This window comes from Cervus canadensis, chromosome 20 (genome assembly GCF_019320065.1).
Source record: "Cervus canadensis isolate Bull #8, Minnesota chromosome 20, ASM1932006v1, whole genome shotgun sequence".
In the NCBI taxonomy this organism is placed as follows: Eukaryota; Metazoa; Chordata; class Mammalia; order Artiodactyla; family Cervidae; genus Cervus; species Cervus canadensis.
The window spans coordinates 17,048,796-17,120,884 of record NC_057405.1 but is presented as its reverse complement, the minus strand read 5'-3'; positions in this window follow the sequence as shown (position 1 = coordinate 17,120,884).

Genomic DNA, 72,089 nt, shown 5'->3' with positions numbered 1-72,089 from the left:
CCAGTGGACAAATATTTGAAAGTACATGAAAAGAGACCTAATTCGCTCATGGCACCCTGGAAGAGGACATATAATTCTCTCTTTTGTAAATAGATCTTCTATGGCACAAAGTTCTGAACCTTTGTGGCTGACACAGAAGGCAACCGGCCTGAAATACCCCTAGTTAGAAACACAGTCAGCCCTCAACAGCCACAGCTTCCACATCTGAGAATTCAACCAAAAACGTCACAAATACTTGAGGTAAAAAAAAAATTCCAGCAATTTCCAAATATCAGACCTTGAATTTGCCATGCCAGCAATAATTTACACAGCATTTACACAGTATTAGGTATTATAGATCATCTGGAGAGGATTCAACATATACAAGAGGACACGCCTAGATTCTATGCAAATACGACGCTGTGTTAGATGGGGATTTAAGCATCGGAGGATGTTGGTCTGGCAGGTCCTGGAACCAGGTTCCCGTGGATACCAAGGAAAGACTGTGCTTGACTACTTCTGAAATCATTTAAAAGGCTGAATTGTGGGGAGACTTGGTTTAAGAGAGGCAGGAGAGGTGCTTGATGAAAGAGTGTGTGTGTGTGTGTGTGTGTGTGTGTGTGTGTGTGTTTGAAAGATAGGTGCTATTTCAGACTCCCTCACATAGAAATATAACAAAAGAGCATGAAGCTTGGAGCCACAGCATGCCCATCTGTCGACAGGCTGCTCAATTAACTTATTGTTACCAGTGAAACACCAGCTCCGTGTGTCTGCAGAAAGAGGAAGTCCCAGGTGCTAGATTGACAGCCATTAAGCTGTTGGCAGAGCTGAGTAAGCAAGTTGTCCCTTCGGAGGCAGGCTGCCCTCTCTTCCTCCTCTGGCTCCTTCCTTTCCTCTGTTTCTCACTTCCTCATCATGCCTGCTCAGGGCTCTCACCTCTTTCCTTTTCTTCCCTGTATTCCTTCTCTCATCTGGGGAAGAGAAAAGGCCACCTCCTCCTTTTCAGTCAAGAACGTCTTCTTGAGTGAGAAGCCCTGATGGGAGAGAAATGGGCTGGATTCTGAGAATTTGCTGAAGCTTCTATGTATTCAAGCAGAGCCAAGGAGGGGTGAGGGTGGGGGAGACCCTGTTTGCCACCTGAAGTGAACACCAAACCATTCCCCACCCTTCTCTCCCATTGTGAGGTCTGATTTTCCACCCTCCACCCTCTCGCTTACTCTGCCACTCTCTGTTATTTCTTGGTTTCACTCTCAAGGGGCAGAGAAACCAGCAAGGTGGGGCCACTGAGCCCTGGTTCAAACCCTGGAGTGTACATACCACAGGAGCTCTCTCACCTGTTCCAGTCTTGGGGGGACATCCATTTTCTGCAAGGATGTCTTGACTCATGGCCATGGGGGTTGCAAATTTAAGGTTGACCTTATCATCATATTTTCATGATCGAAGTTCACTGGCAACTGCTCAGAGGGGAAAATAATAGCCCTCACAGGAGAAATGTGAATGCAATAGACATGAATATATTCTAAGCATTAGATCTAATTATAGAGAATGAATCACAAATTTAAACATCTTAGATATAGGCATAAAAAAAAAATGATTAACCCTCAAACAGGAAGCTGCTGAACTGTCAGATTGCATCGTTTGAGAACCAAGAAAAGCAAGTCAGCACCCTGAAAGCATGAGAAAAGCAGAGGCTAATCCTCTGCTGGGGTTTCAATATTCTGTTCGTTTCCATAAATGTGCTAAGGAAGGTCGTTATAGGGGCGGGCGGGTCTGTTCGTGGGACTGTGAAACTGTCAGGGCAGAAACAACTTCTGCTCTTTAGAAAGTGACTGTCTTCGGAAGATACACGCAGGCTGAATCTCCCAATGGGAGTGATTCAGCATTCACCATCATAAGGAAGTTTCAGCCAAAAGCAGACAAATTCCACATTTCCATCGGGCAATTTCATTCCTGTTTCAGTTGCCCTCTGCTCAGTTCGAAAAGCTAAGAATTCCTCACGGGTCCTTCTCTGCATAATCACATCATCTGTTTGTCTGGGATTAGAAGCTCCTAGAAATAAAGAACTTGTGGTCTCAAGCAACTGTGCCCCCATTGTACTCCACTAGGGGTCAAACCTAAGCATCCAGACCCATGTGACAGTTCAAGAGGAGGATGAAAACGAGTCTAGTGGGGCCAGATGAAGGAAGCAACTCCAGGAAACGTTCTAGGTTCAGTTGACAGCATCCCAATGATCAAGCACAGGGCATTAGGAGGAGCAGCCCAAGCACATCCGCTCGCTGCATCTAGGTATCAGAGCCATCGAGGAAAACACACCGGCCATCTAGCACATGGAGAGAAGAGGCTTCCCTCATGGAGAGAAGAGACAGAGTCAAGGCCAGGAGTGGGGTCAGCACTCCACTGACCACAGGTCCTCCCTTTCTTGTGCTGCTGCCAAAGGACCTCATCCCCTCCTCCCAGGGGATCGATGTTGTGGCGGGGTTGGGCAAATGCCTTGTGATGTCCTTGCAGTAGCATAACAAAGGAGCCCACGTGGAATCGGAAACAGGAAAATTGTTCCCACGCAAGGTGGCAAGTCCAGCACCAGCGGTGAGGACCCTACATCTCTCGGTGAGTAAGTGTGCAGACCCAAGACCCCTTCTCACGTGACCTAGTTGGGAGTGGGAGGGGTGTGTGGAGGAGGATACTCCATGCTCCAGATCACCTTCTCAACAACTGGGACCTTGGTCCTAGAGCCCCTTAATCTCACCAATCTCAGTCTCCTGGTCTACACAATACAGAGGACAATGACAGCCCTACTTCTCCTTACAGAGTTCTCATGAGAAGAGATCATTTGTGGAAAGGAGCTTTGGAAAAATCATATCCCCCCATGGGGCATGGATGTGTAGTAAATATAGTAAATAACCTGATGAAGTTATAATAAACCTAATAATGTAATAACCTCAAGAAAACCATACAACTTTTTACCCTATTTGAAGCAAATTATGAATATCCCAGAGTCCATTTTGGGTCCAGCCTGAACGAAAATCAATTTCTTGGCACTTCTTGACACTTCCGGGTTCTTCTACACCAAATTTTGATGATAAGAGTTCTTTCTTTCATACCAATGACCATCCCAAATGTTCATTTTCCCAATACATCTCTGCTTCATTGTACTTTCTTCCTCTTTAGCCCTCTCTCAACATTTTTGGTCCCAAATCCCTGGTTCCATGATGATGGGTGCTGTCTTTCACAGTGAAACCTTCATTTCTCCACTTATCAAATTGCTTTTCCAAAGTGCTTAAATTCAGACTTCCCTGGTATAAATAAACAGATAAATAAATTAAAGTACTTAAGTTGAATGCAATTCTGCCACTTTAATAGTATTTTACAAAAATAGTTAATATACCCATATCCGTTTATGGTTATTTGAAAAGGCCCAGTTACAAAGTTATACGTGGTAAAAATCCCATTTAACACATTCTCACACATCCTATACACTTTACACACTTATCCTAAAAATTGTAAATATATATACATCAAAATATTGAGTAGTTATCTCTAGGTGGTGAGGGCAAATTTCAATTTATTTTACTTTGTGCTTATCTGTAGTCTCTATGATTTATAAAATAAGCATGCATTTTATATTTGCAGGGCAGCAATAGAGATGCAGAAAGTGAAGAGGAACTAAAAAGCCTCTTGATGAAAGTGAAAGAAGAGAGTGAAAAAGTTGACTTAAAGCCCAACATTCAGAAAACTAAGATCATGGCATCTGGTCCCCTCACTTCATGGAAAATAGATGGGGAGACAGTGGAAACAGTGTCAGACTTTATTTTTGGGGGCTCCAAAATCACTTCAGATGGTGATTGCAGCCATGAAATTAAAAGACGCTTACTCCTTAGAAGGAAAGTTATGACCAACCTAGACAGCATATTAAAAAGCAGAGGCATTACTTTGCCAACAAAGGTCCATCTAGTCAAGGCTATGGTTTTTCCAGTGGTCACGTATGGATGTGAGAGTTGGACAGTGAAGAAAGCTGAGCGCCGAAGAATTGATGCTTTTGAACTGTGGTGTTGGAGAAGACTCTTGAGAGTCCCTTGGACTGCAAGGAGATCCAACCAGTCCATCCTAAAGGAGATCAGTCCTGGGTGTTCACTGGAAGGACTGATGCTGAAGCTGAAACTCCAACACTTTGGCTACCTCATGCGAAGAGTTGACTCTTTGGAAAAGACCCTGATGCTGGGAAGGATTGGGGGCAGGAGGAGAAGGGGACGACAGAGGATGAGATGGTTGGATGGCATCACCGACTCGATGGACATGAATTTGGGTGGACTCCGGGAGTTTGTGATGGACAGGGAGGCCTGGCGTGCTGCGGTTCATGGGGTCGCAAGAGTCGGACACGACTGAGCCACTGAACACACACACATAGCTGCTTTACAGTGTTGTGTTAGTTTCTGCTGGCCCGCAGTGAATCAGCCATACATACACATGTGAAAGTGAAAGTGAAAGTGAAAGTCGCTCAGTCATGTCCGATTCTTTTCGACCCCATGGACTATACAGTCCAAGGAATTCTCCAGGCCAGATTACCAGAGAGGGTAGCCTTTCCCTTCTCCAGGGGATCTTCCCAACCCAGGGATTAAACCCAGGTCTCCCACATTGCAGGCAGATATTTTACCAGCTGAGCCACGAGGGAAGCCCAAGAATACTGGAGTGGGTAGCTTATCCCTTCTCCAGTGGATCTTCCCAACTCAGGAATCGAACCTGCATTGCAGGCAGATTCTTTACCAAATGAGCTATCATGGAAGCCCACATGCATATAGGCCCTCTTTTTTGGATTTCCTTCCCGTTTAGGTCACCACAGAGCTTTACGTAGAGCTCCTGTGCCATACAGTAGGTCCTCATCCGTTATCTGGTTTAGATGTGTGTGTGCACTTAGTTGCTCCGTCATGTCCAACCCTTTGCGACCCCACGGACTGTAGCCCACCAGGCTCCTCTGTCCATGGGACTTCCCAGGCAAGACCACTGCAGTGGGTTGTCGTTGCCCTTTCCTCCTCCAAGGGGTCTTCCCGACCCAGGAATCAAACCTACGTTTCCTGTGTCTCCTGGCATTGGCAGGCAGATTCTTCACCTGCTGAACCACCTGGGAAGCTATGTATTTTATACATAGTGTTTATACATGGGCTTCCCCAATGGCTTAGCAGGTAAAGAGGAGCCTGGCGGGCTACAGTCCATGGGGTCGCAAAGAGGCAGACACAGCTGAACATGCAAGCGCGCCGTGTATATACACCAGTCCCAATAGGGACACACAGTCATAAATAACAAACAAGGGGATATCAGTGGGGGAGGAGGAGCGGGGTGGACTTGCAGTGACTTCTCCATCGCCATGTAGCTGAACTTCTAACCAGTGTGACTGACTTGCGTGGTCAGAACGCTTTCTAGAATGATTCTGCCACTGAGAGTGTGGTTGTGGCCTCATGTCCCTAGGCTGAGGTTTCTGGAGTTTCCATTCGTGGTCTGGGCCGCGATGATCTGATTAAACTGCACATCTGTAAAGGGTTTGAGGTGGAAGAAAAAGGGAACTGGAATGGTTCTCAGCTCATCAACTCTGACCACATCCTCCCTCTCCAATTACCCCAAGAGAAGGGAAGAGAAAAGAGAGCAGGAGTGGAATAAATGAAGGGAAGAAACACAATGGAAGGAAAAAGGAAGAGAGTGGGGAAAGAAGGCTGGGGGGATCCCCAAAGTGACTTATTCTCAGAAACAGAAGCTCAGAGTCTTAAGTTTCCAAAGACCCGGAGCTTTGCTTTATCTTAACTTCTATTTCTCTTGCCCAATACATCTCCTAAGGATGAACTTTTAAGTGACAGTCATCTGTGAACATTGATTCATCAAGTAAATATCTGAACATTCAAAATGGGCTCTTTGTCAGCAACAAGATTACGTGAAACTGTGTTTTATGCTCGCATTGTCCCGATGTCCTTGCTATAATGGTGGCATGTTTGAAACTAAAAGCTTTCAAGTACAATATGGAAGATCCTCAAAAAATTAAAAATAGGACTACCATATGATCCAGCAATTCCACCTCTGGAAATAGAGTCAAAGGAAATTAAAACAGTAACTCGAAAAGGTATCTGCACTTCTATAATCAGCTATTTATAGTAGTCAAGACATGGAAACAGCCTATGTGTCCTTTGGCAGATTAAAGGACAAAACAGTTGTGAGATAGATAGATAAAAGATAGAAGGATAGGGCTTCCCAGGTGGCTCCGTGGTAAAGAATCTGCCTGCAATGCAGGAGACTCCAGGAATGAGGGTTTGATCCCTGGTTCAGGAAGATTCCCTGGAGGAGGAAGTGGCAACCCACTTCAGTATTCTTACCTAGGAAATCTCGTAGACAGAGCAGCCCGGGGACTACATCCCTAATTGCGGTGGATCTAAGTTGTTTCTTCTCTTTATTCTTTCGCCTTTCATGTCTCTTACTCACACGCTATTATACCTATCTCTCACCTTACTCCTATTTTCTGTCATCACTCTATCTGATAATTTCTTTTGTTTTCATAAATATAATATTTCATTTTTTTTTTAGGTGATTCAAGTACCCTGATCTTTAAGTTATTTCTAAATCATGGTCTTTGTAGGTGACAAAACAAAGATCTAAAAATACATGTTTAATGTCTAAATTTAACATATTAATAATAGTAATCTGTGACTTACATCCTTCTTTAAAACCAATTTTTACCAATTTATTTTAATTTTTTTATATACAAAAACACTTGTATCAGTTCCAAAGATTAATATATTTGCACACTACTTTAATTTACAAATTATTATCAATTCATAATATCCTGATATTTTGTTTCTTTTCATTGGGTGTTTAGTTATGTTACTGCATTAGCAAAACATATTTTTTAAATCTAAAAATCTCCCCTACTAATTTTGAAGGTGGTTTGTGTTAAGTGAATGCTTAATCATATACTGCAATTTGTTGAAAGATTTGTTTGAAGAACCCAGTGACATATATTTGATTACTGAATTTGGAATTGTTTAACCATTTTAGACTTCTGCCTTTCTTTCCTTGGTTTGTTTTTGCTTTTACTTCTGTGCTATCCTAGTTTGTCATTAAGCAATTGCACTATGCAATATTACAATAATGACTGGGAAAATTTTATGGATATAATAATGTCTATTACAGTTTGCAATAGCATTTTTTTTCCAGTTCTCAGTGATTTCAGAGTCCAAGAAAATAAAGTCTGTCACTGTTTCGCAACTGTTCGCAATGAAGTGATGGATCAGATGCCGTGATCTTTGTTTTTAAATGTTGAGTTTTAAGCCAGGTTTTCTTCTCTCCTCTTTCACTTTCATCAACAGACTCTTCAGTTTCTCATCGTTTTCAGCCATAATGGTGGTGTCATCAGCATAACCGAGGTTATTGGTATTTTTCCTGGCAACTTTGACTCCAGCTTGTGCTTCATCCAGCCCATCATTTCCCATGATGTACACTGCATATAAATTAAATAAGCAAGGTGACAACGGACAGCCTTGACATACTCCTTTCTAAATTTGAATCCAGTCTCTTGTTCCATGTATGTTTCTAACTGTTGTTTCTTGATCTGCATACAGATTTCTCAGGAGGCAAGTCAGGTCATCTGGTATTACCATATATTTAAGAATTTTCCAGTTTGTTGTGATCCACACAGTCAGGGTCAGTTTTCATTCCAATCCCAAAGAAAGAGAATGCCAAAGAATGCTCAAGCTACTGCACAATTGCACATATCTCAGATGCTAGTAAAGTAATGCTCAAAATTCTCCACGCCAGGATTCAGCTATACATGAAGCATGAACTCCTAGATGTCCAAACTGGTTTCAGAAAAGACAGAGGAACCAGAGATCAAATTGCCACCATCTGCTGGATCATTGAAAAAGCAAGAGAATTCCAGAAAAACATCTATTTTGCTATAATGACTATGTCAAAGCCTTTGACTGTCTAGATCAAAATAAACTACGGAAAATTCTGAAAGATATGGGAATACCAGACCACCTGACCTGCCTCTTGAGAAACCTATAGGCAGGTCAGGAAGCGACAGTTAGAACTGGACATGGAAAAACAGCCTGATTCCAGATAGTAAAAGGAGTGGGTCAAGGCTGAATATTGTCACCCTGCTTATTTAACTTATATGCAGAGTACATAATGAGAAATGCTTGGCTAGATGAAGCACAAGCTGGAATCAAGATTTCTGGGAGAAATATCAATAATCTCAGACATGCAGATGATACCACCCTTATGGCATAAAGTGAAGAGGAACTAAAGAGCCTCTTGATGAAAGTGAAAGAGGAGTGAAAAAATTGGCTTAAAGCTCAACATTTGGAAAACTAAGATCATGGCATCTGGTCCTATCACTTCATGGCAAATAGATGGGGAAACAGTGGAAACAGTGTCAAACTTTATTTTTCGGGGCTCCAAAATCACTGCAGATGGTGACTGCAGCATGAAATTAAAAGACACTTACTTCTTGGAAGGAAAGTTATGACCAACCTAGATAGCATATTAAAAAGCAGAGACATTATTTTGCCAACAAAAGTCTGTCTAGGCAAGGCTATGATTTTTCCAGTGGTCATGTATGGATGTGAGAGTTGGACTGTGAAGAGAGCTGAGCACCAAAAAATTGATGCTTTTGAAGTGTGGTGTTGGAGAAGTCTCTTAAGAGTCCCTTGGACTGCAAGGAGAGCCAACCAGTCCATCCTAAAGCAGATCAGTCCTGGGTGCTCATTGGATGGACTGATGCTGAAGTTGAAACTCCAATACTTTGGCCACCTCATGGGAAGAGTTGACTTATTGGGAAAGACCCTGATGCTTGGAGGGATTGGGGGCAGGAGGAGGAGGGGACCACAGAGGATGAGATGTCTGGATGGCATCACCGACTCGAAGGACATGTGTTTGGGTAAACTCTGACAGTTTGTGATGGACACGGAGGCCTGGGGTGCTGAATTCATGGCGTTGCAAAGAGTCAGACATGACTGAGCGACTGAACTGAACTGAACTGAACTGAATACTATTGATGCCTCGCTTGGAGAAATTTGAGCATTATTTTGCTAGTGTGTGAGGTGAGTGCTATTGTACAGTGGCTTGAAAATTGTTTGCCTTTGTATTTCTTTGGGATTGGAATGAAAATTGACCTTTTCCATTCCTGTGGCCACTGCTGAGTTTTCCAAATTTGCTGGTTTATTGAGTGCAGCACTTAACAGCATTATCTTTAAGAAATTGAAATAGCTCAACTGGAATTCCATCGCCTTCACTAGATTTTTTCTTAGCGTTGCTTCCTAAGGCTCTCTTGACTTCAGACTCCAGGATGTCTGGCTCTAGCTGAGAATTCACACCATTGTGGTTATTTGCATCATTAAGATCTTTTTTCATAGTTCTTCTGTGTGTTCTTGCCACCTCTTCATAGCATCTTCTGTTTCTGTAGATCCATACCATTTCTCTGCTTTTTTGTGCCCATCTTTGCATGAAATGTTCCCTTAGTATCTCTAATTTTCTCAAAGCGATCTCTAGTCTTTCCCACTTTATTTTATTTTCCCTTATTTTCTTCTATTCTTCTTTCCTCTATTGCTTTGCATTGATCTCTGAGGAAGTTTTTCTTTTCTCTCCTCAATATTCTTTGGAACTCTGCATTCAGATGGGTATATCTTTCCTTTTCTCCTTAGCCTTTTGCTTCTCTTATTTTCTCAGCTATTTGCAATCCCTCTCAGACAAGCATTTTATGTTTTTACATTTCTTTTTCTTGGGAATAGTCTTGATCACTGCCTCCTGTACAATGTAATGAACTTCCATCCATAGTTCTTCAGGAAGTCTGTCTATTAGATCTAATCCCTTGAGTCAATTTTTCACTTCCATGTTGTAATCATAAGGTGTTTGATTTAGGTCATACCTGTATGGTCTAGTGGTTTTTCCTGCTTTACTCAATTTAAGTCTGAATTTGCCAATAAGTAGTTTGTGATCTGAGTCTCAGTCAGCTCCCAGTCTTGTTTTTGCTGACTGTATAAAGTTTCTCCATCTTTGGCTGCAAAGAATATAGTCAATCTGATTTTGGTATTGACCATCGGGTGATGTCCATGTGTAGCGTCATCTATTGTAGTGTTGGAAGAGGGTGTTTTCTATGACCAGTGTGTTCTCTTCGCAAAACTATGTTAGCCTTTCCCCTACTTCATTTTGTACACCAAGGCCAAATTGACTGTTAGTCCGGGTGTCTCTTAACTTTCTAGTTTGCATTCCAGTCCCCTGTGATATAAAGGACATCTTTTTTTGTAATTATTTCCTGAAGGTCTTGTAGGTAATCATTAATTCAACATCAGATTCTTCAGCATTTGTAGTTGGGGCATAGATCTGGATTACTCTGATATTGAATGGTTTGCCTTGGAAACGAACAGAGAACATTCTGTCATTTTTGAGATTGCACCCAAGTACTACATTTTGATCAATGAGGGTTATTTTCTTGCCTTATGGTATAATGACTTTTTTGTATATGATGAAAGAAAATGTTTTAAGCTGTTTGTCTGTAGGCTGCTGTCCAGTTTCCCCATTATCACTTGGTGCACAGACTCTTTTCTCCATTGCATATTTTTTTATTTCTTTGTCATAGATAAATTGACCATAGGTACATAGGTTTATTTCTGGGCTCTTCATTTTTTTTTCATTGATCTCTGTGTCTCTTTTGGTGCCAGTACTGTACAGTTTTGATGACTGTAATTTTGTTGTATAGTCTGTAAGCAGGAAGTGTGATATGTCCAGCTTTGTTCTTGTTTCTCAAGACTGCTTTGGCTACTTGGGGTCTTTTGTGTTTCTGTATGAATTTTAGCTTTATTTTTCCATGAAACATGCCATGGGTGTTTTGGTGAGGAATTCATGAAATCAGCAGTTTATTTGAGTAGTATGTATGTTTTAACAATGTCAATTATTCCCATCCATTACATTTCCATTTATTTATTTCATATTCAATTTCCTTGATCAATTTTTTTTCAGAGTGTAGACCTTTCACTTAGTTAAATATTTGTGCATGTTATTCTTTTTGATACCATTTAAAATGGTATCATTGTCTTGCTTTGTCTTTCTGTTATAGTTTGCTTTTAATGTACAGAAAACACTTTCTGACAATGTATACAAAAGAAAACTCAAAATGGATTATAGACCTAAAACCAGAAACCATAATACTCCTGAAAGAGAACCTACACAGAGTATTCTTTAACATAAGCTGTAGCAAGGCTTTTACTAGGATATTTCTCCTAATGTGAAAGAAATAAAAACACAAATAAGTGAATGTACCTAACTAAACTTAAATGCTTTGGCACAGCAAAGGAAATCATCAAGAAATGAAAAGACAATTTACTGAAAGGGATAACATGTTTGCAAATAATATGAGTGATAGGGGTTAATTATCTAAAATATATAAACCACTCATATAACTCAATATCTTAAAAAAAACTGATTTTAAAAAATAGACATTTTTCCACAGAAAACATACAAACTGCCAACAAACATGTGAGAAGATGTTCAAAATCCCTAAATATTAAGGAAATGCAAATCAAACAATAATGAAATATCTCTTCACTCTTTTCAGAAAGGCTACTATCAAAAAGACAACAAATAAGCATTGGTGAGGATGGGAAAAGAGACAACCCTGGTTCACTTGTGGAGGGAATGAAAATTTGTGTAGTCACTTTGTAATAAAATTATTAAAATTCCTGAAAAAAAAATTGACAATAGAAGTGTCATATAAAATTTCACTTCTAGGTATTTTCCAAAGAATACAAAAACATTAATTTGAAAATATATATGCAATCCTCTGTTCACTGTAGCATTATTTACAATAGCCAAGATATGGAAGCAACGTGTCTGTCAATAGATGAGTGGATAAAGAAGATGTGTATACACAATGGAATACTACTCATCTATTATAAAGAATGAAATCTGGCCATCATAACATGGGTAAAACTAGACGATATTAGTCTTAGATAAATATATCAAAGACAAATACTTGTATGTCACATATACATGGAATCTAAAATTAAAAGTGATGAGCAAACACAGCAAAACACAGTAGGATTATAGACATAGTGAATAATCAGGTGGTTTCCAGAGGGGATGGGTATTGGGGAGGAGTGAAATAGATGAGGGAGATTAAGAGATACAAACTTTCTGTAACAAAATAAATGGGTCACAAGAATGAAATATACAGTTTGGGGGAACATAGTAATATTCTAGTATGTTCGTATGGTGAGAGATGGTGACTGGACATGTCGTGGTGATTATTTTGTGATGCACAGAAATATCTGGTCACTGCATTGCACACTTGAAACCAGCATGTTGATGTAGATTGATTATATCTCAGTAGAAAGAACTACTATGGCTCAGCAAATCAACCTAACCTTAGGTGTCTAAAAAAATTTATTATCCCAGCTACATGAGGCCTATGTTGAATGAAAAGAGGCAATAGCATTTTTGATGTTCTGAACAATGAGTTGAAATTAAAATAAAACCATAAGTAGAGGCCATAAGCTACACAGGGAAATAATTAGCACAGATCAGTACCAGAATGATTGTCTTGGAAATCAAAGAGCAGGGACAGATGGGATAGTTTACCAAATGAAAATCTGTGGGATTTAGGAATTAATTGGTTGCAGAGAAGGGGGAGTGGTAAACAATTACTCTGAGGTTTCAAATCTGTGATGTTCTCTCTCCACATTAAATTGTGATGTTATCTCTTCAAATGAAGTGCTCAGCCATGTTTCTCTGAGGCTCAGCTGTTAACAATTTGTTATTATATTTCCCCAGATTTATTGAGTTGGGTTTTCAGTCAATCTAATCAATAGTCATAGGTGGAAACAATGTAAACCTGGGAACTTAGGAGGTCACATCCAAACACTCTATATATGTGTAATGCCGTGTGTGTGTGTGTGTGTGTGTGTGTGTGTGTGTGTGTGTGTTGTGAGAGAGAAGAAGAATCAGAGAGTGAACACAATAGTATTGGGTTGGCCAAAAAGTTCATTTGGGTTCCTTGGTGGCTCAAATAGTAAAGAATCCGCCTGCCTTGTGGAATACCTGAGTTTAATCTCTGGATTGAGTAGATCCCCTGGAGGAAGACATGTACAAACTCACTCTAGTTTTCTTGCCTGGAGAATTCCCATGGACAGAGGAGCCTGGTGGGCTACAGTTCATGAGGTTGCAAAGAATTGAACATGACTGAGTGACTAAGCACAGCACAGCACAGTAAGATGTTATTGAGGCTTAGTGAGGTCAGATGGGTTTCCTAAGATCAGAGGGCCAGTTATCTGAAGGCTCAGTGGCTCATTTCAAGCCAATCTGACTTCAAGGCCTATGATAATGTCTTCACTATCCAAACTTGGAGTGACTGGGGAGACTGGCTATGCAGACCACAGAATCTGGGATCCTTAGGCCATGGGTCACTGTGCAAAATTGGAAGGAAGAGGGTGGTCACCTGCGAGAAAAGCCCTACATTCAGATAGCTGAAGCACAGGATATGATGGCTGGTGCTGGAAGAGGAGTGTTTAATTCATGATCTGTGGCTGTGACAACTCACCACTCCTTCATAACCTGTATGCAGGTTGACCACTAAAAGGGATAAGTTCCCTGGATGGAATGAAAATTCTAGTTTATAAAACCTATGTTCTAAAATAATTCCAAAGTATTTCTTATTATCTTTAAATACCTTTAAACACGCCTCCAATCAAATTTATAAGACTTTATCCATGATCTAGAATACATGAAAAGGTACAAACTTCCAGTTATAAAATGTCATGGGAATGTAGTGTATCTCCTGGTGACTTGTTTGTGCCTGTGCTCAGGCATGTCCAACTCTTTGTGACCCCATGGACTGTAGCCCACCAGGCTCCTCTGTCCATGAAATTTTGGGGGCAAGAATACTGAAGTGGGTTGCCGTTTCCTTTTCTAGGGGATCTTACTGACCCAGAGATGGAACCTGCATCTCTTTCATCTTCTGCATTGACAGGTGGATTCTTTACCACTAAACCCTCTAAGAGAGATCTTGAGAGGTCTCATCAAAAAGAAAAATTGTACTGTGGGTAATGATGAATGTTTGCTCGACTTACTGTGATCATTTAACAGTATATACACATATTGAATCATTATGTTATATATATATACATATACATATATGAATACATATATACATATACATATATGTATACATATACATATATATATGTGAAAGAAATTCAGGCCCAGAAAAAGTAATCTAGACATAAAGATGAACTAGATAGACAGGACATTCTACATAGACTGGCATGCTTGAAATACAGACCACTGTAGACTTTTATGAACCAGAATGAAAAGACTACTGTGAATATCATTTTACTGCCTGGGATTCATGTCCTCCTCCTCCTTAGACACCTGCCTACACCCTCTGTTCTGTTCAGACTACCTGTGTGATTCCAGGTAAACTGACCCCATCTGAACCCTGGGGTAACCCTGACAGAGACTATAGTTCAAAGTAAAGCCACCTACTTCCTTGGGGACTGGTTAAGATTCACTAGGGTGAATGAGACAAAATATTACTTGGAGGATTTTAGAAAAGTTCCTAACCATATTTTTCCCCAGAAATAGCTTATTTCCACTTTCTGTAAATGAGGAAATCTTAGCCCCAGTTTCTCCTGGCAGTCTCTTTATATCATGAAGCAATCATCCATAGAATAAAGTAACATTCAAGTGGTGATTTGGAAAGAAGAACAGAGACTTCTAGAATCTTTTTTTAGTGGCTGGATCCACTGATCCTGATGTCTGTCTTAAGTTGGTATTCACAATTTTATGTATTCACACTTTTACCAACACACTTTTATTTAAGCCAGTATTAGGTAAAGCTTCTGTTTCTTGCTGACAAATGTTTTGTACTGATATGCTGACAGTTTGGTTAAACTGAGAAGTGCAGACATAGGAATATGATCAGCTATAATTACCTGTTGGTTTCATAGGCCATCTGAGATCTTAATGCCTTTAGGAATTATGGTACTTTGGATATACTGACTGCTGAATCTGGACCCACAAAAGCAAACACACTGCCAACCTTCATCCCATTGACTTCTCCTGATGGTCACACAGGTTCAGGAGCCAAAAGGTCCCTGTGCATCTGCCAACCCACATCTCAGAAAACTGCTCAGTCATAAGCCAACAGGAAGCTGGCCACCCTGCTTAGACTTCCATGCTATTGCACTTAGCTGCTGGGTGAACTAGGATCTTGGCTCAGCTGGAACAGTATTGTCCTCTTGCTGCAAGTGACCTTTCATTTTAAATTCATTCTAAGTTCTCTCATGCTGCTATAGCCACAGGGAAATAATCTAAAAGTGTTAACATAGATGCTTCCAGATGGCCTAAAGGCCAAGCTTTCTAAACCTCATGACATTAATTCTCCTGTATTTTACTTGTCAAGTGAATCACAGGCCAATCCAAATTCAAGGGGAGTAGAAATAAGCTTGGATTTGATTTATTTTTCCTTGAAAATTAAACTGTAATTATACAGTAGGGGCTCTGACAAATGAAATGAGAGTCACTCAGTCATGTCTGACTCTTTGTATCCCCATGGACTGTACAGTCTGTGGAATTCTCTAGGCCAGAATACTAGAGTGGGTAGCCATTCCCCCTCCAAGGGATTTTCCAACTCAGGGATTGAATCTAGATCTCCCACATACAGGTGAGACTTTTTACCATCTGAGCAGGGCTCTGATAATGAATACTTGAATAAAAGGAATCCCTTTTTGAGTTATAACATACCTGGTAGACAAGTTTAGAGATGTTATTTTAGAACAACAGTTTATATATAATCCTCTGAATATATTTTTTTCTATTATTTTTAAATTGCCTTTCAGAAGTCTCTTGATCTAAAGAAGGGAGAGGGACATCAGGGACAAACAGATGAAGTTAACCCTCAGATCCCACATGAACTCCTGCTTCCTATTTCCACCAACTTTATCTTTCTCACATGGTAAGCATCTGGACAATATTTCATTTGGAAAACAGAATCCTGTTGTTAAAATTATTTTAAAGAACTTTTTGTATTTTATATTAGCTTATGTAATTAATCACATTTTAGCATTTTGGGATTCTATGTTTTAGGAAAAAAACAGTAAACTGGATGTTCAAATCTCTTATATTCAAGTTAAGTTCACAGTTCCAGGGATGACAGTTCATACAAAGATATGAGGCCATCTGAATCTACATAGAAAAATTTAGGATTAAGAAATTATTTATAACAGAATCAGATTGTATGCTTGTTGCATATAACAATTTGACATTGTTCTTGAGCTTCAATAAGAATTCAGCTGACTCTTGAACAACACAAACTCCACAGGTCCACATGTATGCAAGTGTTTTTTTCACTACATGCTTGCTACAGTACTCTTTGCAATACTGTAGTTGATTGAGTTCTGGGTTGCAGAACTGGGGACACAGAAGACTGGCTGTGAACTTTTAGTTGGATTTCAATTGAGGTTGATGGTGGTTGGTGCCCTCCACAAGTTGTTAAAGGGTCAAATGCATATAGAACATCTTTCAGGAAATTCTATGGTCTTATACATTCTCCCCAAAAGGTTAAAACAATGTAAAACTTGTTTTATAAAGAGAAGAATTCATGTGTTATTAAGAAAGTGATTTTTGTTTAACTTCAATTTTAAAGCAAGGCAAAGGAAAGGAAAAATAGACATATTTAGAAGTTTCGTATAAGACAAGACTGGAGGAATTATAATCGTTCACAAGATTCATCCTCTTACTTTTTAAGCATTGGGATAATGTACCTCTCTGTTCCATAAAATAAATTTCCACTGAAGGTAAAAATAAATAAATAACTTCTGCCTTTATTATGATCCATCATAGCATACCCTGCACAATCTGAGTAGACAGATGAGATGAGATTTCTACTTTTTTCTTTTTATCACAGTAAGTCAACTTTAAGATCGCCGACATTCTTAGACAAAGATTTAATAATTTTCAGGGCTGTTACTTTTAATCATTCATTGTGCTTATAACAGAAGGATAGAACTTATTTCAAAAATAGTAATTTTGTCATTTGGACTGAAGAAAGAAATTCACAATTTTAACTGATCACTGTGACAGTTTTTGTGGTCAGAAATAGGACAGAGGCAAAAAGAGAAAGTGCAGTTCCAATTTATCTTCCTTAGTAATGTGGAACAACAGAGAGAGAGAATCTGTGCTTGTAATGTTCGACTTTACCCAGGAGTTTAAACTTTATGTTGGTAGATAATCCAACAATATTTTTCTAAACTTTAAAGAAGATGTATCACCCTATCTAATCATTTTAGTATTTTCTTATTTATTTTTTCAATAAATATTTCTTAGGTACATGTATTATTTTATTAAAATATTGTGCTAGTCAATGTTGTCCTAAGAGTGAAAAAGATGATATTAGCTACCAAAATAAAGTACCAAAATAATATGAACAAACAGAAATTAAAGATAAAATTCAAGAATGAGTTTTAGACAAGACATGAAAGCATGCATGCTAAGTCACTTCAGTCATATCAGACTCTTTGAGAACCTATGGACTGTAGCCTGCCAGGCTCCTCTGTCCATGGGATTCTCTGGGCAAGAACTGGAATGTGTTGCCATGCTCTCCTCCAGGGGATTGTCCTAACTCAGGTATTGAAACTCTGTCTTTGCAGCTCCTGTATTGATTGCATGCAGATTCTTTACTGCTGAGCTAACAAGGAAGCCTTTAGCCAAGACAAATTTATCTAAATATGTGGTAATAATTTCTGACAAATTTCATACATATAGTCTGGAAAAATTAACAGATATTTCTACACTATCCAATTAAAATTGAATACTTTTAGAGTAATAATTATATAAAAACAAATTCATAAGACATAAAGAAGAATCCAAAGTAGCATTTTATTAAACCACTTAAAATGTAACAAATATTTCATAGCTAATTGTTAATAATAAGGGTATAATACATAGCATTATACTTTAGAAACTTCAGTTATAACTTAGTGAATTTCCCTAATGCCATTAAGTGTTGACAGTATTTTAGTTCTAGAAAATTTTATGGAATCACAATTTTTGTCTCATAAAATTTGCTACCTTCGTGGTTAGTCACTTCCACGTGGTTAGTCTGGTTAGTCTTTTCTGACTGTCTGTGACACCATGAACAGCAGCCCGCCAGGCTCCTCTGTCCATGGGGATTCTCCAGGAAAGACAACTGGAGTGGGTTGGCACTGGAGTGGGTTGCCAATGGGACATGGCAAACCATGTCCTCCTCCAGGGGATCTTGCCAACCCAGGGATCGAGCTTAGGTCTCCCACATTGCAGATGGATTCTTTGCCATCTGAGGTATCAGGGAAGCCAAGAATACTGGAGTGTGTAACCTACCCCTTCTCCAGGGGCTTTTCCTGACTCAGGAATCAAACTAGAGTCTCCTGCATTGCAGGTGAATTCTTCACCAGTTGAGCTACCAGGGAAGCTACCTTCAAGTATATATATTAAACCAACACTTATTAACTTTATATAAACTATGTAATGATGTAAAATATATCAGAAACTTACATAAACTATACCAGATCTTATCTAAATATGCATTCATCTTTCATGCTGTAGTCAGTCAAGTAGGAATATGAAAGAGTGTGGATGGCATGATTATCTAACATCCCATTTTAAAAATAGGCAAAAAGTTAAAACTTCTCCCCTTCTCTTAAGTTTCAAAAATGTGCCTTTTAAGTAATGATATTTTCCCAAAGTGACAATAACAAAATTTATATTGATTAATTCCTCAAAGTTCTTAAGGATGGAAACATAAAGAAAGCAGTCCTGTGCATGATTTATTGGACATTCATTTATTTGTTATTTGTTGTTGTTGTTCACTTGTTGTTTTCACTTTTATAGATGAAAAATTGAATTTTTGAAGATTAAGATCCTGATATAGAACTGCATCTTTCCTCTGAAGTCATGGTTTTTGATCTGATAGTACATGGTTTTTCAGTGCCCCACACACTGGTTGCCAGGTTATAGATGCTCATGAAGAGCATTTAGCACATGTTCCTACCAAGTACACTAATGTAAATAACAGAATAAAGACAGGGCCTCCAATGGTCAAGCCCAGTGTTCCTTCACCATAAGTTACTTTCCTCAATAGTATACCCAATTTCAGGTTCTATCTACATTATTTTATCAATTTGGCAAATTTAAAGTATAAAATAAACTTTGGCAAACCTTAATCTATTTCATGAAGTAGTCTCTAAATACCTCTCGAGTGATTAAAAGAAGGCTCACATGGAGCTCAGCATAGTAAAATCATTAGGCAGATTCTCATAGGATCTATTTCAGGATGAGTGACTCATGTAGCATCTAATCTTCATCATATTTGTTGATAATTAAGGAGGAGGGTAGAGAGAGAAGGTAGACTAGAAAGGAAATTGTCCCCCTTGTATAAAACATTACAAAGGTTTAAGCCACCAAGATTTTCTCACTGGATCCTTGAACACATGACTATCACTTTATTTTCCATTGAAAAGACTCAAAATACTCTCAAAGATTTATGTAGCTTTTTTGTAAAATATTTATATATATCTTGTATGTTGGAATAACATATGATAAATTATAAGTTAAAAAATATCAGATGTGTAAAAGAGCTTCTACAGAAGGAAAGTTGAATGCATGTTCACATACATTTATTTATTGAAATGGTTTACAAATATTTAGTGGAAGACCTAATTTATTTTTAAAATTGAATCTCATATATTAAGGAACATAACTTCCTCCTAACTTGATATTAATGCTGAGAGGTTTCTAAACAGTGCCGTTCTGTTTATAAAAATATATTATCTATTGTAGAATAATTTATGTAGAAAATATTCCTATGAAATAAAATTCACCATTATTGATACCCTCAAAGGACACCTTTGCTGATTAATCTACGAAACACAAGTAAGCTGTTTGTATGAGCATAACAACCCAGAATTCTGTCTGATAGACAATATCTATTCATTATAGTAGTTTCTGTTTAATTTCCTTATCCTATATTTCATTGAAAGATACACTTTCAAGTAATATGTAGATGTTCATTAACTTCTGTATGAGCTATATGTATAAATAAAATGGTGATTATGATGCAAATTCTACAGAAAAGCAGTGTCCACAAAGCATTATATGCCATTGACAAACCATGTGTGTGTACATGCATGCTCAGTTGTGTCCAACTCTTTGTGACTCTATGGACTGTGCCTGCTGGGCTCCTCTGTCAGTGGGATTCTCCAGGCAAAAATACCGGAGTGGTTTGCCATGCCCTCCTCCAGGGGATCGTCCCAACCCAGGTATCAAATCTGCATCTCCTGTGTCTCTGGCATTACAGGTAGATTCTTTGCCCACTGAGCCACCTGGGAAGCACATACTACCTATAGATAGTTGTTATTAATCTTTTTATACCCTGAAGTTGATTAAGAATCTGAAGAAAGACATATAACCACCACCCACTCCTTCTCCCTCAGAAAAAAACAAAACAAAAAACAAAACAAAACAAAAGAAACTTGTGTACACCAAATCTTTCATTCCATGTAAGAAAATCCATAGACACTGTAGAATTTAATTTGGCTTTTATGAATACAATTTATAGTGAAAGTTGCTCAGTCATGTCCAGCTCTTTGGGACCCCATAGGTTCTACAGTCCATGGAATTCTCCAGGCCAGAATACTGGAGTGTGTAGTCTTTACCTGCTCCAGTGGATCTCCAACCCAGGGAATGAACCCAGGTGTCCCACATTGCAGGCGGATTCTTTACCAGCTGAGCCACAAGAGAAGCACAAGAATACTGGAGTACGTAGCCTATCCCTTCTCTAGCACATCTTCCCGACCCAGGAATCGAACCAGTGTCTCCTGCATTGCAGGCGGATTCAACTGGTAAAGAATCCACCTGCAATGTGGGAGACCTGGGTTCAATCCCTGAGTTGGGAGGATCCCTTGGAGAAGGGAATAGCTACCCACTCCAGTATTCTGGCCTGGAGAATTCCATGGACTATGGTCACAAAGAGTCGGACACAACTGAGTGATTTTTCACTCTCACATACAATTTATGATTGTTTACATATTAAAAACAATATCCATAACAATATAACTGATTATTCAATAAGCATTGATCAGAAATTGAGCTCTTTGGGGGAAAAGAGAAATTATATCTTAATTCTAAACCTTAAATCAAACAGTCCCACGATAAAGTAAAAGTCATATTCAAAAAATAGAATACATGTTACATTTACATTAGGATCTCTAGCTGTTTAAAGATTATTTTTCCACATTTTAAAAATTTACATGTCCAGAATTAACAAAGCAAACTCAGAATTAAACAGAACCAGAACTTACAGAACTTTAGAGTATTTGAAGTAAACTGAATTAAGCAGAACCAGAACTCACTAGGAGGCTCCGGGCTTGCAGAACCTTGAGGAGTCCACCATGCATCCTTCCCCATCAGGCTCAGTGCTGATCACTACTGCTGTTCTGGACTGGCCTCACCTGTCCTCCCAATCTGGATTCTCTAACCCCTCCTGCAGCATGGGGACTGCTGACACTGCCCTGTTTTGTGTGATATCTCTCATTGGAGTGGGGACAAAAATGAATCCTCTTCATCATGGAGCAGGTGCGACGCTCTGGCATAACCTGGATCTTGTGAAAGTGACAGATTCTAAGACTTGGGCAGTGGATTGTTAAAGAATCTACATCTGACAAGGTCTCTCAGTGATCTACAACTGTAACAAATATCTCCAAAACACAGCTGCTAAATCAGTAAATTTTTATGATCTCATACCATTTCTGAGGGTCAAGGAGAAGCCTCGCCGGATGGCTCCAGCTCAGTCCTTCCTAAGGTTGCAGGCAGATTTGGACAAGGCTCGCCTGGGGCACAAGGGCCTTCTCCTCTGCCTGGCATTAGTATTGACATGGCCCAAGGCGATACTTCCTTAACATGGGGCCTCTTCACCATTTGGGACAACTCAACTGTCCTTACAACATGCAGCTGGGCCCCACAGCAGGTGGTCCAAGAGAGCCAGGAGAAAGTCCCAGAACCTCCAAAGTCACATATGTCATTATACAGGTTGGCCCCACTCAGACTGTGAGGGGTCACTAGGGCTGTGACTGCCAATGGGTAGGATCACTGGGGCCTACATGAAGCTGCAGACAAGACCATTACAGTTGAGGAAGCACTAGATTCTCCCCAAACCCACTTCCCTGATGCATGAGGCCTGGGAAGGTTTTTGAGATTTGTTGGTGTTAGTGGCACTGGGCCTCCTTCAGGCTAATGAGCTGTTCATACTGGCCAGTCCTGGAAAGGCCTACTTGTCCAGTGCTGCAGACACTGGTTGGAGGGACAACCCACAACTCACAGACCCACCAACATGCAGGGATATTTGGACAGTGAGGTGGCCAGTGAGCACCACTGTCTCCCTAAGGATTTGAGGTGACTGGCTCTCCCACCAGAATCTCCATTCCCCCACATCCCATCAGCACTTGGTTCTGTCCAGTTTCTATTCTTCACCTATTTACTTTGGTTTGATCCCAGGTCAGGAAGATCCCCTGAAGAAGGAAATGGCAGCCCACTTCAGTATTCTTGCCTGGGAAATTCCATGGACAGAGGAATATGGTGGGTTGCAGTCCATGGGGTCTTATGAGTCAGACATGACTTGGTGACTAAAAAACAGCAAAATCATTTAGTGGATGTGGAATATATCTTATAGTTTTCATATGAATTTCCAAATTTCCAAATGAGGCTTACTGTTTATTTAAATTTCCTTTGTGTGAAATATTTGTTTTTCTACTACAATGTTTCTTTCTGACTGTTGATATCCTTTATATATCATGTGATATATAAAGTTATGTGTGAGTTACATGTGAGTGCTATAAATAAAAAGAAAAATTCTAATGCCGGGTGAAATCACCAGATAATAGGAGAGATGCAAGAGGCTGGTTAACTCTCCTCCCCATGAGCATTAAAGCCCTGAATAAAGATTACTTGTCTCACTCAATAACTATACTCTTGAGGAGCACATTTTTCTTTATGAAAACTTAATATTGGAATGAGATGTCACTTTTGTTATATAGCCAATAACACTCCCTTGGAAGACATTGCTTCTTTGTAGAGAAGGATTTAAAAGATCCTCTAAGTTATGAAAGTTTAAAGCAAATTGTCAGTCCTTCTTGTTGTTGTTCAGTCACTCGGTCATGTCTGACTCTTTGTGACCCCACCGATCGCAGCAGTCAGGCTTCCCTGTCCTTCCCCACTCCCCAGAGCTTGCTAACTCCTAACCAGTGTGAATCTGTGTGTAGGTATAGGTATGAACATTGAGTGCATGATTGCTGCTTAGCGACGTTGCCTCTCCCCTTCATGTGCAACAGGGAGATCCCTTCTTGGGCTATGCTGACGTGGTCTTATGTAGGGGGAGCAGATCAGGCTCCATGGGGACTTATTCCAGCACCTCAGAAGGCAGGGCTGTGTTCTTCTGCAGCATGGCCACCTGGCACTGGGCTAAGCATTAGGGGGAAATGTCTGAGCATGTGAGTATGATCTAAAAGAGATGCATCCTCAGTGCTCAGGGAGATACTGGTAGAGTGATGAGAAGAAAAGAGCTAATAAATAGAAGTATTGTGGTAACAGTGAACACATTTCCTGCCATCAGAACTTGCAAGACCAGCTCTAACTACACTTGGCAGAAACCCAAGCCTCGGTGTTAGTGGACTGGTCACACTTCCTGCTTTACTCTTTCTTGCTGAATTTTTTACAGCAGGACCAAGTTTCTTTGAACTTGGTTCAAAATCCCTAGTGTTCCTGCCCAAGTAGGTGGTTGGGAGAGGGTCTTGAGAAATAAGGGCACTTTTGTCACTGAAGGCAGGTGGGTGGTAGTAGAGAGGAAGAAGTTTCTTCAGGTGGGATTGATGAGAAGAAAGAACACATTAATAGAAACACACTGGTGAGAAAGCTTGTGTGATGGAGGGTCCAGTCTAGGTCTCTCTGAGCTAAACTGATAATATATGCTTATTGATGGGTATCCCTACCAAGAGGAAATAGAAAACTTCAAAGAAAGAGAAGCACGTCTCAGTTTTCTGGGCCTAATATCAGCCATCCCAGCACATTAAAGATGACAGACAGAAGCGACAACACCTTAATGCCTATTCCACATTTTATATTTATTTTCCTGCCTTTATGGGTTAGTGGGTGTTGGGTAATACGTGTACAGAAAGTAATGGAGAATGTGGGAGAAAATGTTTCCTGCTCTTTTCTCTATAATTTTAGGGGCCACACTGTAAGGGAGTTTGAGGTCTAAGTCACACTGTGATGTCTAGACTATATGAGAAGAAATAGGAGGCAGTAAGACACAGCTTATCCAATGCTTCTTGGGGCTGAGCATATGTTAATGGTTTGATTTCCCCTAGAGTGATTGAAAAGGTCAGGGTAGTCTCTATTTACTGGGAAAAAGACTATTTCTTTTTCTTTTCTTTTTTTTTTAAGTTGTTACTCTGTTAAGAAACTCTATTGTTGCAGATTTTCTTCACAATAATATTTTACTTTGTACTGTATTTTTTCTTATGCTAATGTAGAAACTGATCTAGTATATCATTTGTGTCTTGCTACTTGTAGCATGAGAAGAGTTTTGAGAAATGTAGAATTGTGAAAAGGTACAGAATTTCTCTGGTCTGAAAAATTTATAACAAATTCAGACAAAATTGCAAACTTTCCACAAATATGATAAATTCAAAGCATGAGAAGTTGAAAAACTGAAAGAGTTTACAAGCTTAGAAAACTTGAGTGGAAAAATAAACACATTTAGAACATTTACTCATGTGAGGCTGGGTTCTCAAGACTGTAAAAATTAAGGGAAAACTTAGCAACCAGCAACATTTTACAATTTATATGTATTTCCTTGTTAGTGAAAGGACCATTTAAATGTGTGAAAAGCACTTTTGCCAAAATAATAAACTGGTAACAAGGTCATTTTTACATCAACAACATCCCTGACATTAATAAAACAAGTAGAATAAAGTCAATTAAATTACAAAATGACATTGAAAAAAAGTTAATGTTATGCACAATATTTGGCATGAAATAAAATACTCAAAAATGGATCAGTCTATCAAATTAACATATCTGTGTAAATGGGCACATATAACCAATTTGCACCCAGGCAAATATTACTCATGATATTCACAGTCAATCTTCCCTGACCCAACTCAAAATCAAGTAGCCATTGGTCTTTTCGTCACTTAGCATTAGCTTTTTTTTTTTTCTCTCTTTTAGAACTTCATGTAATTGGACTCTTATACTCTTTTGTGTCTGGCTTCTTTCAGTCAACACATTTTTGATATATTTCCACAACGTTTTGCATATCAGGAATTAATGATCATTTAAAAAATAAAATCAATTTTTAAAAGTATGATAAAAACAATAGATGTAGTTACAATGATAAAAATGTATTTCTTTATGTCAGAATGAGTTAATATAAATTAAAAGGCACATAAAAATAGATAAATGTTTTCTATAGATTAAACAAACTATTATAATTTCTGGTATATATAAATTCCTAGGTTATATTTAGCATTAATTAATACAATGGATAAAGGGAATTTATAGAAAATAATAAATATGAACAACTAATATATAAAATACCCAAGATCTTAATAATAAAAGGTGTAAAAATGAAAGTAAAGGGATATTTAATTTTTACTGTAACATAATTAGTGGAAAGAAATAGAGGAAAACAGTAGAATGGGAAAGACTAGAAATCTCTTCAAGGAAACTGGAGATATCAAAGGGGCATTTCATACAAGGATGGGCACAATAAAGAACAGGAGTGATAAGGACCTAACAGAGGCAGAAGAGATTAAGGAGAGATGGCAAGAATACACAGGAAAACTATAGAAAAAAACACAATGGTGTGGTCACTAACCTAGAGCCAGACACCCTGGAGTGTGAAATCAAGTGGGCCTTAGGAAGCATCACTGTGAACAAAGTTAGTGGAGGCAATGGAATTCCAGCTGAGCTATTTCATATCCTAAAAGATGATGCTGTTTAAATGCTGTTCTCAACATGCCAGCCAAACAGAATACTCATCAATGGCCACAGGACTGGAAAAAGTCAGTTTTCATCCCAATCCCAAAAAAGGGCAGTGCTAAAGAATGTTAAAGCTATTGGACAATTGTACTCATTTCTCATGCTAGTAAAATTATACTCCAAGTCCTTCAAGCTAGGCTTCAGCAGTACTTGAATCGAGAATTTTCAGATGTATAAGCTGGCTTGAAAAATAACAGAGAAGTCAGAAATCAAATTGCCAATATTTGTTGGATCAAAGAGAAAGCGAAGGAATTCCAGAAAAAAGTTTACTTTTGCTTCATTGACTGCACTAAAGCTTTGACTGTGTGGATCACAACAAACTGTGAAAAGTTCTTAAAGAGATGGAAACATCAGACCATCTTACCTGTCTCCTAAGGAAACTGCATGTGGGTCAAGAAACAACAGTTAGAGTGTTACATGGAACAACTCATTTGTTCAAAATTGGGAAAGGACTAGGACAAGGCAGTATATTGTCACCCGCTTATTTAACTTCTATGCAGAGTACATCATGTGAAATGCCTGGCTGAATAAGTTACAAGCTATAATCAAGACTGCAGAGAGAAATATCAACAAACTCAGATATTCAGATGATATCTGAGGGAAGAGGAACTAAAGAGCCTTTTGATGAGGGTGAAAGAGGAGAACAAAAAAGTTGGTTTAACACTCAACATTTAGAAAATGAAGATCATGCCATTTGGTTCCATCACTTCATGCAAATAGATGTGGGGAAAGTGGGAACAGTGGTAAATTTTTTCTTCTTCAATTCCAAATCACTGTGGATGTTGACTGCTACCATGAAATTAGAAGGCACTTATTTCTTGAAAAGAAAGCTAGACAGTGTTATAAAAAGCAAACACATCACTTTGCTGACAAATATCCATATAGTCAAAGCTATGGTCTTTACAGTAGTCATGTATGGATGTGAATATTGGATGGATGTGTCTGAGTGCTGTAAGAATTGATGCATTTGAATTCTTGTGCAGGAGAAGACTCTTGAGTGCCCCTTGGACAGCAAGGAGATCAAACCAATCAGTCTTAAAGGAAATCGACCCTGAATACTCATTGGAGGCTGAAGCTCCAGTACTTTGGTCAACTGATGTGAAGAACTGATTCACTGGAAAAGACTCTGATGCTGGGAAAGATTGAAGGCAAAAGGAGAAGAGGGTAACAGAGGATAAGCTGGTTGAATAGCATCACCAACTCAATGGACATGAACATGGGCAAGCTCAAGGCGATAGTGAGACCTGGCGTGCTGCAGTTTATGACCTCACAAAGAGTCAGACATGACTTAGTGACTGAGCAACAACAATTGCTGTCAAATAAGAAAATATTATCATAATAAATATTCTCAGGAGACAGTGACATGGACATCTTCATGTACCATTTGTAGCAATCTCCATAATTTAAATTTGTAAATGAAAGATTCCCAAAATAGAAGTTTCCAAGTGCAGATAGTTTCATGGAAAAATTCTTCCAATTATTAAATAAACAGTTCTATACAATCTTTCCCAAAAAAATATAAAAGGAGGCAATATTCCCAGTTCATTTTATGAAGACAGTATGAGCTGATAGCAAAATGAGACAAGTATAAACAAACAACAGTAGAGATCCTCATTCCTCATGAATATAAATGAAAGATCTTTGACAGAATCAGCAAGTGAAATTTAGCAATACATAGTACAATTATGTACAATGACCAAGTGTACTCCAAGGGATGAAATGGTGCATAATTATTTTTAAAAAATAGTAAATGCAATGTTCCCTTCATGGATCATAGCCTTGTCATGCTTAAGGTGCTTGGTAACTCAGTGAAGCTATCAACCATGCTGTGCAGGGCCACCCAAGACTGATAGGTCATAGTGAAGAGTTCTGAAAAATGTTGCCCATGGAGAAGGAAATGGCAATTCACTCCAGTTTTATTGCCTGGTAAACCCCATGGACAGTATGAAAAGGAAAAAAAAAAATGACACCAGAAGATGAGGCCCTCCAGGGCAGTAGGTGTCCAATATACTAAATGGGAAGAGCAGAGGGCAATTATTAATAGCTGAAGAAATAATGAAGTGACTGGGCCAAAGTGTAAAGGACACTCAGCTGTGCATGTGATAGTGAAAGTAAAGTTTGATGCCATAAAGAACAATATTGCATAGGAACCTGGAATTTCAGGTTCATGAGTCAAGGTAAATTGGATGTGGTCAAATTGGAGATGGCAAGAGGGAACACTGATATCTTAGGAATCAGTGAACTAAAATGGGAGAATGGGCAAATTTAACTCAGATGAGCATTATATTGACTATTGTGGGCAAGTATTTCTTAGAAGAAATGGAGTAGCCTTCATGGCCAGAAAAATAATCTGAAATACAGATTTAGGTGCAGTCTCAAAAAATGACAGAATGATCTCAGTTCACTTCCAATGCAAACCAGTCAACATCACAGTAATCCAAGTCTATGCCCCAACCACTGATACCAAAGGAACTTAAGTGATCAGCAGTTCTATAAAGACCTACAACACCTTCTAGAACTATCACCAAAAAAAAAAAAAGTTGTCCTTTTCATCGTAGAGGATTGGAATGCAAAACTAGAAAGCCAAGATATACCTGGAATAACAGGCAAGTTTGGCCTTGAATAGAAAATGAAGCAGGGCAAAGGCTAACAGAGTTTTGTCAAAAGAGCATGCTGGTAAGAGCAAACACCTTTTTCAACAACCCGAGATGATTCTACACATGGACATTACCCGATGGTCAATAGAAAATCAGACTGATTATGTTCTTTGAAGTCAAAGGTGGAGAAGTTCTATACAGTAAATAAAAACAAGACCTGGAGCTGATTGTGGCTCAGATCATGAGCTCCCTTTTTGCAAAATTCAGGCTTAAATTGAAGAAATTAGGAAAAACCAGCCAGTCATTCAGATATGACCTAAATCATATCCCTTATGATTATTCAGTGGAGGTGACAAATTCAATGGATTAGATCTGGTAGACATAATTCATGAAGAACTATGGATGACGGTTTGTAACATTGTACAGGAGGCAGAGATGAAAATCATCACAAAGAAAAATAAATGTAAGAAAGCAAAGTGATTGTCTGAAGAGGGTTTAGAAATAGCTGAGGAAAGAAGAGAAGTGAAAGGCAAGGGATGAAGGGAAAGATATACCAAAATGAGTGCAGAGTTCCAGAGAATAGCAAAGAGAGGTACGGTCTTCTTAAATGAACAATGAATGCAAAGAAATGGAGAAAAACAATAGAATGTAAAAAACTAGAGACTTTTTCAAGAAAACTGAAGATATCAATGAATATTTCATGCATGGATGGGCATGATAAAGGACAGAAACTGTAAGGACCTAACAGAAGCAGAAGAGGTTAAAAAGAGGTAGCAAGATTACACAGAATAAGTATACAAAACATCTAAATGACCCAAATAACCATGATGGTGTGGTCATTCACGTAGAGCTAGATATCCTGGCGTGTGAGGTCAAGTGGACCTGAGGAAGTATTATTATCAACAAAGCTATGGAAATGATGGGATTCCAGCTGAGCTATTTAAAATCCTAAAAGATGATAATGTTTAAGTGCTCTACTCAGTATGCCAGCAAATTAGGAAAACTCATCAGTGACCATAGGACTGGACAAGGTAAGTTTTCATTTCAATTGGAAAGAAGGGCAATGCCGAAGAATGTTCAAGCTACAATATAACTGAGCTTATTTTACATACTAGTAAGCTTATGGTTCATTTTTTTCACATTAGGCTTCAGCAGTATTTAAACCTAGAATTTCCAGATGTACAAGCTGAATTTAGGAAAGGAAGAGGAAAAAGTTTTTTGTTTTTTGTTTTTTTTCAGTTTAAGCTGTATTTCGTTATTCTGAGTCAGCAATGTAAAAATATCAGTTCATGTAAAGATCTCTGAGGAATTTTGTTAAAAAACACTATAGGTGGTTAGAATGAGAACCAACTTGGAGAAATGTAATTTATTGTGACTTTTTTACTCATTCTAAACAGATATTTATTTTATATCTGATTTTATATTAAGAATTCTGTAAACTTTTCCTTTAAGATGATTTCCAAAATTATATAAGCTTCAAGCCCCCCAAAGTCAGGGTGCACATCTGCACGCATCCAGCCATCATCACATGGTGTGGGGCTGAGTTCTTTGCAGAATATCCAGAGCCTGCAAGGGTCACCTCTGAGGGGATTTTCTTGATGTGGGCAGCTTGTTTCTACCATCTGGCTACTTGAGGTGTCCTTCTCACCTCCTGTTGTTCTCCCTTCTTTCAAGGTCTTATTTCTTTTGAGATGACCCTTCCTTGAGTTCTTGTCTCATTCCCAGAACCTCATGTGAGCTGCACCATCAGTGGAAGTGCAGCTGGTTCCAAACCCAGCCCCATCTACCTCTGCTGTGGTTCCATCTGGTTCCTGGTTCCATCTACCTCTGCTCTCCTCAGCACACACCCAGCCCTCACTGGAACTTTCAGCTGTACACAGCTCCTTTATCCACAATGAGGACACAAAGCTGTGAGTGGTCCCTTTGAGCAGCAGTGCCCAAAAGTTTTGACACCAGGGACCAGTTTCATGAAACATATTTTTCTCCTCAGGGGCAGCAGTGGAGAGGCTGGTTTTGGGATGACTCCAACACATCACATTTATCGTGCACCTTATTTGTAATCAAATGCCGCTGCTGATCTCACAGGAGGTACCGGTTTACAGATTGAAGGTTGGAGAACCCTGCTTTGGAGCACCCTCGCTCACCCTAATAGGAAAAGATTCTTTACTTTTTCCTGAGTGGAGATGGACTGCACTCTTTAAAGGAGTTCTTGCCACATTTTTTTTTTTGGCAACTCTGTTCTTATAGAGCCTTACCTTATAGGGTAACGTGGTCTTGCTAATCTGTTTCCCCATCTCACTGTGGGCTGCATGATATGCTGTGTTTACAGATTATTACATGTTTACAGAATATTAGGTTAGGACTTGGGGTGACAAAATCCACACAAGAAAAACCCCCTTTAAAAAATTTATCGTGTGTTCTTTTAACAATATATGTTCATGTTATTTTTATACACATTGCAATTTTAAAACTACTGACTCACAAATAGGGAAATACATCTTATGATGGAAATCACTTTTAAAATTGCTATTATGAAAGATCACATTCTTTCAGCTTTTTATGTTAATTGTTATTCATAGGCCCTAGCAAATGCAATATATGGAATAAATAACAGGTTTTCTTTAATAAGGTTTCTCACAATCAGTTGTTTTTTCACATAACCTTTCAGATCAGAAGCATTTGAGTGTAGAACCTCAGTGTATCTTAGTGAGTGGTTTTCTCATAATTGCTAGTGTTTTGTTTGTCTTGTTTTGATTTTGGATCGGTTGTCCAAGGAATCAACACAGCAATAGGACTTGCCTACTATTTCATGCAGCACAAAGAGGGATAATTTGAACAGAACAAGTTGAAAAGTGATGGAGAAAAAAGAATAAGGTTATTTTCAGTTGACTGTTAAACTTTTCCATTCTGTCCCATTAGATGCTGATATTAGCTATTCCGGAGTTTGGTGTGCAGGGAAATTGCTAGATCATCTTTGAAATCCCATCTGAGACCTGAGAATACTTTCAATTTTTAAATAAAATATTCATGGGCCCTAACTTTTTGCAAAATGCAATTGAGCTACCTGAAAGGGACTCATATCCTATATATTTCACAAGGAAACATAAATCTTCTATAAATGTACTTATCATAAAGATAAAGAGGTTAGAGAAGAAAAAAAAGTCATTTATTTCAGAAACTTTAGGTAATAAATCCATGTTATTTTATTTACTATGAAAGTATTGCATATTAAAAATTCACAGTTAATTTGATATAGCAAGTTAAATATGTTCAGCAAAGATGAATGATTTCTGAATACAATAATTAATGAAGATTTGGACTGCAATATTGTATTTCCCCAATTGAAGCAGTTTTCCCCAAAGTTATTAAACTCAACTTCTTCCACTAATTATTTGCTTTGAGACTTTCTTTAATTGAAGAATAAAAACATCCTTGGTGAAATAGAATAGGATTGGGCCCCTTTCTTTTGCTGGTTTTATTAGATAAGATAATGTGTTTCAGGACTCAGGGCAGTGACCATTAAAATGTTCAATAACACAGGAATGATAGCAACAGTGATAGTATCAATGAAGATAATTGTTACAGTGTTTTCAGGTCAATCTTAAATTTATACTGAAAGCAAAATGATGAATTACCATCACAAAGCAGAAGAAATGTGATTCCTTTGACTAAAAGAAATGCTGTAATGAGCAAACAATCTTAATTCCACCTAATGTACATTAGTTTTAGTACTCTTCATTGAATGTGTTGTGAAATAGAATTGAAATGGTATTACTGCTATTTCTAACTTGACATAGTTTGAGCTTTTAAAGTAGTTAAATGGACATTTCAATTGACTGTCAATTGAAAGTTGCCCACTGAAGGCCATATTCTACTCGCTACTCCACAAACATCCAAAATAATATATCCAGAAACTGAAATATTGACTATTTCAACTTAAAGAAAGCACTGAATAGATTTTGAGTCTACTCTTACATTTGGCTTCCAATTTTATTAATACCTTTGAATATATAATAAACTATGCATACTAATATAGTTTTATTTATCTTTTGAAGATTAGAGCAAATAATCAAAGGTTAGGAAATTGTTTCTTATTAGAACATTTTAAGGCATCTTTATACATCACCCCAAATATTAAGTCAGAAATTTAATGCTCTGGAACAATGTTTTTGACTGTTCAGGAAACATGATACTTTGACAAGAACCAAGATTCCCCCAGGAGATGATTTGAAATCATAGACCTAATGATTTAATTTATTTGTCACATCATGAAATATATACTTTATAATTTAATTTCTCAAATCAGAAACTCATATAGTTATCTTTACTCCTCCCTAGAAGCATGTAGCAATGGGAGAAGGTTTTATTCATCACACAGTTCTCCTCAGAATCTGGAAAGGATACAAACTGAGTGACAAGGATTGGATGATAGGTAGTAGTCAATATTGTCTAATCAAGATCAAGAGTCAGGATTGCCTCTCAGTTGTTTCTTGTGAAATAATGTAACCAGAAAGGGCTAATTTTGAATCTACACTGGATCCGCTTCTGTGAATTTAACCCTTATCTTGCTGCTTTTGTTATAGGCATGCATAATGGCCTGCCCCTGACCTAGTCCACCTGTGAAAAACTGGGACATTCTTGAATTATTTGTGGGGCAAATGACTCAGTGCCTGGCGACCTCTGTCTGCTTGGCCTAGAAACTCATCTTGAGGCTGGAATCACAAATGTGACATCTTTGTTGATGTGAGAGGAGATATTCCATTTCATACCACCCATGAAATGACTATAAGGAAGTGAAACTAACACACCCCCTACCTGAGACTTGCCATGCTAGGATCTATTTACAGGAATTGAATGGCCCTTTTTACTTTGTTTCTGCACCTCCCCCCATCTCTGATCCATAAAATAATCTAACATCCAGACCCCAAGAAGATGGTTATTTTGAGGTGCTAGCCTGCCATCTTCTCAGTCAGCCAGTTTCTGAATAAAGTCTTTTCCTTGTCCCAACTCTTCATCTTGGATTTATTGACCTATCTTGTGGCGAGCAGAGCAAGCTTGAACTCAATAAGAATACATTTACTCTAAGGTTTGGCATGGGAAACAATGAATTCTATTGATAGAACAGTAGCTTTTCTTTCATATTTCAACATTTGCCAAAGCATCTTTTCAGCCTATGATCCAAAACTCAAATCTGAAGCACTTAACTCATTTGTAGTGTGAATTTTCTCTGCTAAAAAGAACCAAAAATGACCTTAGCCCTCATATATTTGATACACATATTCTTTGATGTCACTCATAGTTTTTAAATCAGTGGTTACATTGATGTAACTGGAACTGACCATACCTCTTGATTAAGTCACTTCCTATTGCATGCATCTCATCTGATTTTTCTCTAAGCAAGATAATTCTCTTGATATTTCATGTGGTTTTATAAATTCCTTGTAATAGAGTCACTGATGCCAGTGGTGTTTGTTCAGAGTCTAGGACTAGGGGTGAACAACTTGAATTTCAATTAAAGCCAGTTTTCAGGTATTCATATTTTAATACCTACCTCTTTCTTCCACCTACATTTGCAAAAATAATAATCCTTATAAATTCATTTATTTAGGTGGAGGCAACTTCACAACATTTTGTATTGTTTTTGAGGTAAAGAATAGTAACTTTATTCAGAAAGCCAACAGAGTGAGAAGATTGCAAACTAGTATTTCCAAAAAATCATCTTATAGGGGTCTGGATGTCAGTTTCATTTACTGGACAGAGAGAGACAGGCAGGCAGTGAGGAAGTAGAGTAAAAGGGCAATTTATCTTATAAAATATATCCTGTTAATTTGTTCTTTTTCTGCAGTCATTCACAGATGGGCAGGTTTTACTGAGGCAGGGCATTAGGTACGATTATAGCAGTATATAGATATAGCAGATATAGACAGCATTCTTTTAGCAATTGCAATAAGTAAAGCAATGAAAACCAAAGGTTAAAGTAAAAGAAACAGATCCAGCCTGAGGTCAGATTTGCCCCTTCACTGTCACAATTCCCCACCGTCATGTCTATTCCACCATCCTGTGGGATATGGGGCAACTACCACTCTTGGCTATTTCCTGCTGTGAAGGAGAGATAATGGGTGATCACAGAATGGAGTTGATCAGCATTGCACAAGGAATCATCCTTAGAATTTTTAGTAAATAGTACAATTCTGAACTATTCGGGTCTGATACTATGTTGTTCACTAGAACAGAATTAAACAAGTCGCCTAGAGAGCAGTGACTTTTCCAACTCAAGACAGCAGAATAGAAGGACATGCCCTCACCTTCTCCTACAGGAACTCCAGAATTGCAACTCACTGATGAACAACCATCAACAGGAGTATATTGGATACCATCAAAACACACACACATTCAAGGGCAAAGGAGAAGCCCCAACAAGACAATAGGAGGAGTGAAATAGCATTAAGAATCAAACCCCATACCTGCCAGAGATGCTCAGTGGGCTCAAACAAAGCATTATGCACACCAGGACCCAGAGATTCTACAGAAGACTGAGCCAGACATGTCTTTGAGTGTATGAGTGTCTCCCGTGGAGGCACAGGTCAGTGGCAGCCTGCTGTGGGGACAGGGGCTCTGGCTGTAGCAGACGTGAGAAGTCAGCGTGCGGCACAAATCCTCTTGGAGGAGGTTGCCATTACACCCACCATGGAGCCACCAAGCAGACAACCCACAAACTGAAGAACAACTATATCAAGGAAACCCTTGCGCTGTTGCAAATGTTCTAGGCCCCATGAGAGATTCCCCATCTTGGAGACCTGGGAAAGGACTGAGAACCCCCAGGGAATTTGACTTTGAAGACCAGTGGGGTTTGGTTACAGAATTTCCACAGAGTTGGGGGAACAGAATCTTGGAGGGCACAGCTGAAGCCTTGTGCATACCAGTGTCGAGAGAGTCTGTAATTTCCTTGGTTCTGTCTCACTGCAACAAAAATTTGAAACAGTGGACCGATGTTACATCTTGGTTACAGCTCAGAGTTTTATTCAGCAAACAAAGGATAGTACACCCTTGATGCTTGAGGACAGGCCAACCCCAAAGGAGAGACCTCAATCCATCTTGGCTTCCTCTTTTTATACATTTTGTCTCGCCTCCCCCACTCCCAACTGCCTGAGACTGCCATATGCAAATTGGGCTAGCCAAGAAGGGGGTGTGTTTGTTCAATCTGAAGTTCTCACTCCAATCCATGGATTTTATTTTGCTCCATTTTCATAGGCTTTTCCCTTTCTTTGTCTTTTAGCCACCACCATTTTGGAGTCGTTTTTCCTGTCCTAACTACCTAACATCCTCCCATCAAGAGGTGGGAGGACCAACTCTTTGGGATAAGGACATCGAGGTCTCAGAGTCCTTAGAGTGGTGTCTATCTAAAGGTGAATGGTAGATATTTTCTGTGGTCAGGTCATGTTGTATGTATCCTTGTTGAACTAGAACTGCATTTTTGTAGCTTGTTGACCTGGGCAGAGACAAAATGGCTTAAACAATTGATGACACATGGAGCAATCAAAAGAAGTATCAGTATGGTGATAACAGGGATTAGTAGGGACATTAGCCTACTCCAAATCCCCCTTCACCGGGAATAGGATCCTCCAAAGAGTTTGTAGCCACACTGGGGGCTCTCCATCTCATTCTTTGAGATCCTGTAGGATCTGAATGTTTTTCTTGAAGACTGTGGGACTTTCTTTAACTTGGCTGGAGATATTTACCCAAAAGCAATATGTCTCATTCAAGATGGCTCAAGTCTGTCCTTGTTGAGGCATCAGATCTATCTCCTGTCTATTTTGGAGTTCAACCCCTGTCAAGCTGTGTTGGCTCTGTAAAGCTATCCTGAGAAAGCTTATCCCCAGAAAGTTAATTTTGGGGGTTATCATTAGAATGGTACTCATTTGTAATCCTGAATAGGTATCTGAGATCTCCCAGGGGCTCACAGGTGTATTGAGTGTCCTCTTCTATTTTCTTCCATGGCTTTACTCATGAGTAGTGAATGCAGGAATGGTGTCCTAGTACTTTGACTGCTGTGGGGGAAGAAAGTATTACAGGATAGGAGCCTTTCCATGTTGGCTGGAGTTGAGCCTTTGGGGACCCATCTTCCCAGATTTTAATTAGGGCTTGAGTTCCTGGAACATACAGTGGTGGCTCCTTAGAATCCTTTAGGTCCTATTTGGCACCCCATAAGTGTATTTCTTGTTGGAATTTCCCAACCAATGGCCACAGTACAAGACCAGAGGGTCTGAGCCTTGGGATCTAGGAAGAGGTCTTTGATATAAGCAACATGTCTCCCATATAGCATCTCATAAGGGCTAAGAACCCCCTGGAGAAGGAAAAGGAAACCCACTCCTGTATTCTTGCCTGGAGAATCTCATGAACAGAGGAGTCTACCAGTCTAGAGTCCATGGGGTCACAAGAGTCAAACACAACTTAGCAACTAAACCACCACCACCAAGGGCTAAGACCAACTTGTTTCTTAGAAGCAATACGTGTGTGGAGGAAAGCCATTGGTAAAGCCTCCTTCCATCTGGGGAGGTCTCCTGGGTTACCTTTTTTATTGTTGATTTTAAGAATTGGTTGGCTCTTTCTACTTTTCCTGAAGACTGAGGCTTCCAGACAGAATGGAGGTAATAAGTAATGCCCAACGTTTTAGAGACTCCTTGGGTGACCTTAGAAGTAAATGATGTCCCGTTGTCACTTTGTAATGACCTGGGCAGGCCAAATCTCACAATGATTTCATGGAACCGGTTTTTTTGTTTTGTTTTGTTTTCTTTTACCATCTGCTTGGCCTTCTCAGTCCAGGTGGGAAAAATTTCATTCCATTCTGTGAATGTATCTATCATGACTAGTAGGTATTTATACTCTTTAGAAACTGGCATCTGGGTGAAGTCCATCTGCCAATCCTCTCCTGGGTAGGTCCCATGCTGTTGGGCCTGCTGGGGTCTTTGAGCTCCTTGGGGGTTGTTTAATTGACAAGTGGGACAAGAGGAGACCACTTGCCTTGTAGTTTGGCAAGGCCTGTTAGTTTGGCAAGGCCTTGTAGTTTGGAGGCCTGTTCCTCTGAAGGACATTTCTAGTAATTTTTGGAGGGCCTTGTTCCTTATATTGGTGGTGGCATGTAGTTTGGAACACCTCATATGATCTTCTTGAAAGCCCTCACTCTTAGCTTTAAGAGTCTCACCTTCAGTATATGAAGGAGTTTCTGGCAGATTAGTCTGTGGGACTAAAGTGTCAATCCTTATTAGGTCATAGTTCTGTAATGCTGCTCTCTTAGCTGCCTGATCCGCTGCTTGGTTCCCTTGTGCCACTTCCGTGTTCCCTTTTTGGTGTCCTTTACTGTTGGAGACTGAAAACTCAGGGGGCAAATGGACTGCCTCCAAGAGCCTAAGGATTTGATCACCATACTTGATTGGGGACCCTTGGGTGGTCAACTGGCCTCTTTCTTTTCAAATAGCCTCATGTACATGTATCACCAGAAAGGTATACTTGGAGTGGTCTTGTATAAACAATCAGTGTAAATGGATACTCTTTTTCCTTTCCCCAGCTCTAAAGCTCAAGTCAGTGCTACAAGCTCAGCCAATTGGGCTGAAGTACCTGGTGGCAAAGGTTTAGCCTCTATGGTCTCAAAATTGGAGACTACTGCATATACATTTTTTTTTTTTCTTTTTCCATCTGAGACAAAGTTGCTTCCATCAGTGTACCAGGTTTCCTCAGTATTGGTCAGAGGATCTTCTGACAATCCTTGGAGTTTTGTCCAATGGTCCAAAGTTTCTAAGCAAGAGTGAAATGGGAGAGAACCCTCAAGGTAGGCAGGAGGGTAGCTGGGTTAAGAATCTCACTACGTGATATATCCAGGTCTGGATTTTCCATCAGCACTACTTGATATCTGAGGATCCTTTGATCAGACTTCCATAAATGGCCTCTCCCATTTAGGAGTTGTTTCACTTGGTGGCTGGTAAAAATAGTTTTCCCTCAAGAGAGAGTTTTTAAATGTCTTCTATCAGGACTCCAATAGCTGCAAGCCTTCAAAGGCAGGGAGGGCCAGTCTTGGGCAATTGGGTCGAGACTTTTGGATAAGAAAGCTACAGGCTGGGGCTCAGGTCCCAATCTTCAAGTTAACATTCCCAAGGCTATCCCTTCCTTTTCGTGGACATATAGTTAGAATGGTTTTTCTGGGTCTGGCAACCTCAAGATGGGTGCTTGAGTTAAGACTTCTTTTAGTGTAGCCTCTGCCTCCTTTTGAGGAGTTCCCCACATTAATGAGATTGAAGTATCCTGTCCCTTCAAATTTTCATATTAAGGCTAAGCAATTAGACCATAGTTGGGTATCCAGATTCTACAATACTCAGTTGGCCACAGGAAAGCTCACACTTGTTTTCAAGTCATGGGGGAGGATTCCTTTTACTAGGTCAGAGGACAGCCTCCTGTACCCATGCATAGTCTGAACTCCCAGGTAAGTGACTTCTGTCCCTTTGCCTTAGAATGGGAGACTTTATATCCCCTCTGCCAAAAAAAAAAAAAAAAAAAAATAGATCCTCAATTGCATGGTTTTGGGCATTTTCCTCATCTGGAGAGCAGATCAGTAGGTCATCTACATATTGTAATGTTTTTTCATTAAGCCCCAGGTCCAGATTTAGCATATCTTGGTCAAGAGCCTGTCCAGACAAGTGAGGGCTATCTCTGAACCTCTGAGGTAATACTGCTTACATCACCGGTGGTGTTTTTCTCCTGAAGCCTCCCACTTGAAGGCAAAAAGATATTGGGATTCTTTAACCAGTGGTATGCAAAAGAATGCATCCTTAAGATCCAGGACTGTAAACCACCTGGCACCGGGTGGGATTTCTGCCAAGATTACATAGGGATTGGGTACTGTGAGATGGAGGGGGACTACAGCTTCATTTATGATTTGGAGACTTTTAACACTTCACCAGGTCCCATTCTTTTTCTTTACCGGGTGGACTGGGGTGTTACTTGACGAATTGGTGGGGACCAATAGCGCACAGGCAAGGAGTTTATTTATTAGAGGCTGTAGTATTTCACAAGCTTTTCTTCTGAGAGTGTATTGTTTTCATTTTGGAAACCAAGTGGGATCTTGGAGGACAATGATGACCAGTTCAGCTTGGTGGGCTCACCCAGGATTCCCAAAAATCTCCTGGTCCCACATCTGGGGGTTAATTTTGCCCTCCCATAGTTTTTGGTCCCTCCCTTTTGGAGAGGGTGTAATGGGTTTCTCAGTAGTAACCAGACCTGTAGGGCTCTAGGGGCTGAAAAGCTTCCCATCACAAAGGTGGGCCTGAGCTTAGTGAGTATATCTCTTCCCAATAAGGGAGTAGGACACCCAGGGACCACCAGAAACGGGGGAGGGGTGGTGGTGGAATATTTGTCCATCCCATCAACAAATAAGTGCTCTGGTAAATCTTGATTGTAACTATTTTTCCTGTAGCACCCCAAATGGTACAGGTTTGGGAAGAGAAGGCTCTAGAGTAAGAGGTCAGGATAGAGTAGGTAGCCCCTGTGTGAACCAATAAATTCACAGACCTACCTGCCACAACCAGTTGCACCCTTGGCTCCAGCCCCGTGATGGTTATCTCTGACAGGCAGGCAGGCAGGCTGGAACAGGCCACTTTGGTCCTGCTGAATCATCGTGAGGGAAGGCTTATCACTTGACCTTGAGGCTCTTGGATTCCAAGGGCAGAGTGCCACCCAACATCCCAATTGATGGAATTTGTAGTAAGCCATGTTTTGGGTGACGTGCCATGGTTTGGACACTCTTTGGCCCAAAGTCCCATCTGTCTACAGATTAGGCATTTGCCTCATGCCTTGTTCTCCAAGGACTCAGGGTTTGTCATAAGGGTTCCCTGGAGGGTGGCCAGCATCTGGGCATGCATTGTCTCGTTCCTTCTCTTCTTTTCCTGGGCCTTGGCCTCCTTCTCCTGTTCTCTGTTATAAAAGATATTGGTGGCTGTCTGGACCATCTCATCTAAAGAGGCAACAGGGTCCTGCTTCTGTAGCTGTTGTAACTTTGTCCTGATGTCTGATGCACACTGGGACAGGAATTTGTCCTTTAAAATCACCTGTTCCTCATAAGAGTCTAAGTCTAGATTGGTAAACTTTTGGAGGGCCTCTTTTATCTTTTGCAGAAAGGCAATGGTGTTCTCACTGGGCTCCTGATTTATTGCTGAGACTGGGCATGGCACCAGAACTAATAGACCTCCTTCTATTTTCATGGGTGGGATTTCTTAAGGCTGAGTCTTTCTGAAGCTTATCCTACCCAGTACTGGTGCAAACTGAGAGCCAGAAAAACCCTTGTCAGGGTGCAGATCCCCAGGCAGGTTGAGGTTTGACAACCTCCTGGAGATCAAATCCCCAGGCAGGTAGAGGCAGGTCAACCTCCTGGGACCCCAGGCTGAAGTCGGGCATCCCCAAAATCTCTAGCATGACTAGTGCTAGGTAGGATTAAGGGGTTGTAATCTTAACCCATTGCTGGTTTGTCCACCACGAGTGGGAATAGATACCATGATCTAAAGCAATCCAAGCGTATGCACTCAGACTGGGAACCTGCAGAAATAGCCATACACCTTATCCCCTTATTGCTCAGAAGTAATATAAGTTACTGATTTCCTCCCCTAGTCCTCCATTAGAACAATTTAGGATGTCTCCAATGGTAAACATTTCATTGTCATAGACCCAGTCTAGGTCATAACAGAAGCAATGACAAAGAAGTGGGTTATCTGGTCGTGTTAGGGGTGTTAAGAGTATTTTAATAATAAGCTGGGTGTGAAGAGATGTTGGTACAGAGGAGGCAGGGTCGTGGTTGTAGGAGTTAGTAAGTGGCTTAAAGACAAATTGATAAGAGGCAGCAGACAAGATATTCCATAAAAAAAGAGTGGAGATTTGACCCCGGGGTATGTTTTCATGAGTTTGAGTAAACTCCAGGAGTTGGTGATGGACAGGGAGGCCTGCTGTGCTGCAATTCATGGGGTCGCAAAGAGTCGGACATGACTGAGTGACTGAACTGAACTGAACTGATGTTTGTGACTTTAGGAGAAGGGTGGTAAGGGTTTGAGCCCAAAAGGCCTACAGGGTTAACCCCCAGAGTGGCAAACATTGTCCCTGGAAGCCCAATTGCCCTTGCAGGGATGCCACCAGCATATGGACTTCTAGCAGGCACTGTGTGCCTGTCACCCACCCTAGCAGGTTCACTGAGAGATGGTGTTGTCACACATGTTGTAGGAAACATGGAAGATGAAGGCCTCTAGAAGGATTGGATATTATGCAGTATTTTCTTCCCAAGGGTCAGCTATTTTCTGGTTGTTCCTCCAGAAGATTGTAGATTCAACATTGTGGGCCTAAATGGGGCTCATGAAAAGAGCATGAAACAGGAGGGAAAGGGGCAGGGCACAACTTTTGAAAGAATGACATAGCCCAAGGACATAGCACAAACTGATTAAAATCAAATAGGTCCAAAATGGCTGACAAGTGGGCTTCAACTAAACCTTGATCCTCAATCTGCAAACTAAATGATACACCCAGAGGCTCCATGACAGTTCCAAGGCACTATCAAAAGACCAAGGAGTGGTTGGTCCCCCAGCTGTTGGAATGACCTTCCCACTCATTACCATATGAAATGACTCAGCCCATAAAAGCTAACCATACCACATTTCACGGCTGCCACAGTCACCTTCTGTGATGGCCCACACTCTGGGGTGTATTTCTTTCTGAATCTGAACAAATCCACCTCTTACCTATGGCTGTGTCTCTCAATGAATTCTTTCAACAATGAGACAACAAGAACCTGAGATTCATTAGGTCCTGAAACCAGGCACCATGGATTTTGGCTGGATTTGAGTCTCTGTCATGTGAATTCATGTTCCAATCTTAGGTAAATAGTTTCAAGCACAATTTTCAGAAATAGAAAGTTGATGACCTGCCCAATACTTTGTAAACAGTGGCATAGATGGAGAGAGGAGCTGAAGGATGGGAGGAAAAAGCAATGGGAAGAGGGTGCCAAGGAATCCCTTTCATAATCTACCAGAAAGCTGATAAATGACTGACCTGTGCCCACAGGTTTCATTGCCCTGATCCTTGGCACAAAGGGGATTAAGGATAGAAGAACCATCACCTGCTTGGGCAACAGCTACTAGGGCCCAACAGATACGGTAGCCTTTGGGACACACTGCGGAGTAGTGCCTGTCAGAGTCTTTCAACTGAACCCACTGCCACTTGCCTGTTCACAGTGGATTTGAGGAGACAAGAAATGAAATATCATAAAGGAATTAAGATTTTGTTAGCTATATGTCTTTCCAGCCATAGAGATGAGGACTTCCAACCCTAACCAGAGGTCTTCTGGAATCTGAGACTGGGCTACACGAATTTTCTGCCAGGTTTGTTTTTGCTGTCCCAGTTTCCAGCATGCTGTGCATATTGTCGCTTCCACTTTGCTGGGTTTCCTTTGTGTTTCCACAGCAAGAGCTTTCACCAAGTTGGGTTTCTGTTGTGCTTGGCCTCCACCTCGTGGGGGCCAAGCCGAGGTTGCTTCAGCCAGGTTACATCCAGGTCACAGGAACAGATATGTCGGTAGAGTGTGCAACTCCCTTGGTTCTGTCTCACTGCAAAAAAAGATTTGAAATGGCAGTGTTACAGCTCAGTTACAGCTCATAGTTTTATTTGGCTAACAAAGGATAGTACAGACTCGATGCTTGAGGGCAGGCTGAGCTCAAAGGAAATGCCTCAACACATCTTGGCTTCCTCTTTTTATATGTTTTGTCTCCTACACCCGTGAGCCTGCCCTGTACAAATTGGGCTAGCCAAGAAGGGGGCATGTTTGTTTCAACTGAAGTTCTCTCTCTGGTTCTTGGATTTTCTTTTGTTCCATTTTGGCAGGATTTTCCCTTTCTTTGTCTTTTAGTCACCAGTGTTTGGGGCTCTTTCTTCTCTAACAACTTAACACCAGGATCCAGGAGAAAGGAGAAGTGACTCTTCAAGAGACTGAGATAGACTTGCCTGTGAATGTCCAGGAGTCTCCAGAGGAGACATGGGTCAACAGTGGCATGCCACAGGGTACTGGGCACTGAATACAACAGTCCCGGGGGCCTTGGGACATGCTGGCATAAATCCTTTTCAAGAAGGTCCCCATTACCACCATTTGGCCGAAGACCAAACTACAGGGAGGGAATACAGCCCCACCCATCAAAAGAAAATTGGATTGAAGATTTACTGAGCATGGCCCACCCATCAGAGCAAGACCCAGATTCCCCCACAGCCAGTCCCTACCATCAGGAAACTTCCACAAGCCTCTTACCCTTATGCAGAGGGTAGACAGAATGAAAACCACAATTACAGAAAACTAAGCAAACTGATCACATGGATCACAGCCTGTCTATAACTCAATAAAACTATAAGCCATGCCATGTAGGGCCACCTAAGACAGATGGTCATGGTGGAGAGTTCTGACAAAATGTGGTTCATGGGGAAGGGAATGGCAAACCACTTCAGTGTTCTTGCCTTGAGAAACCCATGAACAATATGAAAAAGGAAAAAAGATATGACACTGAAAGTTAAACTCCCCAGGTCGGCAAGTGCCCAGTATGCTACTTTAAAAGAGTGGAAAAATAGCTCTAGTAAGAATGAAGAGGCTGAACCAAAGCAAAAACAGCATCCAGCTGTGGCTGTGACTGGTGATGGAAGTAATGCCCAATGCTGTAAAGAGCAATATTGCACAGGAAAAGCTGGAATGCTAGGTCCATGAATCAAGGTAAATTAGAAGTGGTCAAACAGGAGGTGGCAAAAGAAAACATCAACATTTTAGGAATATGTGAACTAAAATGGAGTGGAATGGACAAATTTAATTCGGATGGCCACTGTATCTACTACTGTGGGCAAGAAACCCTTAGAAGAAATGGAGTAGACCTCGTTGTCAACAAAAGAGTCTGAAATGCAGTACTTGTGTGCAATCTCAAAAATGACAGAATGATCTCTGTTTGTTTCCGAGGCAAACCATTTAATGTAACAATAATCCAAGTCTATGCCCCAACCAGCAGTGCCAAATAAGCTGAAGCTGGACAAGTCTATGAAGACTTACAAGACCTTCTACAACTAAATCACAAATATAATGTCCTTTTCATCATAAGGAACTGAAATGCAAAAGTAAGAAGTCAAGAAATATCTGGAGTAACAGGCAAATTTGGCCTTGGAGTACAAACTGAAGCAGGGGAAAGGCTAACAAAGTTTGGACAAGAGAATGTACTGGTCATAGCAAAATCCCTCTCCCAACAACACAAGAAAAGACTCTACATATGTGCATCACCAGATGGGCAATATCAAAATCAGATTGATTATATTATGTGTAGCCAAAAATGGAGAAGCTCTATACAAGCAGCAAAAACAAGACTGGGAGCTGACTGTCTCAGATCAGGAACTCTTTATTGCAAAATTCAGACTTCTATTGAAGAAAGTAGGGAAAATCACTAGACCATTCGGGTATGACCTAAATCAAATCCCTTATGATTACACAGTGTAAATGACAAACAGATTCAAGGGATTAAATCTGAAGATGGAGTGCCTGAAGAGGTGATGAAGATTTATAACATTGTACGTGAGGTGGTGAACAAAACCATCCCCAAGAAAAAGATATGATTCAAAAATGCAAAATGCTTGTCAGATGAAGCCTTACAAGTAGCTGATAAAAGAAGAGAAACAAAAGACAAACAGGAAAAGGAAAGATATATCAATCTGAATGCAGAGTTCCAAAGAACAGCAAGGAGAGATAATAAAGTTTTCCTAAGTGATCAGTACAAAGAAATAGAGGAAAACAATAGAATGGGAAAGACTAGAGTGTTGGTCCTTTAATGGACTGGAACCTGGTGGTCCAGAGTCGAAGGTAAGAAAGTAAGAGAGAGAAAAAGAGGTTGATATTCCCTGGTTTATGCGGAAAGCCAAAAAAGTCCTGTTCTTAGAGCTTACATTGCTGCACGTAGGCACCGGGTGCCCTCTTGAGTGGGTGAAAGCACAGTGTGCCTTCTCGAGAAGATCTTAGAAGCCTGGGCAAGAAAGTGAGCTCAGCGGGCCTCCGTGCTCCAAGGAATTAGCCTGAAAGAGAGAGAGAGGGAAAGAAAGAAAGAGAGAGAGAAAGAAAGAGAGAAAGGAAGAGAGAAAGAGAGAGAGAGAAAGACAGAAAGAAAGAAAGAAAGAAAGAAAGAGAGACAGACACAAGGACCCAAGCTCTGATGGAGCCAAGGTGTTTTAATCAACATGGTGTGGGTATGCATACTGTCTTACAAGGTAGTTATTCTCAGCAGATAAAGATTAAAATTCCAGACTTACAAAACATAAGACAATCCCTATCAAAGAGAGAGTTGCAAACAATCACCTTTTACCGTATGGTTCATAAAAAGGAAGAGGGTACTTATCACCATAATGAGGAATGACTGGATTCCTCAGCCCTGGGAAAGGCGTGCCTCTCCTCTTAATTCCTGAATATTCAAGAATTAATAAGGGCCAGAGGGTTCCTGACAGATCCAAAACAGCACACAGGAAGCCTCTTGTTAAATGCTTTCTGACACTAGAGATCTCCTCATGAAACTTTGAGGTACCAAGGGAACATTTTATGCAAAGATGGGCACAATAAAGGACAGAAATGGCATGGACCTAACAGAAACAGAAGAGGTTAAGAAGAGGTGGCAAGAATACACAGAAGAACTATACAAAAAAAACCCTTAATAACCATGATGGTATAATCATTCAACTAGAGAGCCAGACATACTGGAGTATGAAGTCAAGTGGGTCTTAGGAAGCATCACTACAAACAAAGCTAGTGGAGGTGTTGGAATTTCAGCTGAGTTATTTCAAATCCAAAAATATGATGCTGTGAAAGTGCTGCACTCAATATGCCAACAAATTTGGAAAACCCAGCATTGGCCACAGGACTGCACAAGGTGAGTTTTCATTCCCATTCCAAATAAAGCAATGCCAAAGAATGTTCAAACTACCACAAAATTGCAGTCATCTCACACGCTGGCAAAGTAATGCTCAAAATTCCCCCAACCTAGGCTCCAACTTCCAGAGAATTCAAGCTGAACTTGAATTCAAGAGAACTTCCAGAAATTCAAGCTGAATTTAGAAAACACAGAGGAACCAGAGATCAACTTCCATTGCATCATAGAAAAACAAAGAGAATTCCACACAAAAAAAGAAAAATATATCTATCTCTGCTTTATTGACTACACCAAAACCATTAACTGTGTGGATCACAATAAACTGTAGAAAATTCTTAAAGGGAAGGGAATACCAGACCACCTTACCTGCCTCCTGAGAAATCTGAATGCAGGTCAAGAAGCAACATTTAAAAACGGACATGGAACAATGGACTGGTTGCAAATTGGGAAATGTGTACATTAAAGCCTTATACTTTCGCCCTGCTTATTTCAGTTATATGCAGTGTACATCAAGCAAAGTGCTGGACTGGATGAAGCACAAGCTGAAACCAAGATTGCCAGGAGAAATATCAATAACTTGAGAGATGCAGATGACACCACCCTTATGGTAGTAAGTGAAGAGGAACTAAGGAAACTCTTGATCAATGTATGGCAAAAGCTGCTACAATATTGTAAAGTAATTAGCCTCCAACTAATAAAAATAAATGGGGAAAAAAGATAAAGATTATTAAAAAAAAAAAAAGAAATTGATAGAGGAGAGAGAAAAAGCTCGCTTAAAACTCAACTTTCAAAATACAAAAATCATGGCATCTGGTCCTATCACTTCGTGGCAAATAAATGACATAGCAATGGAAAGAATGAGAGATATTTTTGTTGTTGGGCTCCAAAATCACTCCAAATGATGACTGCAGCCATGAAATTAAAAGATGCTTGCTCCTTGGAAGTAAAGCCATGACAAAATGAAACAGCATATTAAAAAGCAGAGACATTACTTTGCCAGCAATGGTCGGGCTAGGCAAAGCCAGGGTTTTTCCAGTAGTCATGTATGGATGTGAGAGTTTGACCCGAAAGAAAGCTGAGCACTGAAGAACTGATGCTTTTGTACTATGGTATTTGAGAAGACTCTTGAGAGTCCCTTGGACCGCAAGGAGAGCCAACCAGTCACTCCTAAAGGAAATCAGTTCTGAACATTCATTGGAAGAACTGATGCTGAAGCTGAAGCTCCAATATTTTGGCCACCTGATGCTAAAAGCTGACTCACTGAAAGAGACCTGGGAAAGTCTGAAGGTAGGAAGAGAAGTGGATGACAGAGGTTGAGATGGTTCGATGGCATCACAGACTTGATGGACATGAGTTTGAGCAAGCTCTGGGCATTGGTGATGGACAGGAAATTCTGGTGTGCTGCAGTCCATGGGGTCACAAGTTGTCAGACACAATTGAATGATTGAACTGAACTGACAGAGCAGTGGGTTTGTGAACCTTTATAAGATTTATTGTTGCTCTTCAAAAAGGATAAATGTTGAGATTGCATTTTCCTTACAGATGAAGGAGAGTGGGTCAATCTACTTGGTTATCCTGTACCATTAACAACACAGTTATTTATACTGTTGACTAAAAAATACAGTCACAGCCTAAAAGTAGAGAGTTATTTTATTTGGTGGGAAAGTTTATGACAGTCTGGGAGACAGCATCTCAGTAGCTCTGAGAAAAGTGCTCCAAAGAGGCATTAATGTTAAGCAGGTTATATATAAATTTAAGGAATTTAGCATTTTATGTATGGGAAGATACAAGCCTCTGGGTTCACTGAATTCATTCCTTTCATGTGCAGCTCAGCTATCTGGGGCCAATCCTATTTCTTCAATTACCTTGCTTCTTACATTCCCCCAGCTCCTCAGCAGTCACCATGGAGAGTGGCAGTGAGGCAGAAATTGCTAAACAGTGTAGGACTCTGAGACCTTGGTTCTCTTTAATTTCAGTGGTTTTCTCCTCAAGTAAACAACTCACTTTATTAACTTAAAACTATATTCTTTGTCCCAACATCCAGGTTTTCAGAGCAATGCTTCCCTGGTCTGGTAAATAAGAAAACATTGAGACACAGGACAAGACAATCATTAACTGCTGTCCACCTTATCAAGAAGAAGACAAAGTGAACCATTAACTCTTAGCTCATACATCTGATTCCTAAATAATGGTCTGGAGTCATGAGAAAGGGTCTAGGGATGGCAACTCAGTGTCTGGGGAAACTGAAAAACTGGGGATCAAAGGGAGTCATAAAGATGTCAAACTGCATGTGGTGGTCTTTAAATTAATTGATTAAAAATTACATATGTTAAAATGGGAGCCAATCAAAAATGTACAGATGAATACTAGTAAAGAAATAAACTGCTCTAATTCCCACCTTTTTAGGCACTCCACCTCGACTCAACATCTATACTGAGAGCTTTATACCCTCTTGCTCTAAAGTAAACACTGCTTGCCTGCTTCTGTGAGTGTGTGTTCGTGAAGTTCATTCTTTGGATCTGCGAACAAGAACTTGAATTCCCATTTTAGCAGCACCAGCTAAACTGCAGTTTTCAGAGCCCTCAATCACATTTGGAGGGCAGAAATCGATGATGGCTGTGACATTTCTTTACTAATATTGCAGGAGATATTCATTTCACAATACACAGTTATTTTTATTGCTTGTTGATATAACTTTGCTCTGAATAGAAATAGCCACATAATTTTTAATTTTAGTGTACTATTCTAAAAGACTGTTCTATTTTAAGTGAAAATGTAACCATGAGCAAAAAAAAAAAAAAAAAATCTCACTTGACTTGGGAATATGGTTATGGTTTTCCAGTGCTATACAATGTTAATCTTATTAACAGTAACCAAACATGTATTTTGACACTTACATGAATTTAATATTTTAAATTCAAGAGGCCACAGCTAGTGCTGAAAAAATTTGGCAAAAATTAATATACAGTACTGAAATAGGTATGCCAAAATATCTACAAAAAAAAATTACTGATAAAAAGTGACTGAAATATTAGGATAAAAATTAAATACTGATTAATGAACCAAATTGAAATATATATACATATATTTCTAATTTTATAAATTATCACTCCTGCTATAACATTGCTTTTATTTATTTATTTATTTTTTTTAACATTGCTTTTAAAAGTGTGAAATGGTGCAACCATTTTGAATGGCTATTTGACTGCATTATCAAAAGCTATATATATATATGCTTGCTAGTTCTCTAAGAAGTATCTTTCTAGGAAGTTAGTCTAAGAATATAATCAAAGATAGGAACAAAGATTTAGACATGATGATCCTGAAAGCATATGCAATGGAACAAAGCAAAGATCACATTAAAGTATTTTAGATATAATTTATAACACAATCAATAGATATTGCCAGATAAATAAAGTAATGTTAAAAAGGAATAATCATAAACTGAAATTATGTTAATAATGTCAGCTATGAAAATATGCAAAATGTTATTACATAGAGAATTAGAGATACAAATGACCACCATTTACAGCTAAAGATATATATTTCTGTATTTCTATCTCTGCATTTACATTTTATTAAACACGATTTTCTTCTCAGTTCAGTTCAGTTCAGTTCAGTCGCTCAGTTGTACCCGAATCTTTGCAACCCCATGAATCACAGCACACCAGGCCTCCCTGTCCATCACCAACTCCCGGAGTTTACTCAAACTCATGTCCATCGAGTTGGTGATGCCATCCAGCCATCTCATCCTCTGTCATCTCCTTCTCCTCCTACCCCAATCCCTCCCAGCATCAGGGTCTTTTCCAATGAGTCAAATCTTAGCATGAAGTGGCCAAAGTACTGGAGTTCTAGCTTCAGCATCAGACCTTCCAGTGAACATCCAGGACTGATCTCCTTTAGGACGGACTGGTTGGATCTCCTTGCAGTCCAAGCGACTCTCAAGAGTCTTCTCCAACACCACAGTTCAAAAGCATCAATTCTTCAGTGCTCAGTTTTCTTCATGGTCCAATTCTCACATCCATGCATGACCACTGGATAAACCATAGCCTTGACTAGATGGACCTTTGTTGGCAAAGTAATGTCTCTGCTTTTGAATATGCTATCTAGGTTGGTCATAACTTTCCTTCTGAGGAGTAAGCATCTTTTAATTTCATGGCTGCAATCACCATCTGCAGTGATTTTGAAGCCTCTAAAAAATAAAGTCTGACACTGTTTCCACTGTTTCCCCATCTATTTCCCATGAAGTGATGGGACCAGATGCCATTATCTTAGTTTTCTGAATGTAAATACATAACAAAATATTTCTAATAGTCAACTCTGAATAAAATATTGATAGAGTGTGAAAGCATGAGAGATGTTTTTTAATGTGTCTTTGTTTAACTAATACATTTCCAAGTAAAATAAATATTAAGAAATTTATGCTTCTTTTACCATTGCTAAAATGTATGTTTAATTTCTTTGTAATAATATTTTTATGTTACGGACAGATGTAAATTAACACATTCTCCTTTTAATTGCATTTAAAAGAGGTATATTACTCAAACTTAACCTGGAAAAAAAAAGGAATAAATAAATAAATTTGAACAATGAATTCAGCAATTTTGGCGACACAGGAAAATTAAGAAACAAAATATATTAACATCAGAATATGTGCAATTTATATTATGCTCATAATTTATATTGTGAAAAGAAATATTTTCTGCTCTACCCTCTACCAGTAAACAAGTCTTTTCCAATTGCAAATTTCTGAGCCCAGGTGAAACAAAGCCATCTATTTGGACAATGTCAGCTACTTCCTCTCCAGTAAGCACTGAGGAGCTGGAGGGATCTGAGTTGTGGCCATCCACCACACTGGCCATCTCTTGCCGTAAACAAGGAATTAGTATTTGGAAAACAAAGAAAACAGGATTGGCCCTAGATAGCTAGGTGCATATGAAGGAAATGATGTCAGCAAGCCAAGACTCTGGCATTTTCCTATACATCATTCAGTAATGTCCAACTCTTTGTGACCTCATGGACTGTGAGTACACTGGGCTTCCCTGTCCTTCACCATCTCCCAGTTTGGTGAAATTCATCTCCTTTGAGTTGGTTATGCCACCCAACTATTTCATCCTCTGCTGTTCCCTTCTCTTCCTGCCTTCAATCTTTCCCAGCATCAGAGTCTTTCCAATGAGTCAGCTCTTCACATCAGAAGACCAAAATATTGGAGCCTCAGCTTCAGCATCAGTCTTTCCAATGAATTTCAGGGTTAATTTCCTTTAGTGTTGACTGGTTTGATCTCCTTGCAGTCCAAGGGACTCTCAAGAGTCATCTCCAACACCACAATTTGAAAGCATCAATTCTTTGTCACTCAGTCTTCTTTATGGTCCAAGTCTCCCATCTGAACATGACTACTGAGAAAAACATAGCTTTGACTATAGGAACCCTTTGTCAGCAAAGTAATGTCTCCACTTTTTAGTACACTGTCTATATTTGTCATAGCTTTTCTTCCAAGGAGCAAATATCTTTTCATTTCAAGACTATGGTTACTGTCCACAGTGATTTTGTAGCCCAAGAAAATAAAGTCTGTCACTGTTTCCATTATTTTTCCATCTATTTGTCATGAAGTGATGGGACTGGATGCCATGATCTTTGTTTTTTGAATGTTGAGTTTTAAGCCAGCTTTTTCACTCTCCTCTTTCACCTTCATCAAGAGGCTCTTTAGTTCCTCATAACTTTTCTATGCCTAGAAGATCAATAAATCTCTTTGGGTGAGAAATTTAGTTTTATCTTACTTAACAATAATCTTTTAATATTCAGATTACCTGCTCCTTGGTGCAAACTGGTATATAGACTGGCTTTTCCCCTTTCTCTTCAGAGTCTGCTTTCTCGGATCACCTGAGATACTGTCTCCTGGGCTCAAGCCCAAATATTACCACCAAATAAGATCTAACTCAACTTTTAGGTTGTTATATATATATTTGACAGTATTTATTTAAAATGGCAAGTTAAACTTCTAAAGCACATTTGAAAAAATATACATGTATATATATATATATATGTGTATATATATATATATATATATATATATAAATATAAATACATATGTATACATATATATACACACAGACACAGAGTGTGTTGCTCTTCATTTTCTTTTAATGAGTAACAAGAAAAGTATATTAGAATGGTGGCTTAAAGAAAAAGAGAAAAAGAAAATGTTTATTCAAATGATTTCAGAAACCACTAAAGCATCTACCAGAAAAAAAAAAAATGTAATATTCACTTTGTATAGCTAAACATTAGACCATTTATTTTGTCAATTATCAATATTATTCACATTTTAAAGAGAAGAGCAAATGAATTTTACTATTGTATATAACATCATATTAAAAGCCTATACTTTAATCTAACTAAAATGAAATCAGCAATTACTTTAGAAATTAAAATAATATGGGGTTTTATTCTATTTTAAATAAAATATTTGAGTGTAGAACCTCTTTTTAGGTATCCCTGATTAAGCCAGTTACTCTTAAAATGATTTTGGCAATGAGTCTTTGCTTAATCAGTACTTATCTAAGATGAAAATGAGTAGTTAGAGTTGGAATTAAAAGGTAGTATAAAGAGTTAGTGTAAAGTATTAGGAATGACAATGACTTTATAATGTTATTTTGGCAGATTTTTCATTAGTAGTATTCTTTTTACATAAAAGTACTGAAATGTGTGAACTGTTTAATTCTCTATGTGAACCAATGAAGAAACAGGGTGAAAGAAAACAAGTTTATACTATATGAGCATATATTCTTTGGAGACTTCTATCTAGAACTGAAACAAAGTTTATCTTAAAGTTGATTGTAGAACATTGGAATGAGGAAGCCATTAATCATTTGGATGACTCTGGAAAGCAAATTATTCCTTGATCTCCTACTCTTTTGTATATGAAAATATGAACTTTTCACCATTGAACAATAATACCTATAGCAGTATTCTTTTCATGTCTCCATGTGTAATAGATACAGTCCTTCATAATAAATCTTATCTGGAAAAATGGTTTATTAAGTACAATATATAAACTTGACATATTACTTAGGTAAGCAAAATGAGGGCTCATTTTACATTCTAGTGAGGTTATGCTCAAAATCCTTCAAACTAGGCTTCAGCACTACGTGAAGCGAGAACTCCCAGGTTTTACTAACAGGAGAGTCAATTTGTAAAAATGCAATCAAGCAAATGTGATTATGATATAATATTTTGGAAGCAGTTCACTGAATGGAGAGTAAATGACTTACAGTGGGGAGGGGAATTATCATCTATAAGCTTGCTCACAAAAAGTCCTAGAATATCAGTAGAAAATAATGATGCTGTTAAAGTGGCTATACTACCCAAGGCAACCTACAGAGTCAATGTAGTCTTTATCAAAAATACCCAATAGCATTTTTTACAAAATTAGAACAGAGAATTATGGAGGTTCATGACATTGTATAGGTGGGAGTAACCAAGACCATTCCCAAGAGAAAGAATTTCAAGAAGGCAAAGTGCTTGTCTGAGGATGTTATCTAGTCTAAGCTCACACTTCTAGCTGCACAATAGGCCAATAAATCACAGAGATGAGACGTTGAAGCAAGGAACACAACTTTATTCAAAGAACTGACTGACCAAGAAGATGACAGACTAATGTCTCAATTGTCTTGTCAGGGGCTGGATGCCAGGTTCTTTATGGATCAGAGATGAGAGGAGGTGAGGAAACAGAGTTAAAAAGACCATTTAATTCTTGCAAATATCTCCTAGAATGGCAAACCCCAGACAGGGGGATGTGTTCATTTTACTTTCTTATAGTCATTTTACAGGTGGTGTGAAATGGAATATCTCCTGCCATATCAGTAAACAAGGATGCCACACCACAAATGTGAATTTTTGAGCTATGCTGGCAATCAGTATGAATTATGCCATTCTTCACAAAACAAATTTTGAATGTCACTGTCCTTCACAGGTGTGCAGAGTTAGCTTATCTCCCCATGAGTTAAACAAAGGCAGTTTAAGGGTCACGCTGGGTGGGGGGCAGGGTGGCAGTGTTCCCTGAGGCAAGCCATTACATATGTTATAATAAAAATTAAAAAAACAAAAACACAAGAAGTAAAGTATTAAAGTAACAGAAATAGATCCAGTATGGACTCAAAATTAATCCTTCCCTGAAACAAGCAGGCCTTACAAATATCTGAGGAAAGAAAAAAAGTAAAAGACAAAGGAGAAAGGGAAAGATACCCAGCTGAATGCAGAGTTACAGAGAATAGCAAGGAGAGATAAGAAAGCCTTCTTAAATGAACAATGTAAGAAATAGAGGAAAACAATAGAATGGGAGAAACTAGAGATCTCCTCAGGAAAACTGGAGATATAAAGGGAACATTTCATGCAAGCATGGGCACAATTAGGGACATAAATGCTAACGACCTAATGAAGACGAGATTAAGATGTGGCAAGAATATATACATATATATATATATATATAAAAGAAAAGGTCTAAATGAGCCTGGTAACCACAATGGTGTGGTCAGTCCCCAGAGCCACACATCTTGGAATGTGAAGTCAAATGGGCCTTTAGAAGAAACACTACAAACAAACTAAACAGAGGTGATGGAATGCAGATGGTATAGGGATGCTTTCACACAACGACCCTCTTCAAGAGTGCAAGAGTTACCTGCTTACCTAATTTCATAGAGTAAATTTGAAGAGAGAAGTTTGTTTGCTTGTTTGTTTTAATTGAATGAACAAGAGAAAACTCCTGAAAAAATAAACAATTGAAAGAGAAATAAACTATTTACCAGATAAAGATTTCAAAACATTAGTAATAAGAATGCTAACTGAATTAAGGAAAAGAATAGATGAACACAGTGAGAATTTATTTTTATTTTTATTTTATTAGAATATAGTTTTAAGTATATAGCAAAGTAAATCAGTTATACATATATCCAGCCATTCTTTTTTTAGATTTTTTCCCATTTAAGCCATTTCAAAGTCTTGAGTAGAACTCTCTGTGCTATACAACAGATTCTTAACAATTACCTATTTTACTTATAGCATTGTTTATATTCTGTCCCCCCCACACTGAGGATTTTAACAAAAAGTTAGAACATACAAAAATAATAAAACAGAACAGAAGAAAACAGTATGTAAAATGAAGAATATGTTAGAAGAAAAGTACAGCAGACTAGATGATACAGAATAGCACATAAATGAGCTGGAAGATAGAATAGTGGAAACCACTCAATCAGAACAGCAAAAAGAAAAACGCATTCAAAAAAAAAAAAAAATTACAGCTATCTCAACAGCAATTATACTAATGTTTGCATTATAAGAGTCCAAGAATGAGAAGAAAGAGAAAAACGTAAAAAATGTGTTTGGTGTAATTATGGCTGAAAATTTCCTGAACTTGAACTAGGAAACAGATATCCCAGTACAGGAAATACAGAGAGTCTCAAACAAGATGAACCAAGAGAGGCCCATACAAAAACATTTCATAATTAAATTGGCAAAAGTTAAATACAAAAAGAAAGTTCTAAATGCAGCAAGAAAAAAACACAAAGTCATATTCAAGGCACTACCATAAGGCCATCAACTGATGGTTTTGTAGAAACTTTGGGGAAGGGAATGAGATGATATATTCAAAGTGTTGGGAAAAAAACACCTGCAACTAGTATACTCCACTTGGCATGATTATCATTTAGAATTGAAGGGAAGATAGAGAAAATTTTAGACAATCAAAAGCTACAAGAGTTCACCAATACTAATCTTATCCTAAAAGAAATATTCAATGGTCTTCTGTAAGTGAAAAATAAAACGCAACAACAAAAAGTGTAAGTATAGGAAAAATTTCACTAGTAAATGTAAGTATATAGAAAAGGCTAAGGATTAATCATTTAAATAAGCTAGTACAGAGATAAAAATAAAACAATTGTAAAATCAAATAAAATTACAAAAAGGGTGAAACATAGAGATGTAAAATATGATATCAATAACACAAAATTCAGAGTAGGGAAGAAAAATGTAGATATTTTAGAATATGTTTGAACTTAAAACACCATCAGTCAGAACCAAGTAGATATAATTATAGGTCAACATATATAAATCTCATGGTAACTACAAATTAAAAGCCTACAATAGATACACCAAATAAGCACAAATATATATAACTACATATATATACAACACTAAAGAAAATTATCAAACCACCAGGGAAGAAACTACAAGAAGAACAGAGAAGAACTACAAAAACATTAGAAAACAAGTAACAAAATGACAGCAAGTACTTACTTATTAATATTCATGTTCATTTCAATAGATTAAATGCTCTAGTCAAAGAACATAAGTTAGCTGATTGGATAAACTATATGAATCATCTATTTGCTGCTTATAAGGGAATCACTTCAAAGATAAAGACACACATAGACTGAAAATGAGGGAACGGAAAATGGAAGTCAGTGGAAATGATAAAAAAAAAAAAGAAAAGAAAAGAAAAAATTGTGGGTAGTAATACTCCCAGCAGGCAAAGTAAACTTTAAAACAAAATTTATAGCAAAAGATAAAGAAGGAGATTATGAAGATGAAGAAATCAATGCAAAGAAAAGATACAATGCTTGTTAACATGTATACACCTAATATGGGAGAGTCCAACTATATAAACTATATAAAGCAAATATCAACAGACATAGTGGGAGAAATTGATGTATGTCTACCACAAGAAAAAAGAAAAATCTCATATAAACCACCCAACCTACACCCTAATGGAATAGTAAAATGGTGAAAAAGCCTGAAATCAACAGAAGGAAGGAAAGAAAAAAGCTCAGAGAGGAAATAAATAAAATAGAGACAAAAGGTTGCTTTTTTTTTTAATTAAAAGATCAACGTATTGACACACCTTTAGCCAGGCTCATCAAGAAATAAAGAAAGAGGACCCAAATAAACAATATGAAAAATGAGAAGGATGACATGACAACATATATCAGAAAGCTACAATAATCACAAGAGAATACTAAAAACAGTTATATACCAACAAGTATGACAACCTAGAAGAAATGTACAAGTTTCTGGAAACATAATCTTACAAGACTGAATCAGGAAGGAACAGATCCTCTGAATAAATGAATCATTAGTAGCAAAAACTGATTTTGCAATAAAAATTTTTTAAGAAACAAAATTCAAGAACCTGATGATTCCTCTGGGAAATTATACCAAACATATGAGAAGATTAACACCTATATTCTCAAACTATTAAAAAAAAAATGAAGAGGATTGAACACACCTTAATTAATTGTATGAAGTTATCATTACCATGAAAACAAAATCATACAAAAACACTATTAAAAACAAAAAACTAAAAGGCAAATCAATCTCTTGGATAAATATAGATGCAAAATTCTCAAAAAATATTAGTCAAATTCAACAATATGAAAAATTTTCATACACTATGAGCAAATGGAATTTATTTCAGTAATGTAAGGATGGTTTAGTATCTGCAAAGCAATCACTGTGATACTCCACATTAGCAAAAGGAAGAAAAAAAATCACATGACTATACACATCAATATACACAGAAAAAATATTTGACAAAATCAACATCCATTCATGAAAAACAGTCATCAAGTTTGGTATGCAGAGAACATATTTCAACATTTTAGAGGTTATTTATGACAAACCCACCATTAATATCATATTCAGTCATGGTGAAAAGCTAAAAACACTTCCTCTAAAATCAAGAACAAACTAAGATTTCCCACCCTCTCCACTTTTACTTATCATAGTATTGGAAGTCCTAGCCTTACAGAAATAAGACAAGAAAAATAAAAAACCTCCCAATTGGAAGAGAAGGAGTGATACTGTCATTGTTTGTAGATGACATAAGCATTTCAGTTTAGTTCAGTCCCTCAGTCTTATCCGACTCTCTGCAACCCCATGGATTGCAGTACACCAGGCCTCCCTGTCCATCACCAACTCCCAGAGTTTACTCAAACTCATGTCCATTGAGTCGGTGATGCCATCCAAACATCTCATCCTCCATTGTCCCCTTCTCCTCCCACCTTCAGTCTTTCCCAGCATCAGGGTCTTTTCAAATGAGTCAGTTCTTCACATCAGGTGGCCAAAATGTTGTAGTTTCAGCTTCAACATCAGTCCTTCCAGTGAATATTCAGGACTGATCTCCTTTTGGATGAATTTGTTGGATCTCCGCGTCGTCCAAGGGCCTCTCAAGAGTCTTCTCCAACACCACAATTCAAAATCAACAATTATTCAGAGCTCATCTTTCTTTATGGTACAATTATGGTCCAAATTTCACATCCATACATGGCCACTGGAAAAACCATAGCCTTGACTAGATGGACCTTTTTTGGCAAAGTAATGCCTCTGCTTTTTAATACGCTGTCAAAACAAACAAACAAACAAACAAACTGCTGTCTAGGTTGGTCATAACTTTTCTTCAAGGAGTAAGCATCTTTTTATTTCATGGCTGCTGTCACCATCTGCAGTGATTTTGGAGCCACCCGCCCCCCCCACCACCACCACCCTGTCCAATAAAAAAAACTCTGTCACTGTTTCCTCATCTTTCCACATCTATTTGTCCATGAAGTGATGGGACTGTATGCCATGATTTTTTTTTTTTTCCCTGAATGTTTAGATTTAACCAGGGATTGAACCTATACCCCTTGCAACAGAAGCCTCTATTGGATTCTTAACCACTCGACCACCAGGCAAGGCCCTATTCTTTTTTATTCATTTTACATTACTTATTAAAAGTTGTGTATAAAAAAAATCTTTGCTGATTTTTGCCCTTTCTTCTCTATAATTATTAACTATTTACACATTGATCTATCAGACACTATTGAAGCATTGCCTATCCATAGATATGCATTAACATTTATAAAGGTTTCAAAGTTAACATTTAAAATGTTAGCTATACACTTGACTTTGTTGAAATGATCTCTACTTCTTTCTTTACAAAGGAAGATTACTCTAATGGATGCAGGATGATATCTCTTTAATTTCAGTCATTTTAATATACTTGATATCATTATACAAGAAAGTTTGGGTTTGAAAACAGTAGTGTATCTTTTAATTCTACCAGTATTAACAACTGAGACCACTCTTTCCAGGTAGAATGATATCCTTACCTTGAAAAAATTTTTTTTTTCCTTCTAAGGTTTTCAAAATTCTACAACTCCTCCAAAAGATTACAAAATAAAATTTTCCAAAAATACACTTGTGATTATTTTGCATAGGCTTGCAGTATAACTATTAATTTTACTGGTATTTTCACTTTGTGTATACATTTGCAGGGGCTGGAGCACTTGTTTGAACTGAATCATGGATGGTTTTATTCTTTTTTCCAGGTGGTTTGTATGGTAGAACATTTGCAGAATAAATCAGAGTCCACATACTTACTAATATATCCAATATTTCCTTCTAGTGTTTAAACAACACCTGTTTTACAACTAATTGTTGGTTTAAATTGTTGAGTATTTTTAACAAAATAAAAAATACAATAAGGGTCCATCTAAATATTGCCAAGTAGATTAAAAACACCTATTAAGATTCTATACTTGCACTTGGTTTATCTCCTGCTAATTGCAAAGCTCAGCCACAATTGCCTTGATGTTTATTACAAACCACTCTTTTTTTTTTTTTTTTTTTACAAACCACTCTAAAATAACCAACATGACCTACTTTAGTATCTTGCATTTGCCTGTAAATAGCAAAAACAGAAGAGTTTGGATCTGCAGATGTTAAACTTTACTGTTTAGTGTCTATAAAAAGTGGGTTTAGCATTTTAAAAATCTCAGCTATAAATCCTGAGTTAACTATTTACTAGCTATATGAATTTTGAGCAAAATGTTTAATGAATGTATGTCCCCATCTGAAAAAATGGCCACAATAATTATTATTGACTTAATCTAATTATGAAAAACAACAGTTATATACTGTATAATACATAAAATCATTCATATAAAATGCTACCAAACCACAGAATAGGAGCTCAGAAAATAGTGGATATAATGAATAGTATCTGTTCATGTTCACTTTTGAAGTGGCAAAGTTTTTTGGGAAACTAGGGTTATGACTATTATTTTTCCAAAACATGATCTCAAGAATTTCCTATTAGCTACACTATGTTGTTTTACAAATGATGGTATGATCTGAATGATTTTCTCAAAAAGCCAGTCCAATGCTAAAACAAAAGTTTATTAACATTGTGGTGGAAAGGAGGTGGGAGGTGGGAGCTTTGTCTTACAGATTTGCCTAAGTCCACATAAAAATGTCAAAATAGAATCTTTATGTAGTAATAATGTTCTTTCTTTAATTTTCTTACTTATTTAAAATATATTTTTTCTATATTTTATGCATCTTTGTAAGACAATTTAAATCTTTGTTGAAATGTCATTCATGAGTCAATTAATGTCACTCTTGACTAAGACTAAAACCTTAAAATGTTTATCAGCAGTAATTTAAATCAAGAGAAGATAGTTTAGTTATTATAATTTTAAAATAACTGATAAATGTTCCCTCATATTTAAAGGGATTATGTGGTAGGCAGAATTCTAATCTGGCGCTCAAGATTCCTGCTAGTTATCACACAGCTTATAAAATTATTTTGTCTGAATGTAAGCCAAATCTGTGGAAATGATTTGGTGCTTCCTTGATTACTGCAAGGCAGAGATGTTGGTTGGCTCTCATAATTATGTCACAGCAGACTCAGACCAGATGACTAGAGAAAGTATCTCCTACAGCCATAAAGAAGAAAGCCACTGTGCTGAGAGGGAACCTAAGGACAAGCTGAGAATTGTCTCTGACCAGCATTCAGCAAGGAAATGGAGACTGCCATCACCCTGCTCCAAGAAAGGGAACTCCGCCAAAAGCCTGAATGTGGAAGAGGACCTCAGCTTCAGATGAGCCTGCAGCCCTACACATTACCCTGACCTCAGCCTGGTGAATTCCTGAGAGGAGGACTTAGTTAACTCACGCCTGACTCCTGATCCAAGGAGAACGTGGCATAGTGCATTTTTGTTCTTTTAAGCTACAAAATGTGTCATAGTTTGCAGCAATAAAAATTAATACACATTAAGCATATTATAATGTAGAAAGAGTTGCCACATTTGTGTGAATATCTTTCAAATTGATGTACGGAGGCTGAGTTGAAGAGGGCATGAAACCCTCAGGATGAAAATGGGAATTTTTTTTTTTCTTTCCTGTGGGATGAAAAACAAACTAAGATAGTGACCTAAAATAAAGCATTAATCTGAAAAGGAAAGGGGAAATTCTGAGTATAATATGTTGGCCACCAGGTGAGTTTTTCTTTTGACTTATTTGTTTTCACACTAAAAGTTGAGTCTTATCCTGAAAACAGGAATCACTTATGGCCATAGATGCAAGCAAAATTATATGTGTGTGTGTGTGTGTGTGTGTGTGTGTGTGTGTGTGTACACACACATATATATGTATATATATGTGTGTGTATATATATATATATGCTCACCTTCAAAATCATTGTGGTTTACATAAATTCTGACACTTTGAGAATAAGCTAAGATTAACATTTTTTTTCTTACTTTAATAAAAACAGTGGGATATGAAGCCTAGGTTCACCCAAAATATTTCACTTACAGTGGCAGATTCATTAACACAGCTTTTAGAACATACATTATACATTCTTTATTTTATTTTACTTTTTTTTATGAAGAGGCCAAGGCAGAGACAATATTCCACAGTTGGGTAATGATGATGATGATACCACTTAAGCAATTGAAAAAATAATTTAGAATAGCTACAATTTAATATTCTTCAATTCTCATAAATAATAGAAAAATCCTCTGGATTTTATTCACACACACTGTAAAGTATTTATAATATCTTAATCGAGTATGGCTTAGTGAGCTAGTAGAATTGTCACAGATGTATACTGCTGGTGGAGATTACTAAAGGTCATCTGGACTATATTGTCCTTCCTTTAGGAAAACTTACACCTAAATCTTCCCAGATGACTGTTATTTCTAAAAACACCCTAAAGTTCTATGACCTCAGCATAAATATACATGCAGATTTTCCCTCTGTGAGAAATTTCCTCTTCATATCTACTCCAAGTCACCTCACACCTATTTAAATTTGATCCAAACAGTTCATACAGTCTAATATTTTTAAAAAAGAAATAAATTCAATAACAAAAATGGGCAGAAGACCTAAAGTGACATCTCTACAAAGAAATACAAATGACCAGTAGGCATATGAAAAGATGATCAATGTCACTAATTATCAGAGAAATGTAAATCAAAACTACAAAAAGGTACAACCTTACACTGACCAGAATGGCCATCATAAGAAAGTCTAAGAATAATAATGATGGAGAGGGTATGGAAAAAAAGGAATTCTCCTACACTTCCGGTGAATGAAAAAGTTGGTATAAAACTCAGTAGTCACAAAACTAAGATCATGGCATCCGGTCCCATCATTTTATGGCAAATAAATGGGGAAACAATGGAAACAGTGACAGACTTTATTTTCTTGGACTTCAAAATCACTGCAGATGGTGACTGCAGCTGTGAAATTAAAAGAAGCTTGTTTCTTGGAAGAAAAGTTATGACAAATCTAGACAGTGCATTAAAAAGCAGAGACATTACTTTGCCAACAAAGGTCTGTTTAGTCAAAGCTGTGATTTTTCTAGTAGTCATGTATGGATCTGAGAGTTGAACCTTAAAAAAGCTGAGCGCCAAAGAATTGATGCTTTTAAACTGTGGTTTTGGAGAATATTCTTAAGAGTCCCTTGTACCGCAAGGAGATCAAACCAGTCAATCCTAAAGGAAATCCGTCCTGAATATTCATTGGAAGGACTGATACTGAAGCCAAAGCTCCAATACTTTGGCCACCTGATGTGAAGAACTGACTCATTTGAAAAGACCCTGATGCTGGGAAAGATTGAGGGCAGGAGGAGAAGGGGACAACAGAGGATGAGATAGTTGGATGGCATCACTGAATCAATGGACATGAGTTTGCGCAATCTCCAGGAGAAGAAGGACAGGGAAGTCTGGCAAGCTGCATTTCATGTGGTCACAAAAAGTAGGACACAACTGAGCAACTGAACTGAACAGAACCAATTGGTGAGAATATAAATTGGTGCAACCACTATTGAGAACAGTATGGAGGTTCCTGAAAAAGCTAAACATAGAGTTACCATATGATTCAGCAATCCCACAACTTGGCATATATCTAGAGAAAATTTTAATTCAAAAATGCAAGTACCCCCATGTTTATTGCATCACTATTTACAATGGTCAAGACATAGAACCTAAGTGTCCATCAATAGATGAATGGATAAAAATATATGGTACATTCTCTATTCCAGCACAGTGGAATAGATATATAAGAAAATGAAGTGATGCCATTTGAAACAACATGGTTGGACATGCTGCTGTTGCTGCTGCTAAGTTGCTTCAGTAGTGTCCGACTCTGTGTGACCCCATAGATGGCAGCCCCACCAGGCTCCACCATCCCTGGGATTCTCCAGGCAAGAGCACTGGAGTGGGTTGCCATTTCCTTCTCCAATGCAAGAAAGTGAAAAGTGAAGGTGAAGTCGCTCAGTTGTGTCTGACTCTTATCGACCCCATGGACTGTAGCCTATCTGGCTCCTCTGTCCATGGGATTTTCCAGGCAAGAGTACTGGAGTGGGGTGCCATGGCCTTCTCCATGGATGGACCTAGAGATTTTCATATTAAGTGAAAGCAGTAAGACAAATATCATATAATATTACTTATATGTGGAATCTAAAAGCATGACATAAATTAAATTATTTATAAAACAGAAATAGACTGAGAGGCATAGAAAACAAACATGTTTATTAAAGGGAAGAGGTGGGAGAAGAGATAAATTAGGAGTTTGGGATTAACATATACACAGTATTATAGACAAAATATAGAAATAACAAGGACCTACTGTATAGCACTAGGAACTATATTTAATATTGCATAATAACCTATAATGTAAAGGAATCTGAAAAAGTATGTACATACATATATGTGTCCATGTGTATGTGTCCATGTCTATATATGCAAACCAAAGCATTCCATGTTTCACCTCAAACTACAAACTAATTTACAACATTGTAAATTATACCTCAATTTAAAAAAAAAGCCTTTGGCATGAACTGGAACAAAATTAATTGTATGCTTATGTTCTGTTCCATATTTATATCACATATAGAGAGAATTCTGCCTACAGTAAATCATTAAATATATATTTAGTTTCGGGATGGTGGTCAGGGAAACTGTAGTAGCTGTGACAAAGACTAACTGGATGTTCATCAAGCCTGACTCCTTTTGTTTTGGTTACAATTATCAGCCTCTCTTGCTCTTGGCTAGGGGCTATATATTAATAGCAAGATCCTGGCTAATAAAATCTATGCAGAAGTGATAAAAAAATCTCTTCCAGGCTTGACAGATGGGAAATCTGAGCAATCTTCCATGCTCTCTTTCTCCTTTTCTGCTTGACTGGAAACAAGGGATTTGAAAGGTGGGATGGGGAGGGAGATGGGAGGGAGTTTCCAGAGGGAGAGGTCATGGATGAACCTATGGCTGATGCTTGTTGATGTTTGACAGAACACCACAAAATTCTGTAAAGCAATTATTTTTCAATGAAAACAAATATATATGGTGGGAAAAAGGGAATATTTTGCTATATACCTGAATCTAACACAATATTGATAATCATCAATACTTCAATATAACTTTTTTTTTTTTTAAGTGGTAAAGCAACACCATGGAAGGAGTCACAGATTGTAGGACTGTGTCAGGGAGGAATGCTTGATCTTCATCTTTGACATGAAGAAGTACAATACCTTGCAGGAGGGCACTGAGATCTGAAGTTTAAGCAAATTTACCTGTCATAAGAGTGCAGATTTTCATTATGTCAAAAATTAATGGTTTAACATTTGAGAGTTCGTCATGAAATAGTTATTTCCAGAAAAAAATTGACTGAATCATTTCTTTGTTCAGTCAGTCAACCAAATATTAGTTAATGTAGTAGTCATTCATCAAAGACCTTTTGGTTGACTCATACACAAAGTCTTGTGCTCAGCAAAGTTCACCTTGTTTTTTGAGGGTAGATGAAGACTGCTTAATCCTATGGTCTGGAGTGGTTTTCTTTCCTCATCTGTCTCAGTCACAAGCCTTAGTGTATCTTAAGCAATATTATTTTAACAACTGAACACATGAGTAGAGATAAAGTAACCAGAAAACATTCCAAAAATGGAAATAAGATTTCGGTTACTCATCACTATCTCTATCTCTGCAATGGAATCATTAGACAAAGAATGCCTCATTAAATTTCCTTATTAAATCACCTCTTATTCTGAAAAAAACTAAATGAATTTCAGAAATCAAAAAAAATCTATTAATTTGTTATTTAATGGATAAAATACCATAGGGTAGATGGCTATCATATTTAATATAAAAAATAATATATGTCTACAGCAACAAATCAAACAATGCAGAAGAAGAAGAAAGCTTCAAATTTTCTAATCTCCAAAGGACAGGATAAAATTTTAAATGTATCCTTTTTCTTGATAAGTCTCTATGTTCATGAAAAGGTTTTCAAATCCAGTTAACATGTGGACATTTTTATCCCTTCATCCTTCGCTATAGCATGTGCTTTGATGATCAGTGGTCCCTGTAGTCAATGGAAAGCTGCATTCATGAGAAGCTGCTGCAGCACTTAACACTCATTTGGACAACTTCTTACCTCAGCTGCTTGAGTCTCTCATCTCTTGGGCTTAACAGCTTGTGCTAGTGTCGTAGAACTGTGCATCTCCAAGATAAGTTGACAATGCTGGGCAGTGTGGGGATAGGGTTTGCACACAAGGAGGGGAAAGATATTTAGAATAAACACCTTTCTCTCCTTGTCCTCCGGTGGGACCTCATGAGGCACACTTCAGACAATATCAGAGAGTCTCCAACAGTTTTGAGGCCAGTAGTCTTCTGCTATGTAACAGAATCACTAATGGACCACACAGTATTCATGGACTTCTCTCCCTTCTCTGTCTCACTGTTCCTAAATCTTCATTTCTGTTTCCAAGAATCACCTCCCATGTAATCTACCTGAACTCAATTTTTTGTCTCTTTTTGTTTGAAGGAAATTTTCTGAATCAAAACTCCTACTAAATGTCAATCTCAATCTGCAACTTTAGATGTACATTATTATTTTTCTGTCACTAAGGCATGTCTGAATGTTGTCAGTATACCTATATCTTTATGAAGGAATATAACTCTTAAATATATAAAATATATTTTATATATGCATGCATGTGTATATGTGTATGTATGTGTGTATATATATATTATGCATATAAGCATATATATAATGAAATACTTTCTTATTTATTTCAAGCTTGACATGTATTATTCTTGAAATCTCTCCAAGACTTCTAGCTTATCCTTCTCCTATGTTAAGCTCATACCACTTTTTGAGGGTCTTAGCTAACAGCGGAAATCTGACTTACCTTCAGTCACCAGCCATATAGGTGAGCATCAACTACCCATCATCCCTATTCCTTGGCTTACCAAGTTCTGTTTTGCTTTTTGGGCACACTTGGCCATAGACATTTGTTTTGAGACTATCCATTTTCCCATTTGGCTTGGACACATCAACTACTGATTTGTATTTTCCAGAAATTTTGCCAACTCTGTAACAGAACTGTACAGATGCAGATCCGCTTTCTTCAACTTTGGGAACCATGAGAAAATCTATGTCTTTTGATCATCCTGTACCAATATTCTGTCTGGAAAGTGAAAGCTGCAACCTCCTTTCTTTTTCTGCAACACATTCTCAAATATCCTCTTAATATCCCACTTCATATTAAATTCATTCAACCAACTAGCAAGCCAACTGAAAAGCATTTGACTTGATTGACTTTTGATTTTTAGATATTTATTTTGCCATAAACATTTTGCAGATACATTGTTAGTTGATACTTTTTTTATTTTATTTATTTATTTTTTTATTAGTTAGAAGCTAATTTACTTTTTAATGCACTTAGATTCTATGGTTGTTTCTCATAAGCTAAACACCCATGAAATATATTGAAATTGGTTACTTTTAATATGAAAATCTGATGTATGTATAAAGACTAGTTTATAATTATACATTTTCAAATTGTTGATTTTTTTATCCATAATCCTTTTTGGCATAGATATTGTTAGTTCATTCTTAGAAGTGTAGAAATTTGAGGGGCAATTTTTCCACAGACTTCACTAAATTTTCTTCCTACCCTTCCCTGGCATTTGCTTCTTATATTTTCTAAAGTTTCTGTTTTACCTAGGATCAGCATGCCCTCAGAGCATGACCCAATTTTAGAGTTTGCTGTCTTTCGAGATTTATGACTCAGTTTTGTTTTTGGTCTTTGAAAAGCTTTCTTTCTTATATCAAGTAAGCCATAGGTTTAAAAAAATTCCAGCATTTTATAGAACTTACAGCTGAAGGATTTTAAAGATATCAGAACATCCTTTTTGTTAAAAAATGGAAGTGTCAAGTATAAAATGTATATTATTATATATAGGCTCTCATTTAGGACCTTGACACAGTGATTTGCTTCTGAGAAGAGGATTGTCAGTCAGTCTTAAACCTAGAGAGAACAGAAAGGACTATACCTAGTAGGAGACAGCTTGGGAATTTAGGTGATACTGTAATTACCCAAAGAGGATGAGCTTTTGGCTCTCTCTTCTCAAGGCGCTCAGTCCTCACTGACTGGCAAGGAGACCAAGTTAAAAGGTCAAAGGTTCAGGTCTAGAAAGGAAGACTTAATGTGCTGAGAAATTGTTCCCCCAAATTCCTCTCCACTCAGCAGTTCAGAATGTGACTTTATTTCAAAATAGGGTATTTGCAATGCTGTTAAGATAAGAATCAAACTGAGATCATAATAGGTTTAGAGTGGATCCTAAATCTAATGAGAATATCTTTAGAACAGACAGAAAATGACCTTCAGAGGCAGAGGAGAAAAAGCCATCTGAAGATAAAGTTAGAGATTTCCTCTTGTTCTGCCACTAACCAAAGGAAGTTGGAGCCACAGGCTTTCTTCCTGGAAGACTTTGAGAGACCATGGCCCTTGTCAACAGAGACTTTGGTCTCTGATTTCCAGAACTGTACTGTGAGAGAGACTATTTCTGTTGTTTTGTCTACCATGTCTGTGGTATTTGCTATAGCAGCCCTGGGAATGAATGCAAAGTGTTTGTAGTACTTGGTACATACATTAGCAAGATCATTGCCTAACACTATAGACGTGAAAGCAAGATTCTTACTCTGCAGAGGGAGAGAAAGTCAACTAGTTGCAATTAAGGAACAGCAAGTGCATCAGGAAGGCATTATGGACTTGCACTCAGTTTACCTGACTTGCCATCTGGCCTCACCAGGTTCTGGCTGTGTGATTTTTCTTCTCTGAAACTCAGTTTCCTACTCTCTAAAGTGAGGAGAATAAATATTCCTATTTCATAAGTTGCAATGAAGATTAAGAAAATCAATACATAAAGCACACACAACAATGTCTGGCACATTTTAAGCTTTACATTTACAGCTACCATAGCCATGACTACAACCGTGATGATTATGGATCACATTGTACAAAATGCTGGATATAGAAAAATAGACAGAAGAGAAAGTTAATTACTACTATCCGTAATTTGATTTTTTTTAAATGTTGCTTTTTTTTTTTTTGCTAGGAGAGTGATAAGGAAATCTGATTTATTTCCTTTTTTTTTAAGTGTCCCCCTGTACTTTGACCAAACCTTGGTAACTTGGTAACCAAACTTGATAACCAAAACTTGGTAACTTGGTAACTTTCCTCTTTAGGAAAGAAGAAACCCTGACTCCTTCATTTTAGTGTGCCCTCAGAATCCTTTTGAGCTCTGACTAGTGAATGTATATATCCAGCAAAAGAGCATTCTGAGCAGAAAGAATATCATGGAAGCTGAGTAGATGCAGTATGCCTTGCATACTCAATAAATTATTTAAAAAAATAAAATCTATAGATCCAAGGTGGAGTGAATGAAAGGAGAAGTAATAAGCATTAAAAAACTAGAGAAGTGAGAGATGCCGCATCATGGAAGGCTTTGTGGGCCAATGTAAGGAAATGATTTGGCTCTTATTCTTCATGGAAAAGGGAAACCAGGGAAATATTCTAAACACATGAGTGGTACAGCGTGAATTACTAAGAGGATTATCATAGCTTCACCTTTGCAAATACATTAAATGGGGGCAAATTTAGAAATAGTGAAATTAGTCTGAAAGGCTACTGAAATAGCCCAGGTGAGAAACAGTAGTGATTGAATCAGATTGTTAGCAATAGAGCTGGTTTAAGAGGCAGTCAGATTTGACTGATACCTCATATTCTGAAGGCAGAGGCAAAGGATACTTTTGACAATAAATGTATCTTATGAAAGAGGGGTCAGGAATGACATGAGGTGAGGCCATTTTACTCAAAGAAGTAAGAAATGTAAGTTCTTTTTTTCTGAGATAAAGTTGAAGGTGGAAAGGAAAAATGGGAATTTGTTTTTCACACTAGTTTGAGATGCCTGCTAGACATCTGAGTGGTTATGATGAAAAAGCAGCTAGCTGTATGTTTGGAGATATCTAAGCTTAAGCATAAACTTCAAAGTTTATTGGTGAAGAGAGAGCATGAAAATCCACGATATTGATAACAATAAGAAGGGAGAAAATAAAGAATAAAAAGAGAAGCTACTCAAAAGCTTGCCTTTGAGGCAAACTATATTTTTAGATAGCCAGAGTCCTCTTACTCAGACTGAGTGCTATCATTTGGACACGCCTTAGGCAGACTATAGATATTGTTATTTTCCAATGCATTTCACACACTCAAATATTTAAAAGAGAATTGTTTTCCTCAATTTTTTTGTAAACTCATTTTCAGATTATGTTTCTTTACTGAGAATACAATACCCTGATGTTTATTTCCCACTCAGCCTGTTAAACTATGGTTAACTTCAAAGATACCTCATGCCTAAAGGAAACTATATCCACTGTTTGTTTTTGTTTTTGTTTTGCTTTCTATATTAACAAGTTTGTGATTTATTCAGCATATAGTTTACTTCCAAAGACGATTTTTAGATATTTCTTGTGTTGAGATTCCCTTTAGGTTTGAAGGTGTTTGAAAACCTCTGCTTATTTAAAAATTAAGGCTTTTGTTCATTTTGAACAGTTGCTGGGTGATGATGGACCCAATATGTTTTAGTGTATAACTTTTTTTTTTTTTTGATAAGGAATACATTTGTTGCACAGTTTTTGTTTTTCCCGAAGGATTCCATTCTTTTATATTTCTCCTTCTTTGATGTTCTTTTGTGTTCAGAGTTGTTTTTTCAGTACAGTTTCTGAAACTTGTTTTTAAACTTAATCTAAAATAGAGCTGATGAGACATATAAAAACACTGTGGAATGCTGGTAAAAGTACTGCATATTTAGAAAACCTAAGATCTAATCCCAGGTACTTGCTTTGCCATTTATTAAATGTGTGATTAAAGTTATACATCTAGAGATTCTGAATCTCCAGTTTTTCCTTTTAAGGAAAATTGAATGTAATGATGCTGTGAAGTTTGTTTCTGTTATTTCTCTCTTTTTACTTAAAAAAAATATTTTTAATTGAAGGACAATTATCTTACAGTATTTCATGGTTTCTACCAAACATCAATTTGAATCACCCATAGGTTTATCTAGTTACATAGTCCTGGTCTAAGAGCAAAAGAGGCTGATAATTATAACCAAAGCAGGAGGAATCAGGCTTGGTGACTATCTAGCTAGTCTTTGTCACATATGGTGCAGTTCTCCTGACCACCATCTCAACACCAAAAATGTGAAATTATTTATTGCAGTAGAATTCTATCTACAGGTGATTTATATGAAGAACATAACATCATTCTTCAACATAATCACATTAATTAATTTCATTCCAGTCCATGTCAAAGTTTTAATAAATTTAAATAGTTGTGTTAGGATTCAGTGTAGTATGAAGAATACATTTCTCACTGAGGGAAAAGCTGCACATATAATTATGCTGAAGTCATAGAACCTCAGGGTGTTTTTAGATATAAGAGTCATCTGGGAAGATTTAGGTGTAAGTTTTCCTAAAGAAAGCAGAATACGGGCCAGATGACCTTTAGTAATCTCCACCAGCCATATAAGTCTGTGACATTTCTACCAGCTCTCTAAAATACATCCTATTAGGATGATATTATAAACACTTTATAGTGTATATGAAAAAAGTCCAGATGCTTTTCTACCATTCCTAAGAATTTCCTGTAATCAAAGAGTACTCATTTATGCTATTCTAAATCATCTTTCTAACTTCTAAAATGGTGTAATAGCAATAACAATAATAATAGAACTGTAAAAGGCTGTCCTTGTCTTGGTCTCATATGTAAAACTCTGGAGCACCTATAATGAGTGTCTTAAAGTCT